Source organism: Homalodisca vitripennis, chromosome 1 (assembly GCF_021130785.1).
Source record: "Homalodisca vitripennis isolate AUS2020 chromosome 1, UT_GWSS_2.1, whole genome shotgun sequence".
Lineage (NCBI taxonomy): Eukaryota > Metazoa > Arthropoda > Insecta > Hemiptera > Cicadellidae > Homalodisca > Homalodisca vitripennis.
The window spans coordinates 1,208,434-1,280,522 of record NC_060207.1 but is presented as its reverse complement, the minus strand read 5'-3'; the positions used below and the strand labels follow the sequence as shown (position 1 = coordinate 1,280,522).

Below are 72,089 nucleotides of genomic sequence, written 5' to 3'. Positions count from 1 at the left end.
AACCTTACCCAAATTGCAACATTGCATGTACAGTCCTTGCCGATTACAGGCTTCTTCAGAAAAATATTTGGCGTCACATATACGACAACGTACCTGAAAACGTCCCAATGAACTCATCGGAACATTTTCCACCGATTCGGCTCCATACAACAGGGCAGACCTATACGTAACCCGGTGGGGTACGTCAGCATGTCGCCTCATCGGAGGAAGGACGCGACGTGGCGGGTTTACTCGTGGATTCACAATGTCATTGATGTTTACATTATTTCCACGGGGCAGAACAATATTAATTTCGGCCTCATTATTTGGCCGCTCGTTAACGGCAATTCGTACGTCACGAACGGCCAAATAGTTGCCAATTTCTTCTGTCGACAATCTACGTAGCAGGACCCTACAATCGGGCAACTGTACGCGTCGATTTTGAGGCATCATGTTAATTTAAATTAATTACAATTATAAATAGAAAAAGTAATTGGAATTTAAAACCGTGAAAAATGACAATCAATCACTAAATCCACGAGTAAATGACAACACTCTACCAACAGAATTTAGTTTTTTGGGAGTCTAATGCGCCTTACTTGTTCGTGAAAAGTGTACAAAATTTTTTTTCAGATTTCTCACCAATGAAATTCAAAATGACGGCAGCAAGTTCATGCTTGCCGTGCATGTTCATGTGCAAGCCATGACATGTAAAAAAGTCTCTTTTGAAATGTGAAATGTCAATAAAATTGGCACACTTGATGTTTTTTAAAGTTGCATTCAGGCTTGCACGTGCACGATGCACGGCAGGCGAAACACAGTCTCTCCTCCTAGGCAAGTTGATGATACTAACATTGTTCAGTTTAGATAATTTGATCAACTTGCCTAGTGCATCAAAAAAGTCATTATTGATACAACCTTTATCATCGACGTCATTAGTCCCAGCCATGACTATCACTTCATCGTAATGTTGTTGGTACAGAAGGGCGTTCTCAGCAATATAGTTCATAGTGCCGTTGGGGGACACAATTGCCGTCACTGCATAATCACTGGACCTCTCCAGGAGATGGTGGAGCTCCCTCCCATGGCTGTCCGTCACCAACAGCTTTCCGATTTTTTAAATATCAAACACTCAATAGCAATTCATTTTAATTTTTTATATCATGTATACTAATTGAATACTTTTCATCTGTACAGTACAAAAATATAAGCCGCTTGAAATTTGCTAGAATGAACACATAAGAATCATGATATAATGCTGTACATGTCAAATACTAAAATAAAATTATTTACTATAATGAAAAATTACTAACTTCACCGTAGAAATCACTTTTCTGGCCGGAACGGCACCAAACTGAAATAGAAAACAATATATGAAATGCTTTTACATCATTTGGTCTATTGTTCGGATTGTGGCTTCCCTTACGCGACCTCTAATAAGGGCGTTTCTTTCGTGGCAAGCCTCCTCAGTGTCTATGAAATAGTGCTGATTCAGCTTGTGTAAAGGAGCCATCCGAACCGGAACCGGTTCCGTGTAATGATACACTTGGCCCGAGATGCAGAAACACCAATGACCTTGGCCTACATTCCTGTCAACGGGCGATTGTGCTTTGAATGACGCCATTGCAAAATTTGAATTCACCGTTCTGATGTTTCTGCGAAACTCAACGTCCGCCGCGTCTTCTCCGGTCAGAAAACCACGTAGTTCTTCTGGACACGGGCCAAGTGCAGGAATTTCAACCTTACCCAAATTGCAACATTGCATGTACAGTCCTTGCCGATTACAGGCTTCTTCAGAAAAATATTTGGCGTCACATATACGACAACGTACCTGAAAACGTCCCAATGAACTCATCGGAACATTTTCCACCGATTCGGCTCCATACAACAGGGCAGACCTATACGTAACCCGGTGGGGTACGTCAGCATGTCGCCTCATCGGAGGAAGGACGCGACGTGGCGGGTTTACTCGTGGATTCACAATGTCATTGATGTTTACATTATTTCCACGGGGCAGAACAATATTAATTTCGGCCTCATTATTTGGCCGCTCGTTAACGGCAATTCGTACGTCACGAACGGCCAAATAGTTGCCAATTTCTTCTGTCGACAATCTACGTAGCAGGACCCTACAATCGGGCAACTGTACGCGTCGATTTTGAGGCATCATGTTAATTTAAATTAATTACAATTATAAATAGAAAAAGTAATTGGAATTTAAAACCGTGAAAAATGACAATCAATCACTAAATCCACGAGTAAATGACAACACTCTACCAACAGAATTTAGTTTTTTGGGAGTCTAATGCGCCTTACTTGTTCGTGAAAAGTGTACAACATTTTTTTTTCAGATTTCTCACCAATGCAAATTCAAAATGACGGCAGCAAGTTCATGCTTGCCGTGCATGTTCATGTGCAAGCCATGACATGTAAAAAAGTCTCTTTTAAAATGTGAAATGTCAATAAAATTGGCACACTTGATGTTTTTTAAAGTTGCATTCAGGCTTGCACGTGCACGATGCACGGCAGGCGAAACACAGTCTCTCCTCCTAGGCAAGTTGATGATACTAACATTGTTCAGTTTAGATAATTCAATCAACTTGCCTAGTGCATCAAAAAAGTCATTATTGATACAACCTTGGTCGTTAATGTCATTAGTCCCAGCCATGACTATCACTTCATCGTAATGTTGTTGGTACAGAAGGGCGTTGTCAGCAATATAGTTCATAGTGCCGTTGGGGGACACAATTGCCGTCACTGCATAATCACTGGACCTCTCCAGGAGATGGTGGAGCTCCCTCCCATGGCTGTCCGTCACCAACAGCTTTCCGATTTTTTAAATATCAAACACTCAATAGCAATTCATTTTAATTTTTTATATCATGTATACTAATTGAATACTTTTCATCTGTACAGTACAAAAATATAAGCCGCTTGAAATTTGCTAGAATGAACACATAAGAATCATGATATAATGCTGTACATGTCAAATACTAAAATAAAATTATTTACTATAATGAAAAATTACTAACTTCACCGTAGAAATCACTTTTCTGGCCGGAACGGCACCAAACTGAAATAGAAAACAATATATGAAATGCTTTTACATCATTTGGTCTATTGTTCGGATTGTGGCTTCCCTTACGCGACCTCTAATAAGGGCGTTTCTTTCGTGGCAAGCCTCCTCAGTGTCTATGAAATAGTGCTGATTCAGCTTGTGTAAAGGAGCCATCCGAACCGGAACCGGTTCCGTGTAATGATACACTTGGCCCGAGATGCAGAAACACCAATGACCTTGGCCTACATTCCTGTCAACGGGCGATTGTGCTTTGAATGACGCCATTGCAAAATTTGAATTCACCGTTCTGATGTTTCTGCGAAACTCAACGTCCGCCGCGTCTTCTCCGGTCAGAAAACCACGTAGTTCTTCTGGACACGGGCCAAGTGCAGGAATTTCAACCTTACCCAAATTGCAACATTGCATGTACAGTCCTTGCCGATTACAGGCTTCTTCAGAAAAATATTTGGCGTCACATATACGACAACGTACCTGAAAACGTCCCAATGAACTCATCGGAACATTTTCCACCGATTCGGCTCCATACAACAGGGCAGACCTATACGTAACCCGGTGGGGTACGTCAGCATGTCGCCTCATCGGAGGAAGGACGCGACGTGGCGGGTTTACTCGTGGATTCACAATGTCATTGATGTTTACATTATTTCCACGGGGCAGAACAATATTAATTTCGGCCTCATTATTTGGCCGCTCGTTAACGGCAATTCGTACGTCACGAACGGCCAAATAGTTGCCAATTTCTTCTGTCGACAATCTACGTAGCAGGACCCTACAATCGGGCAACTGTACGCGTCGATTTTGAGGCATCATGTTAATTTAAATTAATTACAATTATAAATAGAAAAAGTAATTGGAATTTAAAACCGTGAAAAATGACAATCAATCACTAAATCCACGAGTAAATGACAACACTCTACCAACAGAATTTAGTTTTTTGGGAGTCTAATGCGCCTTACTTGTTCGTGAAAAGTGTACAACATTTTTTTTCAGATTTCTCACCAATGAAATTCAAAATGACGGCAGCAAGTTCATGCTTGCCGTGCATGTTCATGTGCAAGCCATGACATGTAAAAAAGTCTCTTTTGAAATGTGAAATGTCAATAAAATTGGCACACTTGATGTTTTTTAAAGTTGCATTCAGGCTTGCACGTGCACGATGCACGGCAGGCGAAACACAGTCTCTCCTCCTAGGCAAGTTGATGATACTAACATTGTTCAGTTTAGATAATTCAATCAACTTGCCTAGTGCATCAAAAAAGTCATTATTGATACAACCTTTATCATCGATGTCATTAGTCCCAGCCATGACTATCACTTCATCGTCATAATGTTGTTGGTACAGAAGGGCGTTCTCAGCAATATAGTTCATAGTGCCGTTGGGGGACACAATTGCCGTCACTGCATAATCACTGGACCTCTCCAGGAGATGGTGGAGCTCCCTCCCATGGCTGTCCGTCACCAACAGCTTTCCGATTTTTTAAATATCAAACACTCAATAGCAATTCATTTTAATTTTTTATATCATGTATACTAATTGAATACTTTTCATCTGTACAGTACAAAAATATAAGCCGCTTGAAATTTGCTAGAATGAACACATAAGAATCATGATATAATGCTGTACATGTCAAATACTAAAATAAAATTATTTACTATAATGAAAAATTACTAACTTCACCGTAGAAATCACTTTTCTGGCCGGAACGGCACCAAACTGAAATAGAAAACAATATATGAAATGCTTTTACATCATTTGGTCTATTGTTCGGATTGTGGCTTCCCTTACGCGACCTCTAATAAGGGCGTTTCTTTCGTGGCAAGCCTCCTCAGTGTCTATGAAATAGTGCTGATTCAGCTTGTGTAAAGGAGCCATCCGAACCGGAACCGGTTCCGTGTAATGATACACTTGGCCCGAGATGCAGAAACACCAATGACCTTGGCCTACATTCCTGTCAACGGGCGATTGTGCTTTGAATGACGCCATTGCAAAATTTGAATTCACCGTTCTGATGTTTCTGCGAAACTCAACGTCCGCCGCGTCTTCTCCGGTCAGAAAACCACGTAGTTCTTCTGGACACGGGCCAAGTGCAGGAATTTCAACCTTACCCAAATTGCAACATTGCATGTACAGTCCTTGCCGATTACAGGCTTCTTCAGAAAAATATTTGGCGTCACATATACGACAACGTACCTGAAAACGTCCCAATGAACTCATCGGAACATTTTCCACCGATTCGGCTCCATACAACAGGGCAGACCTATACGTAACCCGGTGGGGTACGTCAGCATGTCGCCTCATCGGAGGAAGGACGCGACGTGGCGGGTTTACTCGTGGATTCACAATGTCATTGATGTTTACATTATTTCCACGGGGCAGAACAATATTAATTTCGGCCTCATTATTTGGCCGCTCGTTAACGGCAATTCGTACGTCACGAACGGCCAAATAGTTGCCAATTTCTTCTGTCGACAATCTACGTAGCAGGACCCTACAATCGGGCAACTGTACGCGTCGATTTTGAGGCATCATGTTAATTTAAATTAATTACAATTATAAATAGAAAAAGTAATTGGAATTTAAAACCGTGAAAAATGACAATCAATCACTAAATCCACGAGTAAATGACAACACTCTACCAACAGAATTTAGTTTTTTGGGAGTCTAATGCGCCTTACTTGTTCGTGAAAAGTGTACAACATTTTTTTTCAGATTTCTCACCAATGAAATTCAAAATGACGGCAGCAAGTTCATGCTTGCCGTGCATGTTCATGTGCAAGCCATGACATGTAAAAAAGTCTCTTTTAAAATGTGAAATGTCAATGAAAATTGGCACACTTGATGGTTTTTTAAAGTTGTATTCAGGCTTGCACGTGCACGATGCACGGCAGGCGAAACACAATCTCTCCTCCTAGGCAAGTTGATAATACTAACATTGTTCAATTTACACAGTTCAATCAACTTGCCTAGTGCATTAAAAAAAGTCATTGTTGATACAACCTTGGTCGTTAATGTCATTGGTCCCAGCCATCACTATCACTTCGTCATAATGTTGTTGGTAAAGAAGTGCGTTGTCAGCAATATAGTTCATAGTGCCGTTGGGGGACACTATTGCCGTCACTGCATAATCACTGGACCTCTCCAGGAGATGGTGGAGCTCCCTCCCATGGCTGTCCGTCACCAACAGCTTTCCGATTTTTTAAATATCAAACACTCAATAGCAATTCATTTTAATTTTTTATATCATGTATACTAATTGAATACTTTTCATCTGTACAGTACAAAAATATAAGCCGCTTGAAATTTGCTAGAATGAACACATAAGAATCATGATATAATGCTGTACATGTCAAATACTAAAATAAAATTATTTACTATAATGAAAAATTACTAACTTCACCGTAGAAATCACTTTTCTGGCCGGAACGGCACCAAACTGAAATAGAAAACAATATATGAAATGCTTTTACATCATTTGGTCTATTGTTCGGATTGTGGCTTCCCTTACGCGACCTCTAATAAGGGCGTTTCTTTCGTGGCAAGCCTCCTCAGTGTCTATGAAATAGTGCTGATTCAGCTTGTGTAAAGGAGCCATCCGAACCGGAACCGGTTCCGTGTAATGATACACTTGGCCCGAGATGCAGAAACACCAATGACCTTGGCCTACATTCCTGTCAACGGGCGATTGTGCTTTGAATGACGCCATTGCAAAATTTGAATTCACCGTTCTGATGTTTCTGCGAAACTCAACGTCCGCCGCGTCTTCTCCGGTCAGAAAACCACGTAGTTCTTCTGGACACGGGCCAAGTGCAGGAATTTCAACCTTACCCAAATTGCAACATTGCATGTACAGTCCTTGCCGATTACAGGCTTCTTCAGAAAAATATTTGGCGTCACATATACGACAACGTACCTGAAAACGTCCCAATGAACTCATCGGAACATTTTCCACCGATTCGGCTCCATACAACAGGGCAGACCTATACGTAACCCGGTGGGGTACGTCAGCATGTCGCCTCATCGGAGGAAGGACGCGACGTGGCGGGTTTACTCGTGGATTCACAATGTCATTGATGTTTACATTATTTCCACGGGGCAGAACAATATTAATTTCGGCCTCATTATTTGGCCGCTCGTTAACGGCAATTCGTACGTCACGAACGGCCAAATAGTTGCCAATTTCTTCTGTCGACAATCTACGTAGCAGGACCCTACAATCGGGCAACTGTACGCGTCGATTTTGAGGCATCATGTTAATTTAAATTAATTACAATTATAAATAGAAAAAGTAATTGGAATTTAAAACCGTGAAAAATGACAATCAATCACTAAATCCACGAGTAAATGACAACACTCTACCAACAGAATTTAGTTTTTTGGGAGTCTAATGCGCCTTACTTGTTCGTGAAAAGTGTACAACATTTTTTTTTCAGATTTCTCACCAATGAAATTCAAAATGACGGCAGCAAGTTCATGCTTGCCGTGCATGTTCATGTGCAAGCCATGACATGTAAAAAAGTCTCTTTTGAAATGTGAAATGTCAATAAAATTGGCACACTTGATGTTTTTTAAAGTTGCATTCAGGCTTGCACGTGCACGATGCACGGCAGGCGAAACACAGTCTCTCCTCCTAGGCAAGTTGATGATACTAACATTGTTCAGTTTAGATAATTTGATCAACTTGCCTAGTGCATCAAAAAAGTCATTATTGATACAACCTTTATCATCGACGTCATTAGTCCCAGCCATGACTATCACTTCATCGTAATGTTGTTGGTACAGAAGGGCGTTCTCAGCAATATAGTTCATAGTGCCGTTGGGGGACACAATTGCCGTCACTGCATAATCACTGGACCTCTCCAGGAGATGGTGGAGCTCCCTCCCATGGCTGTCCGTCACCAACAGCTTTCCGATTTTTTAAATATCAAACACTCAATAGCAATTCATTTTAATTTTTTATATCATGTATACTAATTGAATACTTTTCATCTGTACAGTACAAAAATATAAGCCGCTTGAAATTTGCTAGAATGAACACATAAGAATCATGATATAATGCTGTACATGTCAAATACTAAAATAAAATTATTTACTATAATGAAAAATTACTAACTTCACCGTAGAAATCACTTTTCTGGCCGGAACGGCACCAAACTGAAATAGAAAACAATATATGAAATGCTTTTACATCATTTGGTCTATTGTTCGGATTGTGGCTTCCCTTACGCGACCTCTAATAAGGGCGTTTCTTTCGTGGCAAGCCTCCTCAGTGTCTATGAAATAGTGCTGATTCAGCTTGTGTAAAGGAGCCATCCGAACCGGAACCGGTTCCGTGTAATGATACACTTGGCCCGAGATGCAGAAACACCAATGACCTTGGCCTACATTCCTGTCAACGGGCGATTGTGCTTTGAATGACGCCATTGCAAAATTTGAATTCACCGTTCTGATGTTTCTGCGAAACTCAACGTCCGCCGCGTCTTCTCCGGTCAGAAAACCACGTAGTTCTTCTGGACACGGGCCAAGTGCAGGAATTTCAACCTTACCCAAATTGCAACATTGCATGTACAGTCCTTGCCGATTACAGGCTTCTTCAGAAAAATATTTGGCGTCACATATACGACAACGTACCTGAAAACGTCCCAATGAACTCATCGGAACATTTTCCACCGATTCGGCTCCATACAACAGGGCAGACCTATACGTAACCCGGTGGGGTACGTCAGCATGTCGCCTCATCGGAGGAAGGACGCGACGTGGCGGGTTTACTCGTGGATTCACAATGTCATTGATGTTTACATTATTTCCACGGGGCAGAACAATATTAATTTCGGCCTCATTATTTGGCCGCTCGTTAACGGCAATTCGTACGTCACGAACGGCCAAATAGTTGCCAATTTCTTCTGTCGACAATCTACGTAGCAGGACCCTACAATCGGGCAACTGTACGCGTCGATTTTGAGGCATCATGTTAATTTAAATTAATTACAATTATAAATAGAAAAAGTAATTGGAATTTAAAACCGTGAAAAATGACAATCAATCACTAAATCCACGAGTAAATGACAACACTCTACCAACAGAATTTAGTTTTTTGGGAGTCTAATGCGCCTTACTTGTTCGTGAAAAGTGTACAACATTTTTTTTTCAGATTTCTCACCAATGAAATTCAAAATGACGGCAGCAAGTTCATGCTTGCCGTGCATGTTCATGTGCAAGCCATGACATGTAAAAAAGTCTCTTTTGAAATGTGAAATGTCAATAAAATTGGCACACTTGATGTTTTTTAAAGTTGCATTCAGGCTTGCACGTGCACGATGCACGGCAGGCGAAACACAGTCTCTCCTCCTAGGCAAGTTGATGAATACTAACATTGTTCAGTTTAGATAATTTGATCAACTTGCCTAGTGCATCAAAAAAGTCATTATTGATACAACCTTTATCATCGATGTCATTAGTCCCAGCCATGACTATCACTTCATCGTAATGTTGTTGGTACAGAAGGGCGTTCTCAGCAATATAGTTCATAGTGCCGTTGGGGGACACAATTGCCGTCACTGCATAATCACTGGACCTCTCCAGGAGATGGTGGAGCTCCCTCCCATGGCTGTCCGTCACCAACAGGACCCGCTTTGCCACAACCTTGTAGGAAGGTTTCCACTTCCCCATCTAAAAAAGAGAATTCTTTTGAGTATACGTACATTCATCCTTTGATAATACAAAAAAATATTAGTTGTATGAAATCATTTCGTAAATACAGGTAACACACTTGAATTCATTTATTACAAAGAAATACTTTTATTTCAACTTACGTTGGGAAGTGGAACACGTAACGAAAAGGGAGAGAACACTCACTGGAAAGGCCAGTGGTGACAATGACGTTGCTGTAAATGAAATCGTCAAAGTTTTACAAAAAGTGCAGCATTATCACATGAAACAATGTATTTGATACAATTAGCACAATGTTTGAAATTCAACACGTTACAGGATAGTATATAAAAATTCAAATGTTTATAATGTTCTACATTTAACATGAAAATTAAATATGTTTAATTTCAGTGATAATGTAAAATACACTATAAAATGCTGATCCATAACAACGTTAGTCTGAAAACAAAAAGAAATTTTGGTTTTTTTCAGTTGTTAAAAAAATGTTTTTTCCATTGTTGTCAACACAATATTATTGCTACTAAAGTATTTTTAAATTCATTAAATAGAACAAATAAATTCAAATAGTATGTTACATTATATAAATGGACCGTTACATTTACTTTAAACCATATTATAAACGAATTCCTCATGTAAATTATTATTATTCATTTAACGTTTGTATAAATACTTTATTAATTGAAACTTGTAGTATCAAAACGCTGTTTACAATGTACACGAAATTTCGTTCCATATTTAAATAAGTTATAATTTCTAATGAAAAATTACTTAATTGACGGTACAAAATAGTTGGTGTAACCAACGGCACCAAACTAAAATAGAAAACAATGTATGAAATGCTTTTACCGCATTTGTAACGTAATACATTTCAAGTCAACAATTCTTATAGCAACTGTTTCTCCACAAAAATGAAAGGTTTGCAATAAAGAGATTACTTTCTTTTCCGATTTTTTAAATATCAAACACTCAATAGCAATTCATTTTAATTTTTTATATCATGTATACTAATTGAATACTTTTCATCTGTACAGTACAAAAATATAAGCCGCTTGAAATTTGCTAGAATGAACACATAAGAATCATGATATAATGCTGTACATGTCAAATACTAAAATAAAATTATTTACTATAATGAAAAATTACTAACTTCACCGTAGAAATCACTTTTCTGGCCGGAACGGCACCAAACTGAAATAGAAAACAATATATGAAATGCTTTTACATCATTTGGTCTATTGTTCGGATTGTGGCTTCCCTTACGCGACCTCTAATAAGGGCGTTTCTTTCGTGGCAAGCCTCCTCAGTGTCTATGAAATAGTGCTGATTCAGCTTGTGTAAAGGAGCCATCCGAACCGGAACCGGTTCCGTGTAATGATACACTTGGCCCGAGATGCAGAAACACCAATGACCTTGGCCTACATTCCTGTCAACGGGCGATTGTGCTTTGAATGACGCCATTGCAAAATTTGAATTCACCGTTCTGATGTTTCTGCGAAACTCAACGTCCGCCGCGTCTTCTCCGGTCAGAAAACCACGTAGTTCTTCTGGACACGGGCCAAGTGCAGGAATTTCAACCTTACCCAAATTGCAACATTGCATGTACAGTCCTTGCCGATTACAGGCTTCTTCAGAAAAATATTTGGCGTCACATATACGACAACGTACCTGAAAACGTCCCAATGAACTCATCGGAACATTTTCCACCGATTCGGCTCCATACAACAGGGCAGACCTATACGTAACCCGGTGGGGTACGTCAGCATGTCGCCTCATCGGAGGAAGGACGCGACGTGGCGGGTTTACTCGTGGATTCACAATGTCATTGATGTTTACATTATTTCCACGGGGCAGAACAATATTAATTTCGGCCTCATTATTTGGCCGCTCGTTAACGGCAATTCGTACGTCACGAACGGCCAAATAGTTGCCAATTTCTTCTGTCGACAATCTACGTAGCAGGACCCTACAATCGGGCAACTGTACGCGTCGATTTTGAGGCATCATGTTAATTTAAATTAATTACAATTATAAATAGAAAAAGTAATTGGAATTTAAAACCGTGAAAAATGACAATCAATCACTAAATCCACGAGTAAATGACAACACTCTACCAACAGAATTTAGTTTTTTGGGAGTCTAATGCGCCTTACTTGTTCGTGAAAAGTGTACAAAATTTTTTTTTCAGATTTCTCACCAATTGAATTCAAAATGACGGCAGCAAGTTCATGCTTGCCGTGCATGTTCATGTGCAAGCCATGACATGTAAAAAAGTCTCTTTTGAAATTGGAAATGTCAATAAAATTGGCACACTTGATGTTTTTTAAAGTTGCATTCAGGCTTGCACGTGCACGATGCACGGCAGGCGAAACACAGTCTCTCCTCCTAGGCAAGTTGATGATACTAACATTGTTCAGTTTAGACAGTTTGATCAACTTGCCTAGTGCATCAAAAAAGTCATTATTGATACAACCTTGGTCATCGATGTCATTAGTCCCAGCCATCACTATCACTTCATCGTAATGTTGTTGGTACAGAAGGGCGTTCTCAGCAATATAGTTCATAGTGCCGTTGGGGGACACAATTGCCGTCACTGCATAATCACTGGACCTCTCCAGGAGATGGTGGAGCTCCCTCCCATGGCTGTCCGTCACCAACAGGACCCGCTTTGCCACAACCTTGTAGGAAGGTTTCCACTTCCCCATCTAAAAAAGAGAATTCTTTTGAGTATACGTACATTCATCCTTTGATAATACAAAAAAATATTAGTTGTATGAAATCATTTCGTAAATACAGGTAACACACTTGAATTCTTTATTACAAAGAAATACTTTTATTTCAACTTACGTTGGGAAGTGGAACACGTAACGAAAAGGGAGAGAACACTCACTGGAAAGGCCAGTGGTGACAATGACGTTGCTGTAAATGAAATCGTCAAAGTTTTACAAAAAGTGCAGCATTATCACATGAAACAATGTATTTGATACAATTAGCACAATGTTTGAAATTCAACACGTTACAGGATAGTATATAAAAATTCAAATGTTTATAATGTTCTACATTTAACATGAAAATTAAATATGTTTAATTTCAGTGATAATGTAAAATACACTATAAAATGCTGATCCATAACAACGTTAGTCTGAAAACAAAAAGAAATTTTGGTTTTTTCAGTTGTTAAAAAAAAAAATGTTTTTTCCATTGTTGTCAACACAATATTATTGCTACTAAAGTATTTTTAAATTCATTAAATAGAACAAATAAATTCAAATAGTATGTTACATTATATAAATGGACCGTTACATTTACTTTAAACCATATTATAAACGAATTCCTCATGTAAATTATTATTATTCATTTAACGTTGTATAAATACTTTATTAATTGAAACTTGTAGTATCAAAACGCTGTTTACAATGTACACGAAATTTCGTTCCATATTTAAATAAGTTATAATTTCTAATGAAAAATTACTTAATTGACGGTACAAAATAGTTGGTGTAACCAACGGCACCAAACTAAAATAGAAAACAATGTATGAAATGCTTTTACCGCATTTGTAACGTAATACATTTCAAGTCAACAATTCTTATAGCAACTGTTTCTCCACAAAAATGAAAGGTTTGCAATAAAGAGATTACTTTCTTTTCCGATTTTTTTAAATATCAAACACTCAATAGCAATTCATTTTAATTTTTTATATCATGTATACTAATTGAATACTTTTCATCTGTACAGTACAAAAATATAAGCCGCTTGAAATTTGCTAGAATGAAGACATAAGAATCATGATATAATGCTGTACATGTCAAATACTAAAATAAAATTATTTACTATAATGAAAAATTACTAACTTCACCGTAGAAATCACTTTTCTGGCCGGAACGGCACCAAACTGAAATAGAAAACAATATATGAAATGCTTTTACATCATTTGGTCTATTGTTCGGATTGTGGCTTCCCTTACGCGACCTCTAATAAGGGCGTTTCTTTCGTGGCAAGCCTCCTCAGTGTCTATGAAATAGTGCTGATTCAGCTTGTGTAAAGGAGCCATCCGAACCGGAACCGGTTCCGTGTAATGATACACTTGGCCCGAGATGCAGAAACACCAATGACCTTGGCCTACATTCCTGTCAACGGGCGATTGTGCTTTGAATGACGCCATTGCAAAATTTGAATTCACCGTTCTGATGTTTCTGCGAAACTCAACGTCCGCCGCGTCTTCTCCGGTCAGAAAACCACGTAGTTCTTCTGGACACGGGCCAAGTGCAGGAATTTCAACCTTACCCAAATTGCAACATTGCATGTACAGTCCTTGCCGATTACAGGCTTCTTCAGAAAAATATTTGGCGTCACATATACGACAACGTACCTGAAAACGTCCCAATGAACTCATCGGAACATTTTCCACCGATTCGGCTCCATACAACAGGGCAGACCTATACGTAACCCGGTGGGGTACGTCAGCATGTCGCCTCATCGGAGGAAGGACGCGACGTGGCGGGTTTACTCGTGGATTCACAATGTCATTGATGTTTACATTATTTCCACGGGGCAGAACAATATTAATTTCGGCCTCATTATTTGGCCGCTCGTTAACGGCAATTCGTACGTCACGAACGGCCAAATAGTTGCCAATTTCTTCTGTCGACAATCTACGTAGCAGGACCCTACAATCGGGCAACTGTACGCGTCGATTTTGAGGCATCATGTTAATTTAAATTAATTACAATTATAAATAGAAAAAGTAATTGGAATTTAAAACCGTGAAAAATGACAATCAATCACTAAATCCACGAGTAAATGACAACACTCTACCAACAGAATTTAGTTTTTTGGGCGTCTAATGCGCCTTACTTGTTCGTGAAAAGTGTACAAAATTTTTTTTTCAGATTTCTCACCAATTGAATTCAAAATGACGGCAGCAAGTTCATGCTTGCCGTGCATGTTCATGTGCAAGCCATGACATGTAAAAAAGTCTCTTTTGAAATTGGAAATGTCAATAAAATTGGCACACTTGATGTTTTTTAAAGTTGCATTCAGGCTTGCACGTGCACGATGCACGGCAGGCGAAACACAGTCTCTCCTCCTAGGCAAGTTGATGATACTAACATTGTTCAGTTTAGATAATTTGATCAACTTGCCTAGTGCATCAAAAAAGTCATTATTGATACAACCTTTGTCATCGATGTCATTAGTCCCAGCCATGACTATCACTTCATCGTAATGTTGTTGGTACAGAAGGGCGTTCTCAGCAATATAGTTCATAGTGCCGTTGGGGGACACAATTGCCGTCACTGCATAATCACTGGACCTCTCCAGGAGATGGTGGAGCTCCCTCCCATGGCTGTCCGTCACCAACAGGACCCGCTTTGCCACAACCTTGTAGGAAGGTTTCCACTTCCCCATCTAAAAAAGAGAATTCTTTTGAGTATACGTACATTCATCCTTTGATAATACAAAAAAATATTAGTTGTCTGAAATCATTTCGTAAATACAGGTAACACACTTGAATTCATTTATTACAAAGAAATACTTTTATTTCAACTTACGTTGGGAAGTGGAACACGTAACGAAAAGGGAGAGAACACTCACTGGAAAGGCCAGTGGTGACAATGACGTTGCTGTAAATGAAATCGTCAAAGTTTAACAAAAAGTGCAGCATTATCACATGAAACAATGTATTTGATACAATTAGCACAATGTTTGAAATTCAACACGTTACAGGATAGTATATAAAAATTCAAATGTTTATAATGTTCTACATTTAACATGAAAATTAAATATGTTTAATTTCGGTGATAATGTAAAACACACTATAAAATGGTGATCCAAAACAACGTTAGTCTGAAAAAAAAAGAAATTTTGGTTTTTTCAGTTGTTAAAAAAAAATGTTTTTTTCCATTGTTGTCAACACAATATTATTGCTACTAAAGTATTTTTAAATTCATTAAATAGAACAAATAAATTCAATTAGTATGTTACATTATATAAATGAACCGTTACATATACTTTTAAACCATATTATAAACGAATTCCTCATGTAAATTATTATTATTCATTTAACGTTGTATAAATACATTATTAATTGAAACTTGTAGTATCAAAACGCTGTTTACAATGTACACGAAATTTCGTCCCATATTTAAATAAGTTTTAATTTCTAATGAAAAATTACTTAATTGACGGTACAAAATAGTTGGTGTAACCAACGGCACCAAACTAAAATAGAAAACAATGTATGAAATGCTTTTACCGCATTTGTAACGTAATACATTTCAAGTTAACAATTCTTATAGCAACTGTTTCTCCACAAAAATGAAAGGTTTGCAATAAAGAGATTACTTTCTTTTCCGATTTTTTAAATATCAAACACTCAATAGCAATTCATTTTAATTTTTTATATCATGTATACTAATTGAATACTTTTCATCTGTACAGTACAAAAATATAAGCCGCTTGAAATTTGCTAGAATGAAGACATAAGAATCATGATATAATGCTGTACATGTCAAATACTAAAATAAAATTATTTACTATAATGAAAAATTACTAACTTCACTGTAGAAATCACTTTTCTGGCCGGAACGGCACCAAACTGAAATAGAAAACAATATATGAAATGCTTTTACATCATTTGGTCTATTGTTCGGATCGTGGCTTCCCTTACGCGACCTCTAATAAGGGCGTTTCTTTCGTGGCAAGCCTCCTCAGTGTCTATGAAATAGTGCTGATTCAGCTTGTGTAAAGGAGCCATCCGAACCGGAACCGGTTCCGTGTAATGATACACTTGGCCCGAGATGCAGAAACACCAATGACCTTGGCCTACATTCCTGTCAACGGGCGATTGTGCTTTGAATGACGCCATTGCAAAATTTGAATTCACCGTTCTGATGTTTCTGCGAAACTCAACGTCCGCCGCGTCTTCTCCGGTCAGAAAACCACGTAGTTCTTCTGGACACGGGCCAAGTGCAGGAATTTCAACCTTACCCAAATTGCAACATTGCATGTACAGTCCTTGCCGATTACAGGCTTCTTCAGAAAAATATTTGGCGTCACATATACGACAACGTACCTGAAAACGTCCCAATGAACTCATCGGAACATTTTCCACCGATTCGGCTCCATACAACAGGGCAGACCTATACGTAACCCGGTGGGGTACGTCAGCATGTCGCCTCATCGGAGGAAGGACGCGACGTGGCGGGTTTACTCGTGGATTCACAATGTCATTGATGTTTACATTATTTCCACGGGGCAGAACAATATTAATTTCGGCCTCATTATTTGGCCGCTCGTTAACGGCAATTCGTACGTCACGAACGGCCAAATAGTTGCCAATTTCTTCTGTCGACAATCTACGTAGCAGGACCCTACAATCGGGCAACTGTACGCGTCGATTTTGAGGCATCATGTTAAATTAAATTAATTACAATTATAAATAGAAAAAGTAATTGGAATTTAAAACCGTAGAAAATGACAATCAATCACTAAATCCACGAGTAAATGACAACACTCTACCAACAGAATTTAGTTTTTTGGGCGTCTAATGCGCCTTACTTGTTCGTGAAAAGTGTACAAAATTTTTTTTTCAGATTTCTCACCAATTGAATTTAAAATGACGGCAGCAAGTTCATGCTTGCCGTGCATGTTCATGTGCAAGCCATGAGATGTAAAAAAGTCTCTTTTGAAATGTGAAATGTCAATAAAATTGGCACACTTGAATTTTTTAAAGTTGCATTCAGGCTTGCACGTGCACGATGCACGGCAGGCGAAACACAGTCTCTCCTCCTAGGCAAGTTGATAATACTAACATTGTTCAATTTACACAGTTCAATCAACTTGCCTAGTGCATCAAAAAAATCATTGTTCACGTACAACCTTGGTCGTTAATGTCGTTGGTCCCAGCCATGACTATCACTTCATCGTAATGTCTTGGTGAATGAGTGCATTGTCAGCAATATAGTTCATAGTGCCGTTGGGGGACACAATTGCCGTCACTGCATAATCACTGGACCTCTCCAGGAGATGGTGGAGCTCCCTCCCATGGCTGTCCGTGACCAAACAGCACACGCTTGGTGATAACCTTGTACGAAGTTTTCCACTTCCCCATCTAAATAACAGAATTCTTTTAAGTATACGTACATTCATCCTTTGATAATACAAAAAAATATTAGTTGTCTGAAATCATTTCGTAAATATAGGTAACACACTTGAATTCATTATTATTACAAAGAAATACTTTTATTTCAACTTACGTTGGAAGTGGAACACGTAACAAAATGTGAGGAAACACTCACTGGAAAGGCCAGTGGTGACAATGACGTTGCTGTAAATGAAATTGTCAAAGTTTAAACAAAAAGTGCAGCATTATCACATGAAACAATGTATTTGATACAATTAGCACAATGTTTGAAATTCAACACGTTACAGGATAGTATATATACAAATTCAAATGTTTATAATGTTCTACATTTAACATGAAAATTAAATATGTTTAATTTCAGTGATAATGTAAAACGCACACTATAAAATGGTGATCCAAAACAACGTTAGTCTGAAAACAAAAAGAAATTTTGGTTTTTCAGTTCTTAAAAAAAAAAATGTTTTTTCCATTGTTGTCAACACTATATTATTGCTACTAAAGTATTTTTAAATTCATTAAATAGAACAAATAAATTCAATTAGTATGTTAAATTATATAAATGGACCGTTACATTTACTTTTAAACCATATTATAAAGGAATTCCTCATGTAAATTATTATTATTCATTTAACGTTGTATAAATACATTATTAATTGAAACTTGTAGTATCAAAACGCTGTTTACAATGTACACGAAATTTCGTTCCATATTTAAATATGTTATAATTTCTAATGAAAAAAATTACTTAATTGACGGTACAAAATAGTTGGTGTAACCAACGGCTCCAAACTAAAATAGAAATACAAAACAATATATGAAATGCTTTTACCGCATTTGTAACGTAATACATTTCAAGTCAACAATCCTTATAGCAACTGTTTCTCCACAAAAATGAAAGGTTTGCAATAAAGAAATTACTTTCTTTTCCGATTTTTTAAATATCAAACACTCAATAGCAATTCATTTTAATTTTTTATATCATGTATACTAATTGAATACTTTTCATCTGTACAGTACGAAAAAATATAAGCCGCTTGAAATTTGCTAGAATGAAGACATAAGAATCATGATATAATGCTGTACATGTCAAATACTAAAATAAAATTATTTACTATAATGAAAAATTACTAACTTCACTGTAGAAATCACTTTTCTGGCCGGAACGGCACCAAACTGAAATAGAAAACAATATATGAAATGCTTTTACATCATTTGGTCTATTGTTCGGATTGTGGCTTCCCTTACGCGACCTCTAATAAGGGCGTTTCTTTCGTGGCAAGCCTCCTCAGTGTCTATGAAATAGTGCTGATTCAGCTTGTGTAAAGGAGCCATCCGAACCGGAACCGGTTCCGTGTAATGATACACTTGGCCCGAGATGCAGAAACACCAATGACCTTGGCCTACATTCCTGTCAACGGGCGATTGTGCTTTGAATGACGCCATTGCAAAATTTGAATTCACCGTTCTGATGTTTCTGCGAAACTCAACGTCCGCCGCGTCTTCTCCGGTCAGAAAACCACGTAGTTCTTCTGGACACGGGCCAAGTGCAGGAATTTCAACCTTACCCAAATTGCAACATTGCATGTACAGTCCTTGCCGATTACAGGCTTCTTCAGAAAAATATTTGGCGTCACATATACGACAACGTACCTGAAAACGTCCCAATGAACTGATCGGAACATTTTCCACCGATTCGGCTCCATACAACAGGGCAGACCTATACGTAACCCGGTGGGGTACGTCAGCATGTCGCCTCATCGGAGGAAGGACGCGACGTGGCGGGTTTACTCGTGGATTCACAATGTCATTGATGTTTACATTATTTCCACGGGGCAGAACAATATTAATTTCGGCCTCATTATTTGGCCGCTCGTTAACGGCAATTCGTACGTCACGAACGGCCAAATAGTTGCCAATTTCTTCTGTCGACAATCTACGTAGCAGGACCCTACAATCGGGCAACTGTACGCGTCGATTTTGAGGCATCATGTTAAATTAAATTAATTACAATTATAAATAGAAAAAGTAATTGGAATTTAAAACCGTAGAAAATGAAAATCAATCACTAAATCCACGAGTAAATGACAACACTCTACCAACAGAATTTAGTTTTTTGGGCGTCTAATGCGCCTTACTTGTTCGTGAAAAGTAAAGATAATTTTTTTCTCAGATTTGTCACCAATTGAATTCAAAATGACAGCAGCAAGTTCATGCTTGCCGTGCATATTCATGTGCAAGCCATGAGATGTAAAAAAGTCTCTTTTGAAATGTGAAATGTCAATAAAATTGGCACACTTTAAATTTTTTAAAGTCAAATTCAGGCTTGCACGTGCACGATGCACGGCAGGCGAAACACAGTCTCTCCTCCTAGGCAAGTTAATAATACTAACATTGTTCAATTTACACAGTTCAATCAACTTGCCTAGTGCATTAAAAAAATCATTGTTCACGTACCCTTGGTCGTTAATGTCATTGGTCCCAGCCATGACTATCACTTCATCGTATTTCTCTTGGTGAATGAGTGCATTGTTCTCAAGCAATATAGTTCATAGTGCCGTTGGGGGACACAATTGCCGTCACTGCATAATCACTGGACCTCTCCAGGAGATGGTGGAGCTCCCTCCCATGGCTGTCCGTCACCAACAGCACACGCTTGGTGATAACCTTGTACGAAGGCTTCCACTTCCCCATCTAAATAACAGAATTCTTTTAAGTATACGTACATTCATCCTTCCATAATAAAAAATATTAGTTGTCTGAAATCATTTCGTAAATATAGGTAACACACTTGAATTCATTATTATTACAAAGAAATACTTTTATTTCAACTTACGTTGGAAAGTGGAACACGTAACAAAATGTGAGGAAACACTCACTGGAAAGGCCAGTGGTGACAATGACGTTGCTGTAAATGAAATTGTCAAAGTTTAACAAAAAGTGCAGCATTATCACATGAAACAATGTATTTGATACAATTAGCACAATGTTTGAAATTCAACACGTTACAGGATAGTATATAAAAATTCAAATGTTTATAATGTTCTACATTTAACATGAAAATTAAATATGTTTAATTTCAGTGATAATGTAAAACACACTATAAAATGGTGATCTAAAACAACGTTAGTCTGAAAAGAAAAAGAAGTTTTGGTTTTTCAGTTCTTAAAAAAAAAAATGTTTTCCCATTGTTGTCAACACAATATTATTGCTACTAAAGTATTTTTAAATTCATTAAATAGAACAAATAAATTCAATAGTATGTTAAATTATATAAATGGACAGTTACATTTACTTTTAACCATATTATAAAGGAATTCCTCATGTAAATTATTATTATTCATTTAACGTTGTATAAATACATTATTAATTGAAACTTGTAGTATCAAAACGCTGTTTACAATGTACACGAAATTTCGTTCCATATTTAAATAAGTTATAATTTCTAATGAAAAATTACTTAATTGACGGTACAAAATAGTTGGTGTAACAAACGGCTCCAAACTAAAATAGAAAACAATATATGAAATGCTCTTACCACATCTGTAACGTAATACATTTGAAGTCAACAATCCTTATAGCAACTGTTTCTCCACAATAATGAAAGGTTTGCAATAAAGAAATTACTTTCTTTTCCGATTTTTTAAATATCAAACAACACTCAATAGCAATTCATTTTAATTTTTTATATCATGTATACTAATTGAATACTTTTCATCTGTACAGTACAAAGCAAAATATAAGCCGCTTGAAATTTGCTAGAATGAAGACATAAGAATCATGATATAATGCTGTACATGTCAAATACTAAAATAAAATTATTTACTATAATGAAAAATTACTAACTTCACTGTAGAAATCACTTTTCTGGCCGGAACGGCACCAAACTGAAATAGAAAACAATATATGAAATGCTTTTACATCATTTGGTCAATTGTTCGGATCGTGGCTTCCCTTACGCGACCTCTAATAAGGGCGTTTCTTTCGTGGCAAGCCTCCTCAGTGTCTATGAAATAGTGCTGATTCAGCTTGTGTAAAGGAGCCATCCGAACCGGAACCGGTTCCGTGTAATGATACACTTGGCCCGAGATGCAGAAACACCAATGACCTTGGCCTACATTCCTGTCAACGGGCGATTGTGCTTTGAATGACGCCATTGCAAAATTTGAATTCACCGTTCTGATGTTTCTGCGAAACTCAACGTCCGCCGCGTCTTCTCCGGTCAGAAAACCACGTAGTTCTTCTGGACACGGGCCAAGTGCAGGAATTTCAACCTTACCCAAATTGCAACATTGCATGTACAGTCCTTGCCGATTACAGGCTTCTTCAGAAAAATATTTGGCGTCACATATACGACAACGTACCTGAAAACGTCCCAATGAACTGATCGGAACATTTTCCACCGATTCGGCTCCATACAACAGGGCAGACCTATACGTAACCCGGTGGGGTACGTCAGCATGTCGCCTCATCGGAGGAAGGACGCGACGTGGCGGGTTTACTCGTGGATTCACAATGTCATTGATATTTACATTATTTCCACGGGGCAGAACAATATTAATTTCGGCCTCATTATTTGGCCGCTCGTTAACGGCAATTCGTACGTCACGAACGGCCAAATAGTTGCCAATTTCTTCTGTCGACAATCTACGTAGCAGGACCCTACAATCGGGCAACTCTACGCGTCGATTTTGAGGCATCATGTTAAATTAAATTAATTACAATGATAAATGGAAAAAGTAATTGGAATTTAAAACCGTGAAAAATGAAAATCAATCACTAAATCCACGAGTAAATGACAACACTCTACCAACAGAATTTAGTTTTTTGGGCGTCTAATGCGCCGTACTTGTTCGTGAAAAGTAAAGATAATTTTTTTCTCAGATTTGTCACCAATTAAATTTAAAATGACAGCAGCAAGTTCATGCTTGCCGTGCATATTCATGTGCAAGCCATGAGATGTAAAAAATTGTCTTTTGAAATCAGAAATGTCAATAAAATTGGCACAATTTAAATTTTTTAATGTCAAATTCAGGCTTGCACGTGCACGATGCACGGCAGGCGAAACAGCAGTCTCTCCTCCTAGGCAAGTTAATAATAGTAACATTGTTCAATTTACACAGTTCAATTAACTTGCCTAGTGCATTAAAAAAATCATTGTTCACGTACCCTTGGTCGTTAATGTCATTGGTCCCAGCCATGACTATCACTTCATCGTATTTCTCTTGGTGAATGAGTGCATTGTCAGCAAGATGTAATTCATAGTGCCGTTGGGGGACACAATTGCCGTCACTGCATAGTCACTGGACCTCTCCAGGAGATGGTGGAGCTCCCTCCCATGGCTGTCCGTCACCAACAGCACACGCTTGGTGATAACCTTGTACGAAGGCTTTCCACTTCCCCATCTAAATAACAGAATTCTTTTAAGTATACGTACATTCATCCTTTGATAATAAAAAAAATATTAGTTGTCTGAAATCATTTCGTAAATACAGGTAACACACTTGAATTCATTATTATTACAAAGAAATACTTTTATTTCAACTTACGTTGGAAAGTGGAACACGTAACAAAATGTGAGGAAACACTCACTGGAAAGGCCAGTGGTGACAATGACGTTGCTGTAAATGAAATTGTCAAAGTTTAACAAAAAGTGCAGCATTATCACATGAAACAATGTATTTGATACAATTAGCACAATGTTTGAAATTCAACACGTTACAGGATAGTATATAAAAATTCAAATGTTTATAATGTTCTACATTTAACATGAAAATTAAATATGTTTAATTTCAGTGATAATGTAAAAACAAACTATAAAATGGTGATCTAAAACAACGTTAGTCTGAAAAGAAAAAGAAGTTTTGGTTTTTCAGTTCTTAAAAAAAAAAGTTTTTTCCATTGTTGTCAACACTATATTATTGCTACTAAAGTATTTTTAAATTCATTAAATAGAACAAATAAATTCAATTAGTATGTTAAATTATATAAATGGACAGTTACATTTACTTTTAACCATATTATAAAGGAATTCCTCATGTAAATTATTATTATTCATTTAACGTTGTATAAATACATTATTAATTGAAACTTGTAGTATCAAAACGCTGTTTACAATGTACACGAAATTTCGTTCCATATTTAAATAAGTTATAATTTCTAATGAAAAATTACTTAATTGACGGTACAAAATAGTTGGTGTAACAAACGGCTCCAAACTAAAATAGAAAACAATATATGAAATGCTCTTACCACATCTGTAACGTAATACATTTGAAGTCAACAATCCTTATAGCAACTGTTTCTCCACTATAATGAAAGGTTTGCAATAAAGAAATTACTTTCTTTTCCGATTTTTTAAATATCAAACAACACTCAATAGCAATTCATTTTAATTTTTTATATCATGTATACTAATTGAATACTTTTCATCTGTACAGTATGAAAGCAAAATATAAGCCGCTTGAAATTTGCTAGAATGAAGACATAAGAATCATGATATAATGCTGTACATGTCAAATACTAAAATAAAATTATTTACTATAATGAAAAATTACTAACTTCACTGTAGAAATCACTTTTCTGGCCGGAACGGCACCAAACTGAAATAGAAAACAATATATGAAATGCTTTTACATCATTTGGTCAATTGTTCGGATCGTGGCTTCCCTTACGCGACCTCTAATAAGGGCGTTTCTTTCGTGGCAAGCCTCCTCAGTGTCTATGAAATAGTGCTGATTCAGCTTGTGTAAAGGAGCCATCCGAACCGGAACCGGTTCCGTGTAATGATACACTTGGCCCGAGATGCAGAAACACCAATGACCTTGGCCTACATTCCTGTCAACGGGCGATTGTGCTTTGAATGACGCCATTGCAAAATTTGAATTCACCGTTCTGATGTTTCTGCGAAACTCAACGTCCGCCGCGTCTTCTCCGGTCAGAAAACCACGTAGTTCTTCTGGACACGGGCCAAGTGCAGAAATTTCAACCTTACCCAAATTGCAACATTGCATGTACAGTCCTTGCCGATTACAGGCTTCTTCAGCAAAATATTTGGCGTCACACATACGACAACGTACCTGAAAACGTCCCAATGAACTGATCGGAACATTTTCCACCGATTCGGCTCCATACAACAGGGCAGACCTATACGTAACCCGGTGGGGTACGTCAGCATGTCGCCTCATCGGAGGAAGGACGCGACGTGGCGGGTTTACTCGTGGATTCACAATGTCATTGATATTTACATTATTTCCACGAGCCAGAACAATATTAATTTCGGCCTCATTATTTGGCCGCTCGTTAACGGCAATTCGTACGTCACGAACGGCCAAATAGTTGCCAATTTCTTCTGTCGACAATCTACGTAGCAGGACCCTACAATCGGGCAACTCTACGCGTCGATTTTGAGGCATCATGTTAAATTAAATTAATTACAATGATAAATAGAAAAAGTAATTGGAATTTAAAACCGTAGAAAATGAAAATCAATCACTAAATCCACGAGTAAATGACAACACTCTACCAACAGAATTTAGTTTTTTGGGCGTCTAATTCGCCGTACTTGTTCGTGCAAAGTAAAGATAATTTTCTTCTCAGATTTGTCACCAATTGAATTTAAAATGACAGCAGCAAGTTCATGCTTGCCGTGCATATTCATGTGCAAGCCATGAGATGTAAAAAATTGTCTTTTGAAATCAGAAATGTCAATAAAATTGGCACAATTTAAATTTTTTAATGTCAAATTCAGGCTTGCACGTGCACGATGCACGGCAGGCGAAACAGCAGTCTCTCCTCCTAGGCAAGTTAATAATAGTAACATTGTTCAATTTACACAGTTCAATTAACTTGCCTAGTGCATTAAAAAAATCATTGTTCACGTACCCTTGGTCGTTAATGTCGTTGGTCCCAGCCATGACTACCACTTCATCGTACTTCTCTTGGTGAATGAGTGCATTGTCCAAGATGTAGTTCATGGTGCCGTTGGGGGACACAATTGCCGTCACTGAATAGTCACTGGACCTCTCCAGGAGATGATGGAGCTCCCTCCCATGGCTGTCCGTCACCAACAGCACACGCTTGGTGATAACCTTGTACGAAGGTTTCCACTTCCCCATCTAAATAACAGAATTCTTTTAAGTATACGTACATTCATCCTTCCATAACAAAAAATATTAGTTGTCTGAAATCATTTCGTAAATATAGGTAACACACTTGAATTCATTATTATTACAAAGAAATACTTTTATTTCAACTTACGTTGGGAAGTGGAACACGTAACAAAATGGGAGGAAACACTCACTGGAAAGGCCAGTGGTGACAATGACGTTGCTGTAAATGAAATTGTCAAAGTTTAACAAAAAGTGCAGCATTATCACATGAAACAATGTATTTGATACAATTAGCACAATGTTTGAAATTCAACACGTTACAGGATAGTATATAAAAATTCAAATGTTTATAATGTTCTACATTTAACATGAAAATTAAATATGTTTAATTTCAGTGATAATGTAAAACACACTATAAAATGGTGATCCAAAACAACGTTAGTCTGAAAAAAAAGAAGTTTTGGTTTTTCAGTTCTTAAAAAAAAATGTTTTTTCCATTGTTGTCAACACAATATTATTGCTACTAATGTATTTTTAAATTCATTAAATAAAACAAATAAATTCAATTAGTATGTTAAATTATATAAATGGACCGTTACATTTACTTTTAACCATATTGTAAAGGAATTCCTCATGTAAATTATTATTATTCATTTAACGTTGTATAAATACATTATTAATTGAAACTTGTAGTATAAAAACGCTGTTTACAATGTACACGAAATTTTGTTCCATATTTAAATAAGCTATAATTTCTAGTGAAAAATTACTTAATTGACGGTACAAAATAGTTGGTGTAACAAACGGCACCAAACTAAAATAGAAAACAATATATGAAATGCTCTTACCACATCTGTAACGTAATACATTTGAAGTCAACAATCCTTATAGCAACTGTTTCTCCACAAAAATGAAAGGTTTGCAATAAAGAAATTACTTTCTTTTCCGATTTTTTAAATATCAAACAACACTCAATAGCAATTCATTTTAATTTTTTATATAATGTATACTAATTGAATACTTTTCATCTGTACAGTACAAAAATATAAGCCGCTTGAAATTTGCTAAAATGAAGACATAAGAATCATGATATAATGCTGTACATGTCAAATACTAAAATAAAATTATTTACTATAATGAAAAATTACTAACTTCACTGTAGAAATCACTTTTCTGGCCGGAACGGCACCAAACTGAAATAGAAAACAATATATGAAATGCTTTTACATCATTTGGTCAATTGTTCGGATCGTGGCTTCCCTTACGCGATCTCTAATAAGGGCGTTTCTTTCTTTGCAAGCCTCCTCAGTGTCTATGAAATAGAGCTGATTCAGCTTGTGTAAAGGAGCCATCCGAACCGGAACCGGTTCCGTGTAATGATACACTTGGCCCGAGATGCAGAAACACCAATGACCTTGGCCTACATTCCTGTCAACGGGCGATTGTGCTTTGAATGACGCCATTGCAAAATTTGAATTTACCGTTCTGATGTTTCTGCGAAACTCAACGTCCGCCGCGTCTTCTCCGGTCAGAAAACCACGTAGTTCTTCTGGACACGGGCCAAGTGCAGGAATTTCAACCTTACCCAAATTGCAACATTGCATGAACAGTCCTTGCCGATTACAGGCTTCTTCAGAAAAATATTTGGCGTCACATATACGACAACGTACCTGAAAACGTCCCAATGAACTCATCGGAACATTTTCCACCGATTCGGCTCCATACAACAGGGCAGACCTATACGTAACCCGGTGGGGTACGTCAGCATGTCGCCTCATCGGAGGAAGGACGCGACGTGGCGGGTTTACTCGTGGATTCACAATGTCATTGATGTTTACATTATTTCCACGGGGCAGAACAATATTAATTTCGGCCTCATTATTTGGCCGCTCGTTAACGGCAATTCGTACGTCACGAACGGCCAAATAGTTGCCAATTTCTTCTGTCGACTATCTACGTAGCAGGACCCTACAATCGGGCAACTCTACGCGTCGATTTTGAGGCATCATGTTAATTTAAATTAATTACAATTATAATGCAAAAAGTAATTGGAATTTAGAACCGTAGAAAATGAAAATCAATCACTAAATCCACGAGTAAATGACAACACTCTACCAACAGAATTTAGTTTTTTGGGCGTCTAATGCGCTGTACTTGTTACTATGTGTACGTGCAAAGTAAAGTTAATTTTCTTCTCAGATCACACACCAATTATATTCAAAATGACAGCAGCAAGTTCATGCTTGCCGTGCATATTCATGTGCAAGCCATGAGATGTAAATAAGTCTCTCTTAAAATTAGAATTGTCAATGAAATTTGCACAGTTAATGTTTTTTAAAGTAGCATTGAGGCTTGCACGTGCACGATGCACTGCAAGCGAAACAGCATCTCTCCTCCTAGGCAAGTTGATAATACTATAATTGTTCAATTTAGACAGCTTAATCAACTTGCCTAGTGCATCAAAAAAGTCATTATATACATAACCTTCATCACTGATGTCGTTGGTTCCGGCCATTACTACAACTTCATCGAATTGTTCCTGGTACAGCAAAGCATTGTCCACAATGTAGTTTAAAGTGCCGTTGGGGGACACAATTGCCGACACAGCGTATTCACTCGAACTCTCCAGGAGATAGCGTCCATGCACCAACTTAAAACTAAACGAAACGAAACTAAAATATATATATACAAATGGCAACATGCCACTACAGAGAGCGTCCATGCACCAACTTAAAACTAAACGAAACGAAACTAAAATATATATACAAATAGCAACATGCCACTACAGAGAGCGTCCATGCACCAACTTAAAACTAAACGAAACGAAACTAAAATATATATACAAATAGCAACATGCCACTACAGAGAGCGTCCATGCACCAACCTTATAACTAAACGAAACGAAACTAAAATATATGTACAAATAGCAACATGCCACTACAGAGAGCGTCCATGCACCAACTTAAAACTAAACGAAACGAAACTAAAATATATATACAAATAGCAACATGCCACTACAGAGAGCGTCCATGCACTAACTTAAAACTAAACGAAACGAAACTAACATATATATACCAATAGCAACATGGCACTACAGAGAGCGTCCATGCACCAACTTAAAACTAAACGAAAAGAAACTAAAATATATGTACAAATAGCAACATGCCACTACAGAGAGCGTCCATGCACCAACCTTAAACTAAACGAAACGAAACTAAAATACATGTACAAATAGCAACATGCCACTACAGAGAGCGTCCATGCACCAACTTAAAACTAAACGAAACGAAACTAAAATATATATATACAAATGGCAACATGGCACTACAGAGAGCGTCCATGCACCAACTTAAAACTAAACGAAACGAAACTAAAATATATATACAAATAGCAACATGTTACTACAGAGAGCGTCCATGCACCAACTTAAAACTAAACGAAACGAAACTAAAATATATATACAAATAGCAACATGCCACTACAGAGAGCGTCCATGAACCAACTTATAACTAAACGAAACGAAACTAAAATATATATACAAATAGCAACATGCCACTACAGAGAGCGTCCATGCACCAACCTTAAACTAAACGAAACGAAACTAAAATATATGTACAAATAGCAACATGCCACTACAGAGAGCGTCCATGCACCAATTTAAAACTAAACGAAACGAAACTAAAATATATATACCAATAGCAACATGGCACTACAGAGAGCGTCCATGCACCAACTTAAAACTAAACGAAAAGAAACTAAAATATATGTACAAATAGCATCATGCCACTACAGAGAGCGTCCATGCACCAATTTAAAACTAAACGAAACGAAACTAATATATATGTACAAATGGCAAGATGGCACTACAGAGAGCGTCCAGGCACCAATTTAAAACTAAACGAAACGAAACTAAAATATATATATGTTACACTCAAACACCGAATTCGGACAATGTCAGAAATTTTTACTCACTCCGCGATGTGGACAACGTGAATTACCCACGTCGCGTATTGAGCATTTTTTTCGGACATTGGCCGAAGCGAAATACCCAGAACGCGTTGTGGGTAAGCGAAAGTACTCAAGAGACGCAATAAACACGTTCATCGGAGATTGAGCAAAACCATAATACCCATAACCCGACGTGGGTAATCTAATTTGCCCACGTCGGGTTGTGGGTATTTGTAATTTGCGCAAACGCCGAAAAGCCTCCAAACACAACCATACCATACCCTACACTAATTCCATTATAACAAGTAAAATAAAATCAAATTTTCCTTGAAATTCCATTTATTTCAATCAAAACAAAAACTAAACAGTAAAATACAAGTATCTTATTATTGAAAATAGAAAAAAAAGTTATTTTTCACACATGTACCACTTTCAATGTTTATTAAAGTTCTTTTCAGAAAGTATTCACTTTACTTGTTAGCACAAGAAGTGCTACCGTGACATTTAGAATTGCATTTTAAATTTGATTTTACACATTTGCAAGATCTGCTCGAACACTTCTTCTTGCATCCACATCTGATGAAACCTTGTTTGGACCCGGATGACTTCATTGCTTCTTTACGGACATTGAGCTGTTCATCAGGTACATCGATGTTATTAATAAATTTATTAGGAGCTACCTGGAACTGGTTTCTGGAAAACTGTTTGTCAAGAACTCCATGCTTTGTACCAAGGGTATAGGAATCATCGTTCTTATTTATTACAACAGCCATTACATTTCTTGGAGCTAGTCGGCCCCGGTCGACATCAGGAATGTTTACCAAAACGTTATCGCCGACTGAGACTGGAGTTAATTTTCTTTCAGTACGCTTTAACATTTTGGCTGCCTGACTTTTCAATGCAGTTACACAGTTTTCTCGTATTGTGTCTATGGCAGATTTTCTTGAGCAAAGAGTGCACAAAGGTAAGCCTAGGTCTTCGTTATTTAAATTTCATAATGTATGTGCTGACCACATTCAAAACAGCTGTTTGCTTTGTCACAATCTATTGCTTTGTCACAATCTATTGCTTTGTCACAATCTATTGCTTTGTCACAATCTATATTACAGAGTGTTAAGTTATCGCTGGACATAGTTTCTTTTTCTACGTGTTCATTGTTTTCTACAGTCCTTGTCAAAATCTCCGAAGCATCTTCATCCACAGCATTTATTTCTTCGTTGTCTTCTTCATTAAAACTTTTTTCAAGCTTAGAGAACTCTCCTTCTAGTTCTTCCTCAGTAGTTATTTTTTTTACGACGTCGGCTGTCAAAGGGGAATCTAATAATCCATTTTTCTGTGGTGAACCAAACATTGCCTCATAAGGGGTTCTCTTGATCCCACTGTGGTAACTGTTGTTCTTAGTATTCTGAATGATCCTGAGACCATTTGCCCATCCTGAGGTGTTGTTATCAGTCATCCAAGCCACAAGACTATCTCGAACGTCTTGATTGGCCCGTTCGACAGACCCTTGACTCTGCGAGTGTCTTGGTTTTCCATGTACTAGTTTTATGGCACTCCATTTACTGGCTAGGTTCTCGATAACCTGAAAACCGTACCATTACCATTACAAAAATACTAAATTCTAGGGTGGAATCTTTTCACTACAGTAATTTGTTTTTACCACTTACCCGGTTACAAAATTCCCGTCCATTATCACTGTGAAGTATGTATGGAGCCCCAAATAAGCAAAATATATCCAAAAGGATGTCGGATACTTCATCAGCAGTTTTAGTTTTCAAGGGACGTAGAACAACAAACTTGGTGAGATGATCTTGATAATTAAGGATAAACTTGTATTCGCCGTCAGGCTCTGATTGCATATCAATTAGATCCACCTAAAATACAATAAAAATACATAAATCGACTCAACATAAATGTTATGTCAACTATACCATATACCTCATTATAACAACTGCCAGTGCGTAATACGCTTAGGTATTTGTCAGCAAAGGAGAAACTGTCTTATTTAGAGAAATGCTATGATATCTTACCTGGCAGCGTGAATTTAATGCTGTCATAATGATGGGTTTAACAACCAGCCCTTTACTTTTTGACTTTTTCTTAAGTGCGCAAGGTTCGCAAAGATCCAAATATATTTTAATTACCTCCCTGGTAATGTTACAAAATTTCTTTTTTTAGCTCGGCTTCCATAGCTTTTTCTTTTTTATGACCAACTCGTAAGTGAGCTGAATGAATTGTGTCATACATTTGATCAATGCGACAGAAATATTTTATATCTGTCATTTCTTCAGTTGTTTTTTCAATCAACATTTCTTTATCGCCAATGTTTATGACATCAAACCGATTGATTCGGCGATAATCTTTAGACATCAAGGACTGACCATTTTTCCTCTTCTGTTTTGCCTCCTTTTACTTCGCTGATAATTTCTTCATAGCGTGGCTCCTCGATAATAAAATTTCGACTTGTGAGACCATTCTTCTTGGACATCAGATCTTCCAATTTACTGTGAAATGATTCCTTCATTTCAAACAAAATCACAAAACACAACAGCACTTTAAAATAAGTCAACACACGCCACTTACGCACAGAACAAAGAAAAACTGCTTGTGTATAACGACAGTGCACTAATGTCAATGAAAATAGACAGTAGGCCTATTTGTTGCTAACAGTGACGATAGTGGGGGGGGGGCGCATGTCTCGACCTGCACGTCTGGACTGTGGGAAACGGATTTCGGCGTTTGCGCAAATTACAAATACCCACAACCCGACGTGGGCAAATTAGATTACCCACGTCGGGTTATGGGTATTATGGTTTTGCTCAATCTCCGATGAACGTGTTTATTTCGTCTCTTGAGTACTTTCGCTTACCCACAACGCGTTCTGGGTATTTCGCTTCGGCCAATGTCCGAAAAAAATGCTCAATCCGCGACGTGGGTAATTCACGTTGTCCACATCGCGGAGTGAGTAAAAATTTCGGACATTGTCCGAATTCGGTGTTTGAGTGTAACATATAGAAATAGCAACATGCCACTACAGAGAGCGTCCATGCACCCACTTAAAACTAAAAAGACGAAATATATACAAACGGCAACATGCCACTACAAAGAGCGTCCATGCACCAACTTAAAACTAAACGAAAAAAAACACCACCACCACACACCAAACACCACCATACCACTGCAGCTAGTTTCCATTGCTGTGGATGACACTGGATCGATGGGATAGGACTGGTAGAGTCAGGGAAAAAGACACTCGATTGGGTTTAACGTAGTCATGGCCGGGACAATCACTATTTACACTTTGCTTAAAAACTAATATATATATATACATAAAAAAGAGAGATAATATTTAGTTGAGTTTGGATGAGATAAACGGAATAGAGGCCTAATTGTGAATACATCGAATATATTCCGCTTTTTATGCATTCAAAAAATTTTGACATGCATTGTGTTTACCACGTAAATAAAATCAAGTAAAAAGTTAAATTAAATCTCGTTGATGTCATCCGAACTCAACTAAACTTGCTACGTGTGTACTGTCCCAAACAATTTACGTAGATTGACCGAAATGTTCAATTTGGAATTTTGATTTGAAAACAGTGTGGTTGACGTCCAATAGTAAAGTGAAGTGGGAAGCGAAAAGAAAAAACCCAAATTTCATATTACTTAATTTGGATTGTTTGTGACAGGACAACACGTGTCAGTATTTACTATGTTTCGATGGTAATTTTGAATTTTGATGTATGTCGATAGAGTGTTCTTCAGGCATTTAGGAAATTGTACGGAGAGTTTGTGTGAAAGAATCAAGATTCTGTTAAATAACGCGTTGAGAATATACATGTATATATAAAATAAATATATATAATGTATATTGCTTTGTATAAATATAATTCGTTGTATAAAAAAAATATAACAACTGAAAATTGTATTATCAGTTGTATAATAATATCATTGTATAATAATAGATTGCAGTATAAAATATAACTTTGTATACACACAGAAATATATGCCATGCAATACATTTTGGCAAATAATTGTAAAACACTGTATACAATAAAAAATGATAATAATAAATATACGTGTATAAACTTGTGTACACGTCAAGTAATAAAAAATAAAAATGCAACATATAACATTGCATAGAAAAATATAAAAAATGGTAAAAGTAATATTATATGTGTATAAGTTGTATAGACATTCAGTAACAGAAAATACATTGTTACTAATAATTGTATAACACTGTATACAATAAAAAATATTAATAATAAATATATATATATATGTATAACTTGTATACATGTCAAATAATACAAAATAAAAATGCAATATATAACATTGCATAAAAAATATAAAAAATGGAAATACTAGTATATGTGCATAAGGTGTATACACATTCAGTCAATAAAAGTGCAATATATAACATTGCATAAAAAATATAAAAAATGATAATAATATGTGTATAAAATTTGTATATACATTCAATAATGAAAAAAATGCATTGTATAACATTGTATACGAATATAATAAAGAATCTTGACTCTTTCTGTGTATAATGTAAAATGTGTGTGTGTGTACATTGGGGGGGGGACATTAAAAAATGTAATGGTGCTACATGATTTAGAAAAATTACAATTTCCTATATGACTGGCAAACTAATTTTGAATAATTTTGCTGATTAATCAGTCACTGTCCGAGTCATCAGCGACAGGACGTAAAAATGTCCTGCTAATGCCGGAAGTGCCTGGTTGATCGTGACGAGAAACATTCTCACTGTCGTTGTGTACAACAGTGATGAACGTGTTCTCGTCTTCAATGATTTGGATGAACTCCTGAGCCAATTGTTCATTGTCATCACCCGCCATCTCAACGTCTTCAGGCACATTGTCGTGGGGTTCATAGACAGGACAGACTGGACCGGTAGTTGGTGGTGAGTTTTGTGCATGAAGTGGGATTAGATTTTGATGTTCTTCTTCCCCACTATGTTGCATGTCTTCACTATGGTTGTCGTTTCGATCTACAATGGACGCATACACGACGTTGCGTGTAAAAGTACGCCCATCTTTGAAACCAAACGTCCCCTGTTTTGGACCGTCACGCACATAGACTAATACATCGGCCCATTTCCTAACCCTCGAAAACGCCACGTACAATTGACCGTGTGCGAAGCATGGTGTGTCGAGACAAATACCAATTTTGTTGAAAGTTTGCCCTTGGCTTTTATTAATTGTCATGGCATAACCGAGTTTGACTGGGAATTGCAACCGAGTGAGGGACCGCGGTAGAATTTCCGTCTCGCAGATGAATCTTACACGCGGTAGGAGTGATTGCTCACCCCTGTGCTTTCCACTCAAAATCTCGACGTCTATTGTGTGGTCATGGAGTTGTACAACTTTCAGTCTAGTTCCATTGCACATGCCTGCTTGTAAATCAACATTCCTTAAAAGCATTACCACGGCTCCCTTTTTCAATGTCAGTCTGTGCGGTGGTAGACCAGGAGCTTCAATTGAATTCAAAAGTTCAATTGGTGGGTCGAAATTGTCATTGGGATCAAGTGTGTAGCTGTCACAGCTCAGATATTCTCTCTGTTCTACTGTAATTTTTCTCAATATATGAGCGTTTATCTCGTTAGCGGACACATTTGTTGGACAGAGTATTGCTGTCATGGACGTATCTTGGTCTAGCTGTTCACCAAACACAGCGTCAATTAGCTCGTGTTTTGTTTCCACCACACACTCTGACGGTACTTCAATTAGATCGTCGACGCCATTTATCATGGGGCGGGGCTCAAGAATTCGCAGTGTACCGTTTCCCAGAGTACTGAGCCATTGTCCAAATTGCACTTGATCCTGTTCGAGTCGCATGTTGATTCTTAATTCGAATTTTTTCATATAATTCCAGAGGTAGCTGTACTTGATACTGGATTGTACCACTTGGGTGCGGTGACCACGTCGAATGAAGGGTAGAACCTGTCGAAAGTCACCGCCCAACAGTACAATCTTTCCACCCATTGGTTTGTTTGGCTCCCGCATCAGGTCTCTCAAGAATTTGTCAATTGCGTATAAAGCCAGTTTCGGTGACATTGGTGCCTCGTCCCAAACAATCAGCGAAGAGTTCATTATTCGTCGAGACTTTGAGTGATGCACTGGCCACCCTGCCACCGTACTGTCTGTCAAATTCAAGGGCAATTTAAACGCCTTGTGTACGGTGGTGCAGTTTTCCAGCAGGGTGGAAGCCATTCCTGTCCAAGCAACTGCAATTGCATCCTTGTTCATGCCAATAATGTTGGTCAATAGAGCATTATATAGGTAAGTTTTTCCACTACCTCCTGGTCCATCAACGTAGAACATTGTCGTTTGCACGTGGTCGCCTCTCTCGACCTTCTCAACTGTCTCCATTACTTGGTCATACACCAATCTTTGTTGTACATTCAATGTGTTGACATCAATTACGTGTACATCTTGTTCCATCAATTCTCCCGGTTCTTCTGGCTCATCGGCAACATTCTCGTCTGGCAGTGGCAAACCAAATTCAGTCAAGGTCTTGTCGTTTCTACTCAGGTGTTCAGCAATAGATCTCAGGCATGCATTTATCGCCTGTACTCTGTTCAAACGCCTCCTCAAGTAATCATCAATCATGGCGTCTCTGAACGTTTCCCACAGTTCGGGTATTTCAGTGATTTGCTCCTCTGTGGCAATACAACATATCAGTGCAAACATTTTTCTTAGTCTGCCTGCAGTACACCATTCCGAAATTTCTCTCAGTGACCTTCTGTACTCATTTGCGTCTTCTGTCAGCCCCATTTCTTTGCAAGCCTCAAAGTATGTTGGAAACACTTGTTCCGTGGACATCTCTTATACTTTGAAAAGACAATGCATCTCTCACGTGGTGCAACAACATTCTGAGATGATACAATTCCACGTCAGTAGGAGTCACTTCCATCAATTGACCAATCATCTTTGAGATTTGCCTTCTTTTTTCCCACACTGCCTCTCTGTTGTTCCACGTGTAGTGTTCAGGAATCTCAACATATGTAAATTTCCGGGCTTCCACGTCTGTGTTGTTCAATATGAACCACGCCATCAATTTGGTTGGCTTATCAACTGCAGCTGCAACGTCATCATCAGGGAGGTCGTCATCAAACAGAATGGCTTGTTCATTTTTCCAAATGAACCGGCAAAGTCATTACCGAATGTGATCTGTCTGCGAGAGGAAATGTCATAAGTCGGTACGCGGCTTCCGTTGAACTGACGTAACGACAGTCCAAATAATTTTGAATTTCGTCCCAGTCAAGTGTTTGTTCGCCAGTGTCACTGGCTTGAATTGTGATACAGTCTGCGCCCTTGTGTACATACTTGTAGAGGTACTTCATGCTCGAGAGTGTGTGGCGCAGACTTCGAAATTGATGTGGCACATGTATTTTTTTGCAAAGTACCGGTTGTATGGCACAATTCTTCGGTTGTCGATTACCGTTTTCCTCGACGACTGCTGTTCGGCCGTCACGTCGCCTGCGATAAACAGGTCTCCTGACGTGATCAATTATGGTCTCATCATTGAACGACATCGGATAGCCTTTGGAGCACTTACCGTCTCGCATACAGGGGGCGACGGGATTGTTGGCTCCACAGGGTCTGTGAACATAGTGTTCAACTATGATGTCGTACAGTGTTGGGTCCATGTCACGGTTGGGGAACTCGGCACAGACAATGTCATCTACATTGTCGATCGTAATTTTGCCTTCAGGTCTCATTGTGATCAAAACGTGGGCATGTGGAAGCCCCCTTTTTTGAAATTCGATTACGTAGGTGTACGTTTGTGTAACACTTAGCACCTGTCCTTTGCTCAAGTCGTCGAGGAATTTTGTGAATTTTGATTTGAACACGCGACAGACCAAGTCCGGTCGGTGTTCAAAGCGTTGGTGATGTTCCAGATTCTCTTGAATTTCGGGCCAATTAGGATTTGTTGTGAAAGTAATGAAGAGATCTGGTTTCCCGTAACGTGCCACAATCGCCATGGCCTCGCGGTACCTGGCCTGCATATAACGCGGCGATCCTACAGTCATGGCTGGGAGCACTACCAATTTTCCAACCCGAGCTCCCAACGCACGCGCTCTTTCTTCCAGGTACCTACGAAGACCACGATAATTTTCCACTCTCAGTGATCGCTGGTTCTGCCGAATGAACCAAAGTTGATTTGCCTCGACTTTACACCATGCGTCAACAATGTACTGTTGAAACAACTTTCCTCCGTTGTGCAGGATGGAGAAGCCATTTCTGACGGCCAATCGCCACGAGTAAAATTGTCTCAAAGTCACTGTTCTGTTTGTCTGTCTGTGTGGTACACCCGTTCTGTATCCGTATTCCCCGTTGGGAAATAGGAGAGAGTACACCATTGGATAGGCAAGGCTGTTCAGATTCTTGATCTGATTTCTGCGGTCACTCCCCTGCGGGTAGACAACCAAATCTACATCTCTGGGCGGCTCTTCACCTGTGTAAACTGCAGCAATGTCACTTCTGCAGGCAGGCAAATTGTACCGTCTCAGATCGTTGCCAATGCGTTCCTTGAAGATGACGTGCACATCATGAACTCTGACCTAATCCGGTACGTCAGTCAAAACCTCCGAGATGAACCGATAGGCTCTGCAGAGTTGATTGACACGTCTCAACATGGTCTTAATTGTTCGGATCGTGGCTTCCCTTACGCGATCTCCAATAAGGGCGTTTCTTTCTTGGCAAGCCTCCTCGGTGTCTATGAAATAGAGCTGATTCAGCTTGTGTAAAGGAGCCATCCGAACCGGAACCGGTTCCGTGTAATGATACACTTGGCCCGAGATGCAGAAACACCAAAGACCCTGGTCGACATTCCTGTCAGGGTGCGATTGTGATTTAAACGACGCCATTGCGAAATTTGAATTTACCGTTCTGATGTTTCTGCGAAACTCAACGTCCGCCGCGTCTTCTCCGGTCAGAAAACCACGTAGTTCTTCTGGACACGGGCCAAGTGCAGGAATTTCAACCTTACCCAAATTGCAACATTGCGATTACAGGCTTATCAGCAAAATATTTCGCGTCACACATAAGACAACTTACCTGAAAACGTCCTAATGAACTAATCGGAACAGTTTCCACCGATTCGGCTCCATACAACAGGGCAGTCCTATACGTAACCCGGTGGGGTACGTCAGCATGTCGCCTCCTCGGAGGAAGGACGTGACGTGGCGGGTTTACTCGTGGATTCACAATGTCATTGATATTTAACCCTTTAAGCGTCATGAAAAATTAGACCTGATCTTTGATAAAGTTACAATTTTTTTTAAATTTCCAATGTGTAAAGTTAAATTTATTTTCGTTTCTGTATGTCAAAATAGAGTTATTTAACGGTAAATAAAATTTGTTTAGCCTTTTTTAGATTACCTAGGATAATTTTTAACTTTTGAGAATATCGTAGAATAGCAGTGTAGTTGTCACTAATATTTTTATAATTTATTCAGTAAGTATGGGAATGAAACACAGTTTTATAGATAACGTATACTATATTACAATCCAATAAAATTAGAAAAATACAAAAGTAGACAAAGAGTGTTTATTTGGTGGCGGGCTGTCACAACTGACATTCCGCGCGTCTCCCGCAAGCCACTGTTATATCGCGTGGACTTTGAACCTTCTTATCGCTCGGCAACCTGTAGGACAGCCTTGCAGGGCTTGAATTATGTTTCTTGCTTTGTGATAACATCCTTTTGACCGTAGTAAAATATTAAAAAGTTTGGGGTTGACCAAGTAATTGCTCAGAATTACCAAATCTTCAAATTCCGAATCGTCTGGATTCGCCATTCACACGAATAATGGTAAAAAACACTAAATAAATACTGGAAACTGCTGTATTTAATATGAATAATTTACTTTAAAAAGAACAAGACACAACAGAAAATTAGCGATAACCGAAATACATATGCGTGTACCGGACGCTTCTCACTAACAACTGGCTAGATGCCTTGACGGGAGCCCCCGTCAATGACTTTGTGAAAGGCGCGGGGCCACTCCCGCTAGACAGTGTTTGGCCAATTAGAAGCAACTGCCACTCCCATTGTAACAGAATTCGAGGCAGGGCAACCTGTTTGTATGTCGCATGACTACTAGAACCATCTAGCAGCAAAATATTCAACTAACATAGCAGTAAGAAAATAAAGAATGCAAAAACGCGGACCCACGGCAATAACGTTTTGAGCTTGTAGTGGCCCTCCGCGTATCCGCGTCAATAACGCTGGAAAGGTTAAATTATTTCCACGGGGCAGAACAATATTAATTTCGGCCTCATTATTTGGCCGCTCGTTAACGGCAATTCGTACGTCACGAACGGCCAAATAGTTGCCAATTTCTTCTGTCGACAATCTACGTAGCAGGACCCTACAATCGGGCAACTCTACGCGTCGATTTTGAGGCATCATATTAAATTAAATTAATTGCAATGATATTGTAAAAGTAATTGGAATTTAAAACCGTGGAAAACGAAAATCAATCACTAAATCCACGAGTAAATGACAACACTCTACCAACAGAATTTAGTTTTTTGGGCGTCTAATGCGCCGTACTTGTTCGTGGAACGTAAATATAATTTTCTTCTCAGATTTCAGACCAATTGCATTCAAAATGACAGCAGCAGAAATACCAATGACCCTGGCCGACATTCCTGTCAGGGTGCGATTGTGATTTGAACGACGCCATTGCGAAATTTGAATTTACCGTTCTGATGTTTCTGCGAAACTCAACGTCCGCCGCGTCTTCTCCGGTCAGAAAACCATGTAGTTCTTCTGGGCACGGGCCAAGTGCAGGAATTTCAACCTTACCCAAATTGCAACATTGCATGTACAGTCCTTACCAATTACAGGCTTATCAGCAAAATATTTGGCGTCACACATAAGACAACTTACCTGAGAACGTCCTAATGAACTGATCGGAACAGTTTCCACCGATTCGGCTCCATACAACAGGGCAGTCCTATACGTAACCCGGCGGGGTACGTCAGCATGTCGCCTCCTCGGAGGAAGGACGCGACGTGGTGGGTTTACTCGTGGATTCACAATGTCATTGATATTTACATTATTTCCACGGGGCAGCAATATTAATTTCGGCCTCATTATTTGGCCGCTCGTTAACGGCAATTCGTACGTCACGAACGGCTAAATAGTTGCCAATTTCTTCTGTCGACAATCTACGTAACAGGACCCTACAATCGGGCAACTCTATGCGTCGATTTTAAGGCATCATATTAAATTAAATTCATTACAATGATATTGAAAAAGTAATTGGAATTTAAACTCGTAGAAAATGAAAATCAATCACTAAATCCACAAGTAAATGACAACACTCTACCAACAGAATTTAGTTTTTTGGGCGTCTAATGCGCCGTACTTGTGCGTGGAACGTAAATATATTTTTCTTCTCAGATTTCAGACCAATTGCATTCAAAATGACAGCAGCAAGTTCATGCTTGCCGTGCATATTCATGTGCAAGCCATGAGATGTGAAAAAGTCTCTCTTGGAATTGGAAAAGTCAAAAAAATTAGCAGACTCAATATTTTTTAAAGTGGCATTCAGGCTTGCACGTGCACGATGCACGGCAGGCGAAAAAGCATCTCTCCTCCCTGGCAAGTTGATAATACTATCATTGTTCAATTTATACAGTTTAATCAACTTGCCTAGTGCATCAAAAAAGTCACTATTCACATACCCTTTGTCATTCATGTCGTTGGTCCCAGCCATGACTACAACTTCATCGTACTTCTCTTGGTAAAGCAGCGCGTTGTCCAAAATGTAACTCATAATGCCGTTGGGGGACACAATTGCAGTCACTGAATAGTCACTGGACCTCTCCAGGAGATGATGGAGCTGCCTCCCATGGCTGTCCGTGACCAACAGCACACGCTTTGTGACAACCTAGCACGAAGGTTTCCACTTCCCCATCTAAATAACAGAATTGTTTTAAGTATACGTACATTCATCCTTCCATAATAAAAAATATTAGTTGTCTGAAATCATTTCGTAAATATAGGTAACACACTTGAATTCATTATTATTACAAAGAAATACTTTTATTTCAACTTACGTTGGGAAGTGGAACTCGTAACCAAAAGAGAGAGAACACTCACTGGAAAGGCCAGTGGTGACAATGACGTTGCTGTAAATGAAATTGTCAAAGTTTAACAAAAAGTGCAGCATTATCACATGAAACAATGTATTTGATACAATTAGCACGATGTTTGAAATTCAACACGTTACAGTATCTTATAAATAAAAATGAATCACCAAATGTGTTGGTAAGCGCTAATCTCAAAAACGGCTGGACCAATTCGGTTAATTCTTTTTGTAAAATGTTCATTGAAATCCGAGGAAGGTTTTTATGAAGAAAAAGTTAAGAAAATATATCTGGAATATTTTGGAATTCAGGAAAAATTGTAGTTTGTACGTTTCATAATTAAAATTAAACTGGCACTAAACAGCTGTTGACAGCTATAGTTCAACAAACTTTCTGAAACATCTGCTTACATTTAAATGTTACCAATAATAAATAAACAGTGCGTGATCGTGTAATGCAGATAGTAAATAAAACATTAATATATCTGTGACCTAATCTATTGAGTTTGCTTTTGTCAACTGATACACGAAACAAATTCGTATATCGTGTTTTGTGCAGAGTGCTTACTTAGTTAGTGTTTGTTTAGTTCGTGATTAGTGAAAAAATAATTTATATTTGATATGCCTCTTATAAGACGAAGCAATTTAGGTAGAAGAACCAGAAATGCTACAAACCAAGCTAATTACCGATCTAATCGTACTGCCCAAGAACGTGACGACGGAAATGAACGTGAAAGAATTCGGATATTACAAACGCGTGAAGCGCGAGCGCGACATTCAACTAATAATTGCGCAAGTTTGAATCGAGCTGCTTTCAGTTACGATGTGTCAATTGACTACAGTAACTACCAATGTGTTGTTATTGGTTCTATGAACTCGGTTTGCTCACACTGTAAGGCATTAAAATACAAAAACGAAGCCAATGTATTGTGTTGCGCAAATGGTAAAAGTAAAATTGATACCATTGGATCCACCACCAGAACCATTGTACTCATTGGTTTCAGGAATAGAAACAGATTCTATACACTTTTTGACACATATCCAACAATATAACAATTGCTTTCAAATGACTTCATTTGGGACAACAAATGTAGTTCGGGAAAATGTTATGCCAACTTTCAAGATATGTATTATAGCAGTTACTCATAATTATTTTAGCGAACAAAATTTTCTGTCACCAAAGTTAAGATGTGTCACTAATCTTTAATTTCTTAATCACTTATATATCACTTAGTCATCATATTATATGATGATTCAGTTTCAGTGACACTTTTATTATATTTTATATTTGATAGATATTAGTTAAAACTAAATATATACTTTTTAAGATCAAATATTATTTAAGTTTGATCACTGACAATCCATTAATTTATACCACACCATAATATTTTTTTTTTATTTACAGATACAAGGGCAAATATATCACAGAGCAGGTTCACTGTTACCAGTGTCAGATAGCGACAACAAATTCCTGCAAATTTATTTTATGGGCAATTCACCACAAGAAATTGATCTGCGTTGTGCACATAACAATTTAGTAAAGAGGTCTATTGTAGAACAATTACAAACTTTATTTCATCAACACAATCAATTGATTATATTGTTTAAAACTGCCCTGGATCTGATGCCATCCGATAATCACAAAATTGTAATCAGAGCTGATAAAACACCTGCAGGTCAACATACAAGACGTTTTAATGCACCAACTATTGATGAAGTTGCTATCGTTGTAGTTGGAGAAAACTTGGAATCCCGTGATATTGTTTTACGTCGTCGGGCGGAATGATCAATTACAACGTATAAAGGAAACACACCGCTCATATGATGCACTGCAATATCCCATTATATTTTGGCAAGGTGAAGATGGCTACGATTTCTCAATAAAAATGATAAATCCCATTACAGGTAACTAAAATATTAGTTTAGCTATGGCGATAATATCTCAGTCATTATATTATGTATATTTTAATTTTATATTAGAATGTTATTAAAACAAAATATATTTACAGGTTCTGAAACCAACAAAAAAGTCAGTTCAATGAACTATTATTCATACCGTCTAATGATTCGGGAAAATGAAGAAAATCACATATTGAAATGTCGGCGATTATATCACAAATATGTTGTTGACATGTATGTTAAAATTGAAACGGAGAGATTAACATTCATCAGGTTGAATCAAACCAAACTCCGATCTGAAGAGTATATTCACCTTCGAGATGCGATTAATACTGATGGAAATGCACAGAATGTCGGTCGGATGACTATTCTTCCAGCAACATACATCGGAAGCCCTCGGCATATGCACGAATATGCTCAAGATGCCATGTCGTATGTTCGTCATTATGGTACAGCAGATTTGTTCATCACATTTACATGCAATCCGCAATGGATAGAAATCAAGCAGGAGTTATTCCCTGGGCAATCACCCATTGATCGTCATGATATTACAGCCAGAGTCTTTAGACAAAAATTGAAATCTTTAATGGATTTCATCGTAAAACATAATGTGTTTGGTGAGACACGCTGCTGGATGTATTCTGTGGAGTGGCAGAAACGAGGATTGCCACATGCACACATTTTGATTTGGTTGGTTGAAAAGATAAGGCCAAATGAAGTTGATGCAGTGATATCAGCTGAAATCCCTAATGTACAAGTAGATCCTGGATTGCATGAGGTAGTTATCAAAAACATGATACATGGTCCCTGTGGAACTCTTAATCAAAATTCACCGTGTATGATGGATGGTAAATGTTCAAAACGATATCCACGGACATTAATATCGGAAACAATTACTGGTAATGACGGTTATCCATTGTATCGTCGCAGATCGACAGCAGACAATGGAAAATCAACAATTGTCAAATTAAATCAACAAGATATTGAAATAGATAATCGTTGGATTGTTCCATATTCACCCATTTTATCAAAGACATTCAAAGCACACATCAACGTTGAATCTTGCCATTCAGTGAAATCTATTAAATACATTTGCAAATATGTAACCAAAGGGAGTGATATGGCTGTGATTGGAATTGGTGCAGAGAATTCCAATGATGAAGTTACCCAATACCAAATGGGCCGCTATGTCAGTAGTAATGAAGCAGTTTGGCGAATATTTTCTTTTCCTATTCATGAGAGACACCCTTCTGTTGTTCACTTAGCTGTGCATTTAGAAAATGGACAAAGAGTGTATTTTACAGCACAGAACGCAGTACAAAGAGCTGCTCAGCCACCATCTACTACATTAACCATGCCAAAAAATGCCAAAATATTATACCTGGAATCAATCCTCAAGGAGATTTATACGACGGAAACAAGGAAAACCAGTTCCAGGATATACAGATGTATATTCCACCGATGCGATTGGCCGGATTTATTCAGTACATCCAAGCAATGATGAATGTTTTTATTTACGACTGCTATTAGTCAATGTACGTGGCCCAACATCATTCCAACAGTTACGAACTGTTGATGGTGAATTGTGTGGATCCTACAGAGAAGCCTGTCAACGTTTGCAATTGCTTGAAAATGACGCTCATTGGGATCAAACTCTCAATGATGCTGTAATATCATCACACGCTCATCAAATACGAACATTGTTTTCTATAATCATATCTACATGCTTCCCATCAAACCCAATTGATTTGTGGATCAAGTACAAAGATTATATGTGTGATGATATTTTGAATCAAATACGGAATAGAATGGGAAATCCAAATATACAAATCAGTGAAGAAATTTACAATGAAGCATTGATTTCAATTGAGGACATGTGCTTGATAATGTCAAACAAACTATTAATTCAATTAGGCCTGACCGCGCCTAATCGTCCAATGCATGACGCTTTTAACCAAGAGTTGCATCGAGAAAAACTGTATGATTTCAACGCTTTGAAAGAATTAATTCAAACAAATCTTCCACTGTTAAATGAACAACAGAAGTATGTATTTGAAACTCTTATGAAAGTAACAAATGATGAAACTGGAGGGATTTACTTCTTAGATGCACCTGGTGGTACAGGAAAAACTTTTTTGATTTCATTAATATTAGCAACAATTCGCTCACAAAATAAAATTGCACTTGCACTCGCTTCGTCGGGAATCGCAGTAACTTTGCTTGAAGGTGGTCGAACAGCCCATTCAGCACTAAAATTGCCATTAAATATGCAAAGCAATGAAACTCCAACCTGCAACGTTTCGAAGAACTCTGCAATGGCAAAGGTTTTTGCAGCAATGTAAATTGATTGTTTGGGATGAATGCACGATGGAAGATCTACGGAGCAATAATAACCGATTTGGTGGTGCAATGATTTTATTAGCAGGAGATTTTCGTCAAACATTGCCAGTGATTCCACGATCAACGCCAGCTGATGAACTCAATGCATGTCTAAAGTCCTCCAATTTGTGGAAACATGTCAAAGTACTTCAATTAAGCAAGAATATGCGTGTCGAGTTGCAAAATGACCAATCTGGAAACATATTCTCTAAACAACTCATTGACATTGGTAATGGCAAATTTCCTATAGACATGTTGACTGGCTGCATTAACTTTCCTCAAAGTTTTTGTCAGTTAACTCGATCAAAAGATGAACTTATTCAGAAGGTGTTTCCAGATGTTTCTCAAAATTACAGAAACCATGATTGGTTGAGCGAACGAGCTATACTGGCTGCAAAAAACATAGATGGAAATGAATTAAATTTCAAAATTCAAGAACAAATTACAGGCGAATTGAGGATATATAAATCAGTTGATTCGGCTACTAATCAAGATGATGTAGTCAAACTATCCACCGGAATTTTTAAACTCGCTGGATTTGCCAGGATTGCCACCTCACAATCTTCAATTAAAGGTTGGATCGGTGGTTATAATGTTGCGAAATATCAACCAACCGCGTCTTTGTAACGGTACACGGTTAGCGATAAAAAAATTACTAAACAATGTGATAGAAGCAACTATACTCAAAGGAAAGTATAAAGGAGAGGATGTTCTCATACCGCGCATCCCAATGATTCCGACTGATGTGCCATTTGAGTTTAAACGACTACAGTTTCCAGTGCGGCTTGCTTTTGCTATGACTATAAACAAGTCCCAGGGGCAATCATTAAGTGTTTGTAGTATTAATCTAGAAAACCCATGTTTCTCACATGGTCAATTGTATGTTGCCTGTTCCCGTGTTGGAAAAACCATCAGATTTGTCTATCTATGCGCCAGGTAATCAAACAAAAAACATCGTATACCACAAAGCACTACAATGATAATAATAATAATTATGATTCACACAATAAAGCGATTACTTACTTTTAAATCCTTATATATGTTTTATTTAATTATTTTTTATTCACAACGCCCTATCACCAGGGTGACGGTTCTGTTCAGGAGAATTTTTTTAAATACGTAGGCAAAAAAACTGCCACATTACAAATCTTTTTGACAGGACGAAGTCTGTCGGGTCAGCTAGTAGTATATAAAAATTCAAATGTATATAGTGTTCTACATTTAACATGAAAATTAAATATGTTTAATTTCAGTGATAATGTAAAACACACTATAAAATGGTGATCCAAAACAACGTAAGGCTGAAAACAAAAAGAAATTTTGGTTTTTCAGTTCTAAAAAAAAAAATTTTCATTGTTGTCAACACAATATTATTGCTAGTAAAGTATTTTTAAATTCATTAAATAGAACAAATAAATTCAATTAGTATGTTAAATTATATAAATGGAACGTTACATTTATATTTAACCATATTATAAAGGAATTCCCCACGTAAATTATTATTATTATTCATTTAACGTTGTATAAATACATTATTAATTGAAACTTGTAGTATCAAAACGCTGTTTACAATGTATACGAAATTTGGTTCCAAGTTTAAATAAGTTATAATTTCTAATGAAAAATTACTTACTTGACGGTATAAAATAGTTGGTGTCCCCAACGGCACCAAACTGAAATAGAAAACAATATATGAATTGCTTTTACCGCATTTGCAACGTAATACATTTCAAGTCAACAATCCTTATAGCAACTGTTTCTCCAGAAAAATGAAAGGTTTACAACAAACAAATTACTTTTTTTCACAATTTTTTTAATATCAAACAATACTCAATAGCAATTCATTTTAATTATTTATCTTATCTACTAATTGAATACTTTTCATGTGTGTAGTACAAAAACGTAAAATACGTTTGAAATTTGCTACAATAAAGACATAAGAATCATGATATAATGCTGTACATGTCAAATATTAAATTAAATTTATTTACAATAATGAAAAAATACTTATTTCAAGGTGGAAATACCAATTGCTTTGGCCAGAAGCGCAAGAAACTGAAATAAAAAACAATATATGAAATGCTTTTACACCATTTGTAACGTAGGATATTTCAAGTCAACAATCCTGATAGGAAATGTTTCTCCCGAAAAATGAAATCTTTGCAACAAAGAAATTACTTTCTTTGCCGATTTTTTTTATATCAAACAACACTCAATAGCGATTCATTTTAATTATATATTACATGTATACTGATTGAATACTTTTCATCTGTGTAGTACAAAAAAGTAAAAGACGATTGAAATTTTCTAGAATAAAGACATAAGAATCATGATATAATGCTGTACATGCCAAATATTGAAATAAATTTATTTACAATAATGAAAGATTACTAACTTCACTGTAGTAAACACACACGTTCCTGGCCGGAAAGGCAACAATGTGAAATAGAAAACAATATATGAAATGCTTTTACATCATTTGTAACGTAATACATTTCAAGTCAACAATCCTGATAGTATCTGTTTCTCTAGACAAATGAAAACTTTGCAACAAACAAATTACTTCCTTTTCCGATTTTTTTAATATCAAACAATACTCAATACCAATTCATTTTAATTATATTTTACATGTATACTAATTGAATACTTTTCATCTGTACAGTACAAAAATATAAGACGCTTGAAATTTGCTTGAATTAAGACATAAGAATCATGATATAATGCTGTACATTTCAAATATTAAAATAAAATTATTTACAATAATGAAAAATTACTAACTTCACTGTAGAAATCACTTTTCTGGCCGGAACGGCACCAAACTGAAATAGAAAACAGCATATGAAATGCTTTTACATCATTTGGTCTCAATTGTTCGGATCGTGGCTTCCCTTACGCGATCTCCAATAAGGGCGTTTCTTTCTTGGCAAGCCTCCTCAGTGTCTATGAAATAGAGCTGATTCAGCTTGTGTAAAGGAGCCATCCGAACCGGAACCGGTTCCGTGTAATGACACACTTGGCCCGAGATGCAGAAACACCAATGACCCTGGCCGACATTTCTGTCAACAATCCTTATAGCAACTGTTTCTCTAGAAAAATTATAACTTTGCAACAAACAAATTACTTCCTTTTCCGACTTTTTAATATCAAACAATACTCTATACCAATTCATTATAATTATATATACTTCAGTAATTAATTTGGTTTGTGTCTATCGTCCACCCTATAAGAACAAAAACGATTTTTTGCTTAAAATGGAACAGCTGTTGACTGGCCTATTAAGGCGAAATCAACGAACTATAATATGTGGGGACTTTAACTTGAACTTTTTAGCAAGTAACAATTCTCATGTAACATTATTACGACAAGTATTTTTCTCCTTTAACATGAGGGAAATTTTAAATCAACTAACAAGATTAACTGCAACCGGTGCATCTCTTCTGGATAATGTTTTTACAGATGTTCAAAGTAACATCCGATGTGAGGTGACATTTAATGGATTGTCCGATCATCATTCTCAAATTATTTATCTCACTAAGTGTCTGAGGGTAGAAAGGGTCTCTATTTTAAAACGAGTGTTCTCCAAGAACCAGATTCAAAATTTTAAGTCCATACTGGCTACAACGGATTGGTCCATTTTATCAACATTAAAGGATATGAATTCAAAGTTTGAAGCATTCGTGAATTTAATTAATAAAGCTTTTTCAGTCTCCTTCCCGTTTAAAGAGTCGAGGCCTAAACAAAAATACAATGCAACTTTTGAGTTTGATTACAAAATTAAGGAGATGGCGTCCAAAAACAGAGATCTATCAATTTTAGTTAGGGATTTTGGTGATCCGGATTTGAAATGCCTGCTCAATCGGCGTCGTATTATTCTGAGGAATCTTGTAAACTGCCGTAAACGTTTACTAACATCTAGAGCAATTTCCGATAGCAATAACAAACAAAAGACAGTTTGAGAAATTATCAAACGTGAAACTAGAGACACGAAACCGCATGAAAATATTGCTTTGTTGAATGGAGGAGTTGTGGTTGATTCACCTGGGGAAGTTGCTAGCATTTTTAATTCAGTCTTCTGTGGTGTGCAACCAATTGATGGCTTGCGTTTGGATAGTGAAGCATGTTCACGTGGAAGAGTAACCCCTCAATCTTTCTTTATTACGCCAATCACACCGGATGAGATAGAAAAAAGAATCATATCAATGAAAACCAAAAAGTCTTCGGGTGTTGATGAAATGTTCGCTTGGTTGTTGAAGCAATGTTACGGTTGTTTTCTAAATCAAATGTGTATTCTGTTCAATGAATCAATTGCAGGTGGTGTTTTCCCTAATTGTTTCAAAATAGCTAAAGTTGTGCCAGTTTTTAAGAAAGGTGATCGGGAATGTGCGGACAACTACAGACCGGTGTCTCTCTTGCCTACTTTATCTAAGGTGCTGGAGAGACTCGTTTGTTCTCGTTTGACTGCCTTTTTACAGCGCCACAATATACTGGTCCCAAATCAGCTTGGATTTAGACAGAATCATTCAACAGCTGACGCAGTGATTTCTCTTGTTGACCAAATTATTGACCACCTAGAAAAACGCCAGGCAGCCTTAGGAATCTTTTGCGACCTTTCAAAGGCGTTCGATCGTGTAGACCATAGCATGTTGTGTTCTAAGCTGGAAGGTTATGGAGTTAGAGGCGTAGCTCTTTCATGGCTACAATCGTATTTGACTCACAGGCAGCAGTTCGTTCAAGTTGGGTTTTCGAAATCAAGTTTGATTGAGAACAAGTATGGGGTGCCGCAGGGTTCCATTCTAGGCCCATTACTTTTTATCCTCTACATTAACGATATTCATGTGTGTAGGGGGGACGCAAATTTGGTACTCTACGCGGATGATGCTACGGTTCTTCTCGGTGGCTCGGATTGTGATGTGGACCAACGAGCATCTTCTTCCCTCGTAAATATTGACAGTTAGCTCTCGAAAAATAACCTAATGTTAAATGCTAAGAAAACCACATTTATTCAGTTTCTAACCAAAAATAAGCAACACTCTGATTTATTGATTAATATAAATGAAACTTCATTAGAACCATCTAAATCTACGTGTTTCCTGGGTGTAACCATCGATAGTAGATTGCAGTGGTCTACTCATGTATCTGGGTTGTGTGGTAAACTGAGTCAAGTGTGTTTTGCATTACGAACTCTGAGTACTTTTATGGACAGAGATGGGTTAGTGACTGCTTACCACGGGTGTTTCGCTTCGTTGTTGGCGTATGGGATTGAGGTCTGGGGTGGAGCCTCTCCTGCAGAACATGCATTTTTGGTCCAAAAGAGAGCTGTACGGATCATATGCAGGGTCCCAAATCTTCATTCATGCCGTGGTTTATTTAGGAATCTCAACATTCTAACAATGACATCCCTTTACATTTTTAGAGTTGTCATGTATATGAGGAAGCATCTGTGTCAGATTCCGTCAGTGGGAAGCACTCATGCCTACCCGACGAGGCACGGCACTTTGCTTCGTACTCCCTCACATCGATTGTCCTTGCACGAGATTAGAGTGATGCACGCGGGTGTAATTTTTTATAATGGTCTCTCTCAAAATTTGAAGGAGGTTTGTGAACTGATAATTTTTAAAAGAAACCTGAGAAGATACTTAATAGTAAAGGAATTTTATAGTGTAAATGAATTCCTCTACGACAGTGGCTTTTAACTTTTAATTTAAATAATTGTTTTTGTGTGCTTATTTCTTTCTTTAGACTACTATTCAATGTAATTTTGTTGATAGCACTTTTATATTTAAGTTTAGATTTAGACTATATTGACGATTGCGATGTACTTCTTTGTACCTTATGCAATAAAAAGAATTGAATTGAATTGAATTACATGTATACTAATTGAATACTTTTCATCTGTTCAGTACAAAAATATAAGACGCTTGAAATTTGCTAGAATGAAGTCATAAGAACCATGATATAATGCTGTACATGTCAAATATTAAAATAAAATTATTTACAATAATACAAAATTACTAACTTCACTGTAGAAATCACTTTTCTGGCAGAAACGGCACCAAACTGAAATATAAAACAATATTTGAAATGCTTTTACATCATTTGGTCTCAATTGTTCGGATCGTGGCTTCCCTTACGCGATCTTCAATAAGGGCGTTTCTTTCTTGGCAAGCCTCCTCAGTGTCTATGAAATAGAGCTGAATCAGCTTGTGTAAAGGAGCCATCCGAACCGGAACCGGTTCCGTGTAATGATACACTTGGCCCGAGATGCAGAAACACCAATGACCCTGGCCGACATTTCTGTTAACAGGCGATTGTGCTTTGAATGACGCCATTAAAAAATTTGAATTCACCGTTCTAATGTTTCTGCGAAACTCAACGTCCGCCGCGTCTTCTCCGGTCAGAAAACCACGTAGTTCTTCTGGACACGGGCCAAGTGCAGGAATTTCAACCTTACCCAAATTGCAACATTGCATGTACAGTCCTTGCCGATTACAGGCTTCTTCAGCAAAATATTTGGCGTCACACATACGACAACGTACCTTAAAACGTCCCAATGAACTGATCGGAACATTTTCCACCGATTCGGCTCCATACAACAGGGCAGTCCTATACGTAACCCGGTGGGGTACGTCAGCATGTCGCCTCCTCGGAGGAAGGACGCGACGTGGCGGGTTTACTCGTGGATTCACAATGTCATTGATATTTACATTATTTCCACGGGGCAGAATAATATTAATTTCGGCCTCATTATTTGGCCGCTCGTTAACGGCAATTCGTACGTCACGAACGGCCAAGTAGTTGCCAATTTCTACTGTCGACAATCTACGTAGCAGGACCCTACAATCGGGCAACTCTACGCGTTGCATCATATTAAATTAAATTAATTACAATGATATTGAAAAAGTAATTGGAATTTAAAACCGTGGAAAATTAAAATCAATCACTAAATCCACGAGTAAATGTAAACACTCTACCAAGAAAATTTAGTTTTTTGGGCGTCTAATGCGCCGTAATTGTTCGTGGAAGGTAAATATAATTTTCTTCTCAGATTTTAGACCAATTGCATTCAAAATGACAGCAGCAAGTTCATGCTTGCCGTGCATATTCATGTGCAAGCCATGAGAAGTGAAAAAGTCTCTCTTGAAATTTGAAATGTCAATAAAAATTTGCAGACTTAATATTTTTTAAAGTGGCATTCAGGCTTGCACGTGCACGATGCACGGCAGGCGAAACAGCATCTCTCCTCCTAGGCAAGTTGATAATACTAACATTGTTCAATTTAGACAGTTTAATCAACTTGCCTAGTGCATCAAAAAAGTCATTATTTACATAACCTTGGTCATTGATGTCGTTAGTCCCAGCCATGACTATAACTTCATCGTAAGTTTCTTGGTACAATAAAGCGTTGTCCGCAATGTAGTTCAAAGTGCCGTTGGGGGACACAATAGCCGTCACAGAGTACTCACTGGACCTCTCCAGGAGATGATGAAGCTCTCCCATGGGTGTCCGTGACCAACAGCACAAGCTTTGTCACAGACTTGTATGAAAGTTTCCACTTCCCCGGGTTTTGTTTTGGGTTTTGTTCTGCCCCAAATGTCTGGCTAAACACGGCTGTGTCAACTGACGAGGTTCACGAGCTCCAGCTCCAATGTCCGCCTCTCCCATGATTCTTGGGCCAGGTCCTTACACCGGTGCCATGGCGGGCTACTAAGGTTTTCCTACCTGAGGACATTATTTCTCTGTGATACCCTGCTGTGATATTGTCTCAGTGTGCCTGTTATTTAAGTATTGTTATCCAGTTTGTTATCTAGTTTTAAGTAGTTAAGTTTAGGTTAATTCTATCCTTTCAGGAACCCGGGTGATTTTGGCTTTTCCTGTTTGAAATTTGGCGCTCTAAATTCTATCTAACTTAAATTTATAAAGATTTTTAATTTTATCCATAAGTCTGGGTTGACCACTTATAGTTTTGTTCTCCAGGTGCACCTGAGTAGGCAACCTTTCTGGGTAGTTTTGTCTGCGTTTGTCCCCTTGTTTTTTTTCTTCTCAAATATATATTTATATTTTCACTATGGCTGGCCATCCACGTTCTTTCTTTGCCTTTCCTTGCTCTCTCTCCGTGAGTCGGGCCCCGCTCCGCTCCAATGGGAGCACGTTCTTTGTTAAACTAGCTTGGTACGGGCGAGCGGAAGCGGGGTGTGGCTCAGATGGTAGCAGAGCGTGGTTATGGCTTGCCAAGCGGTTTTCCCGGGCTGGGAGCATGTAATGTTGAGTTTTGTGTGTTAGTTATTCCGTGTTTTATAGTATTGTATTTGTGCGGGGTTTTACTGGTTTTTTTTTGCCTCAGGGAAGTAGGAGCTGGGTACTCTTATTGAGCCTCGTCAGTTGGTTGCCTTTTGAGTTAAGACTACTTAAGTTTAGTAAGTTAGATTTTGTTTGTCTTGAAGTTGATATGGCCGTCTCTTTGGTGCCTGAGTATCTCCGGAAGCCGGAGCTGGTTTTTGAGGTCGTGTCTAGGGGGCAGCAGGCTCGGGAGGACGTAAAGGGGTTGAGAGCTCAGCTCAGGGCCTGTTTGAACTTAGAAAGGACATGGCAGGAATCATTTTGTTTGGAAGATGAATTAGCTAGCTGCAAGACTAGGATGGAAGAATTAGAGGATGACATTGATAGTGGGTCACTGCCTTTAACTGGGTCGGCCAAGGCTCGTTTGGGCTCCCTGATTATTCACTGGTGCGCCAGGGTGCAACTGCTTAATAAGGCTCCTGGACTCACCGCTGATATTGGTGCATGGGCCATTACTACTTCTGAAAAACTACAGTCAGCCCTGGAGAGTCTAGGTGAGGTTAGGTCCGTCAGAGAGAGAGGGGCCTCCTTTCAGGAGCCTCCTACTCTGTCAATTTCGGTTTCTCGTATTGCTGAGCTTGGAGGAGCTGCAGGTCCTCAGGGTGTTTCTCCAGGGTGCCGAGATTCGGAATTGGTATCCTCTGCCATTTCTGCTGCAATTGGAGGTTCAAAGTCTTCGGTACATCGTGTGTTCATAGATCATGTAGGTTGTGGGACGGTTGTTGATGGCCATGATGTCTCAGGTCTATTTAGTTCAGCCTTTGCCAAGTTGTCCCACCCACTCTCACCTATACTTCAGAGCATGCCCAAGGCCGATGGATTGGAGTTAAATCACCTCCTTGCTTTTCTTCAGGAAGCTTTCAAAATTCAGGAGTTTCCTGGAATGACCGATTTGGTACTTATGGAAATTTTAGACCCCTTTTGCTTGAGACCACTAAGTGACCGCCTACTTGACTGTCTCAAGCGAAGATCACCTTTTGATGAGTTTCATGCTCAAGTTATTGAATATTTTATACCTGGTCGTGTCATGGAGCGTTTGCGAGTTGAACGTATTTATCGCCCACAGGCACCCGGAGAGACGCTTAGTCAATTTGTCGGCGAGATACGAGGGGTGGCCCAAATACTACGTCTTGACTTAAGCGAAAGGCAACTGGTGGACATTATTCTGGAGGGAATCAACCTGGAGGACCGTTGTCGTTTAGTTTTCTGCACAAGACCCACGTCTTGGGCGGATCTAGACCGTCTCTGCATTGCATCCAGAGGAGTCCAGGATGCGGATTTCCTAAGGGAGAGATTGATGGGACATCTGCCCAGTGAACCTCCTGGAAAGGTTCGGGTTTCAGCAGGGTCAGGGCAGGGGGTGCAACTCCCGCGTGGGCAACCCCCAACTTGTTTTGGTTGTAACCAGAGGGGTCACTTGAGGCGGGATTGTCCTCGGGCACGTGGGAGTTTTGGTTCCTCCTGACTAGTTAATCTTCCGGGACCTGGAACTGGACTCCTTGTTAACTCCGTCACTTCGGCAAGAAAACCTAATATTGTTAGTAATAATATAGTTGCCGGACTAAATATGTCTGGTAGCGTGATGTCTGCTAGGGTGAAGAACAGGGGTAATAAAGCCAAATCTTGTAAGGTATCCACCAATAAGGAGACCATTGCTTCCTTGGCTGCATTGGGTGTGAGAGCGGGTTGCTCGGTTTGCCCACGTGTAGATGTCCTTGTCGGAGATGTGAACCGGAAGGCCCTTGTGGATTCTGGTTCAGCACGCAGCCTGATATCCTTGCGTTTTTTCCAGGAGTTGTCAGCCTCTGGTCTCATCCGACAGGTTGAACCTAGTTCGGCGTCTCGCTCTCCTTTGCCCATCACTCATGAAGTCCAGTTTAAAATCAAAATCCACCATTTTTCTTGGGTGTGGCGGTTTTTGGTGGCAGGGGAGTTGTGTTTTCCTTTTATCTTGGGGGCTAATTTTATTTGGAGGACTGGCATGATTTTGGACTTGGGCAATGGCCGGTGTTTCTTTCGCTTTTCTCGGCGGGTGTCAATACCTTTTTCGGATGAATATTCTCATGGGGCTGCTGCAGTCGAAGCGGAGGGAGATAGGGTTTCCATTCCTGATCCGTTGGGGCATCTGACCGTGGAGCAGGCTGAGGCTATAAGGGGCATTTGTTGCCGCTTCCCAGAAGTACTCACACCAAAACTGGGTGTTACGAAGCTTCTTGAGTACGAGATTCGCCTCACTGATACCCGCCCGGTTCGTTCTCACCCCTACAAACTTGCTCCACCTAAAATGGAAACGCTGAGGAGCATCATTAATGAACTTCTAGAGAATGGAGTTATCGAACCTTCTTGCTCAGGTTATGCCAGTCCCGCTTTCCTGGTCCCTAAGCCAAATGGTAAGTCCAGAATGGTCCTGGACTATAGAAAGCTTAATTCCCAGATTGAGATTGACTCGGTACCTCTCCCCGATCTACATTCGGCATTTGATTGGTTTGGTAAGGCCAAATTTTTCTCCATATTTGACCTTAACCAGGCTTACCACCAGATACCTTTGAAGCCTGAATCTCGTCCTCTCACTGCGTTCTGTGTTCCCTGGAATTTATATCAGTTTACCCGTGTTCCAATGGGCTTAGCTGTGGGAGCTCAAACTCTTACCCGACTATTAGACTCTATTTTCCATGACGTCAAGTTTAAATTTGTATTTAACTATTTGGATGATCTTCTTGTATACAGTGAGAGCTTTGAAGAACATTTGACCCATCTGGAGGAAGTTTTATTTAGGTTGCGTGGACGGTGCTGGCCTTACCGTCAACCCGGAAAAGGTGAGTTTCGCCCAAAGTGAGATTTCTTTTCTGGGTCACCTTATTTCCACCCGGGGCGTCTGCATAGATCCAGCTCGGACCCAGGCGATCAGGGATTTTCCTCCTCCCAAAGATGCAAAGGGAGTTGCACGTTTCGTGGGAATGATAAATTTTTACAGGCGTTTCATACCCAATATTGCAGATTTGGCCGCTCCTCTTAATCTGCTTCGCAAGAAGGGTGCTAAGTTCGAATGGGGTGAAACACAGCAGACGTCCTTTCAATTGTTGAAAGAAGCTGTTATGCAGCCTCCTGTGTTGGCTATGCCGGATGTTGGTCGAAAACTCGTCTTACAAACTGATGCGTCCTCCTTGGCTATTGCGGCGGTGTTGTCTCAGGAGGTGGATGGCGTCAGGCAGCCAATTGCTTATGCTTCACGCACATTGACACCCTGTGAAAAAAAGAGTTCATCTGTTTATGAGCTGGAGTGTTTGGCTGTTGTGTTCGGGATAAATAAATTTCGAAGGTTTTTAGAACATAAAGAGTTTCTCCTTGAAACCGACAACCAGGCACTATCTTGGCTCCTCGCTCATCCTCGTCAGCTTGGGAAAATTGGTCGTTGGGTCGTTCAAATATCTTCCCTTAAATTTATTGTGCAACATGTGCGTGGCACGCAAAATATCATTGCCGATACGCTTTCTAGGATGTACCATACTCCCGGCGACCAACTTCAGGATTTGGAGCCGGTATGTGGGGCTGTGCTGCTTGACTGTCCTCTGGCCTTTTCGGATATCCTCCCTCATCAACTAAATGATCCCGAGCTGGCCAATATTATCTGTGAGCTTCAAGGGGGAGGTGCCCACCCCCCGTACTTTCTGTCCCAAGGTACCCTTTGCTGTCGAGCTAGGCAGCGGGGAAAGCCCAAATTAGTGCTGCCAAGTCTTCTTGTACCGATGGTTTTTCATTATTTCCATATTTCTCCCGTGGGCGGTCATTTAGGTATACATAAAACCATCGCGAAGATTAGGGACCTCTTCATTTGGAAGGGCATGGATCGGGACATTGCGGCTCGAGTACGGTCATGTCAACTGTGCTCGTTAAGCAAGCCCGCCCAGAACGCTAAGCTGGGTCTGTTGTCATCTGAAGTGGCGGAGAGACCTCTGGAGAAGCTTTTCATCGACTACGTTGGGGCTTTCCCTCGTTGCAAGTCAGGTAATAAGTTCCTGCTTGTCTGTGTAGATGCTTTCTCCAAGTTCGTCTGGTTGTTTCCGTTACGAAGCGCCACAGCTCAGCTCACGACTAAGGTGCTCCGTACCAATATTTTCCAACATTTCGGAATTCCCACCACTATAGTATCCGATAATGGAACTCAGTTTTTGTCCAATGAATTCAAGAGAATGTGCTTTGGGCACGGTATCCGCCATGTGACGACTTCGCCTTACTACCCACAGCCCTCCCACGCAGAGCGTTTTAACCGTAATCTGCGATCAGCCCTCATCGCTTTCCATGCTAAAAATCACGAGACGTGGGACCAAGAACAACAAGAACGTTTCCACCCAACAACCCTTTGGCTAATATTTGGAGGATTGGGGACCTTCTGCCACCGCCTGGTACTCCTGATGTTGCTAGCACTTGGGCAGCTGCCCGGCGAAATCTTTTCAGGGCTAGGGAATTGCTGAGGAGGAAGTATAACAAGGGGCGTGTGGCTAACCCTTTCCGAGAGGGGGAACTTGTATATTGTAGAGCTCATCCGACCAGTTCGGCCGTGGACAAAAGGGCTGCAAAGTTGTCTTATCGGTGGACAGGCCCCCACCGTATCTTTAGGTTTCTCACTCCGGTGACGGCTCTGTTGGGAGATCCCCAAAACGGCAAGGTTTATCGAAAGGCACATATTTCTCATCTAAAGCCTTGCCGGGGAATTCCTTAACTGGGGAGAGCTTCTTGCGTTTCCTTGTTGGAGAGGGGAGTCTCCCTTTTGGGGGGGGTGTCTGAGCCGGGTCAAATTCTCTTGCCCCTTTCGGTTTTCCCGACTCTTTTTTGTTATAGTGTTTTATTTTGTTGTTGGTGTTTGCTCTCGTTGACTCTTCGAGGCTTTGGTGTCGTCTGCGACTGGATCGAGAGAGTAGCGACTTTCACTTCTGTTCAGACCGTTACTAGTGAAGTTTATTTTGTTTTTACCCTTTTATTTAGTTTTGGGTTTTGTTTTGGGTTTTGTTCTGCCCCAAATGTCTGGCTAAACACGGCTGTGTCAACTGACGAGGTTCACGAGCTCCAGCTTCAATGTCCGCCTCTCCCATGATTCTTGGGCCGGGTCCTTACACCGGTGCCATGGCGGGCTACTAAGGTTTTCCTACCTGAGGACATTATTTCTCTGTGATACCCTGCTGTGATATTGTCTCAGTGTGCCTGTTATTTAAGTATTGTTATCCAGTTTGTTAGCTAGTTTTAAGTAGTTAAGTTTAGGTTAATTCTATCCTTTCAGGAACCCGCCCTGTGCCACTGGACTCCGGGTGATTTTGGCTTTTCCTGTTTGAAATTTGGCGCTCTAAATTCTATTTAACTTAAATTTATAAAGATTTTTAATTTTATCCATAAGTCTGGGTTGACCACTTATAGTTTTGTTCTCCAGGTGCACCTGAGTAGGCAACCTTTCTGGGTAGTTTTGTCTGCGTTTGTCCCCTTGTTTTTTTTCTTCTCAAATATATATTTATATTTTCACTATGGCTGGCCATCCACGTTCTTTCTTTGCCTTTCCTTGCTCTCTCTCCGTGAGTCGGGCCCCGCTCCGCTCCAATGGGAGCACGTTCTTTGTTAAGCTAGCTTGGTACGGGCGAGCGGAAGCGGGGTGTGGCTCACTACAAACAAAATAACAGTAACTACAATCCACCAAACAGAACTTGTTTTGTTTACAAACACAAAATTGGTTTCTTGTAACTGAAGACAGTTATAGACAGCTGTATTTTTTTGTTAGTAGACAAGGCAGGTGTACCAACCCATAAATCTAAATCATAGTTTGGAAGAATACAACTGTGTTACGATAACAAATACTTCAGTTGCAATGAAAACACTAAATAGTTGGCATGTAGTATATTTTTCAAAATAAACATAAAAATAGTTCCCATTATCGGATTTTAATAGTTTTTTTCATTAAAATGTCAGGAATTAGTCATAGAATAATAAAATATTAAAACACGAAAATTTATAAAAATTTCATTTTTTGGATACCGAACCCTCTTAAGCAAAATATTTGGCGTCACACATACGACAACGTATAGTTGGTGTCCCCAACGGCACCAAACTGAAATAGAAAACAATATATGAAATACTTTTACCGCATTTGTAACGTAATACATTTCAAGTCAACAATCCTTATAGCAACTGTTTCTCTAGAAAAATGAAATCTTTGCAACAAACAAATTACTTTTTTCCGATTTTTTTAATATCAAACAATACTCAATACAAATTCATTTTAATTATTTATGTTATGTATACTAATTGAATACTTTTCATCTGTACAGTACAAAAACGTAACAAACGATAGAAATTTGCTAGAATGAAGACATAAGAATCATGATATAATGCTGTACATGCCAAATATTAAAATAAATTTATTTACAATAATGAAAAAATACTTACTTGACGGTAGAAATACCAATTGTATTGGCCGAAAAAGCACCAAACTGAAATAAAAAACAATATATGAAATGCTTTTACACCATTTGTAACATAGGACATTTCAAGTCAACAATCCTGATAGGAAATGTTTCTCCGAAAAATGAAATCTTTGCAACAAAGAAATTACTTTCTTTTCCGATTTTTTTTATATCAAACAACACTCAATAGCAATTCATTTATATTACTTATGTCATGTGTACTAATTGAATACTTTTCATCTGAGTAGTACAAAAAAGTAAAAGACGATTGAAATTTGCTAGAATAAAGACATAAGAGTCATGATATAATGCTGTACATGCCAAATATTGAAATAAATTTATTTACAATAATGAAAGATTACTAACTTCACTGTAGTAAACACACACGTTCCTGGCCGGAACGGCAACAATCTGAAATAGAAAACAATGTATGAAATGCTTTTACATCATTTGTAACGTAATACATTTCAAGTCAACAATCCTGATAGCAATTGTTTCTCTAGAAAAGTGAAAACTTTGCAACAAACAAATTACTTCCTTTTCCGATTTTTTAAATATCAAACAATACTCAATACCAATTCATTTTAATTATATATTACATGTATACTAATTGAATACTTTTCATCTGTACAGTACAAAAACATAAGCCGCTTGAAATTTGCTAGAATGAGGTCATAAGAATCACGATATAATGCTGTACATGTCAAATATTAAAATAAAATTATTTACAATAATAAAAAATTACTAACTTCACTGTAGAAATCACTTTTCTGGCCGAAACGGCATCAAACTGAAATATAAAACAATATATAAAATGCTTTTACATCATTTGGTCTCAATTGTTCGGATCGTGGCTTCCCTTACGCGATCTTCAATAAGGGCGTTTCTTTCTTGGCAAGCCTCCTCAGTGTCTATGAAATAGAGCTGATTCAGCTTGTGTAAAGGAGCCATCCGAACCGGAATCGGTTCCGTGTAATGATACACTTGGCCCAAGATGCAGAAACACCAATGACCCTGGCCGACATTTCTGTCAACAGGCGATTGTGCTTTGAATGACACCATTTCAAAATTTGAATTCACCGTTCTGATGTTTCTGCGAAACTCAACGTCCGCCGCGTCTTCTCCGGTCAGAAAACCACGTAGTTCTTCTGGACACGGACCAAGTGCAGGAATTTCAACCTTACCCAAATTGCAACATTGCATGTACAGTCCTTGCCGATTACAGGCTTCTTCAGAAAAATATTTGGCGTCACACATACGACAACGTACCTGAAAACGTCCCAATGAACTGATCGGAACATTTTCCACCGATTCGGCTCCATACAACAGGGCAGACCTATACGTAACCCGGTGGGGTACGTCAGCATGTCGCCTCATCGGAGGAAGGACGCGACGTGGCGGGTTTACTTGTGGATTCACAATGTCATTGATATTTACATTATTTCCACGGGGCAGAACAATATTAATTTCGGCCTCATTATTTGGCCGCTCGTTAACGGCAATTCGTACGTCACGAACGGCCAAATACGGCGTTTTTCAGTTCTTAAAAAAAAGAAGTTTTTTCAATTGTTGTCAACGCAATATTATTGCTACTAAAGTATTTTTAAATTCATTAAATAGAACAAATAAATTCAATTAATATGTTAAATTATATAAATGGACCGTTACATTTACTTTAAACCATATTATAAAGGAATTCATCATGTAAATTATTATTATTCATTTAACGTTGTATAAATACATTATTAATTGAAACTTGTAGTATCAAAACGCTGTTTACAACGTACACGAAATTTCGTTCCATATTTAAATAAGTTATAATTTCTAATGAAAAATTACTTAATTGACGGTACAAAATAGTTGGTGTAACCAACGCCACCAAACTAAAATAGAAAACAATATATGAAATGCTTTTAAAGCATTTGTAACGTAATACATTTCAAGTCAACAATCCTTATACGAGTAGCAACTGTTTCTCCACAAAAATGAAAGGTTTGCATAAAGTAATTACTTTCTTTTCCGATTTTTTAAATATCAAACAACACTCAACAGCAATTCATTTTAATTTTTTATATCATGTATACTAATTGAATACTTATTATCTGTACAGTACAAAAATATAAGCCGCTTGAAATTTGCTAGAATGAATACATAAGAATCATGATATAATGCTGTACATGTCAAATACTAAAATAAAATTATTTACTATTATGAAAAATTACTAACTTCACTGTAGAAATCACTTTTCTGGCCGGAACGGCACCAAACTGAAAAAGAAAACAATGTACGAAATGCTTTTACATCATTTGGTCTCAATTGTTCGGATCGTGGCTTCCCTTACGCGATCTTCAATAAGGGCGTTTCTTTCTTGGCAAGCCTCCTCAGTGTCTATGAAATAGAGCTGATTCAGCTTGTGTAAAGGAGCCATCCGAACCGGAATCGGTTCCGTGTAATGATACACTTGGCCCGAGATGCAGAAACACCAATGACCTTGGCCTACATTCCTGTCAACGGGCGATTGTGCTTTGAATGAGGCCATTGCAAAATTTGAATTCACCGTTCTGATGTTTCTGCGAAACTCAACGTCCGCCGCGTCTTCTCCGGTCAGAAAACCACGTAGTTCTTCTGGACACGGGCCAAGTGCAGGAATTTCAACCTTACCCAAATTGCAACATTGCATGTACAGTCCTTGCCGATTACAGGCTTCTTCAGAAAAATATTTGGCGTCACACATACGACAACGTACCTGAAAACGTCCCAATGAACTCATCGGAACATTTTCCACCGATTCGGCTCCATACAACAGGGCAGACCTATACGTAACCCGGTGGGGTACGTCAGCATGTCGCCTCATCGGAGGAAGGACGCGACGTGGCGGGTTTACTTGTGGATTCACAATGTCATTGATATTTACATTATTTCCACGGGGCAGAACAATATTAATTTCGGCCTCATTATTTGGCCGCTCGTTAACGGCAATTCGTACGTCACGAACGGCCAAATAGTTGCCAATTTATTCTGTCGACAATCTACGTAGCAGGACCCTACATTCGGGCTACTCTACGCGTCGATTTTGAGGCATTATGTTAAATTAAATTAATTACAATGATAAATGGAAAAAGTAATTGGAATTTAAAACAGTAGAAAATGAAAATCAATCACTAAATCCACGAGTAAATGACAACACTCTACCAACAGAATTTAGTTTTTTGGGCGTCTAATGCACCGTACTTGTTCGTGCAAAGTAAAGATAATTTTCTTCTCAGATTTGTCACCAATTGAATTTAAAATGACAGCAGCAAGTTCATGCTTGCCGTGCATATTCATGTGCAAGCCATGAGATGTAAAAAGTCTCTTTTTGAAGTTGGAAATGTCAATAAAATTTGCACAATTTAAATTCTTTAATGTCAAATTCAGGCTTGCACGTGCACGATGCATGGCAGGCGAAACAGCATCTCTCCTCCTAGGCAAGTCAATAATAGTAACTTTGTTCAATTTACACAGTTCAATTAACTTTCCTAGTGCATTAAAAAAATCATTGTTCACGTACCCTTGGTCGTTAATGTCGTTGGTCCCAGCCATGACTACCACTTCATCGTACTTCTCTTGGTGAATGAGTGCATTGTCCAAGATGTAATTCATAGTGCCGTTGGGGGACACAATTGCAGTCACTGAATAGTCACTGGACCTCTCCAGGAGATGATGGAGCTCTCTCCCATGGCTTTCCGTGACCAACAGCACACGCTTGGTGATAACCTTGTACGAAGGTTTCCACTTCCCCATCTAAATAACAGAATTCTTTTAAGTATACGTACATTCATCCTTCCATACTAAAAAATATCAGTTGTCTGAAATCATTTCGTAAATATAGGTAAAACACTTGAATTCATTATTATTACAAAGAAATACTTTTATTTCAACTTACGTTGGGAAGTGGAACACGTAACAAAATGGGAGGAAACACTCACTGGAAAGGCCAGTGGTGACAATGACGTTGCTGTAAATGAAATTGTCAAAGTTTAACAAAAAGTGCAGCATTATCACATGAAACAATGTATTTGATACAATTAGCACAATGTTTGAAATTCAACACGTTACAGGATAGTATATAAAAATTCAAACGTTTATAATGTTCTACATTAAACATGAAAATTAAATATTATGTTTAATTTCAGTGATAATGTAAAACACACTATAAAATGGTCATCCAAAACAACGTTAGTCTGAAAAAAAAAAAAGAAATTTTTGGTTTTTCAGTTCTTAAAAGAGAAAAAAATGTTTTTTCCATTGTTGTCAACACAATATTATTGCTACTAAAGTATTTTTAAATTCATTAAATAGAACAAATAAATTCAATTAGTATGTTAAATTATATAAATGGACCGTTACATTTACTTTTAAACCATATTATAAAGGAATTCCTTATGTAAATTATTATTATTCATATAAAGTTGTATAAATACATTATTAATTGAAACTTGTAGTATCAAAACGCTGTTTACAATGTACACGAAATTTAGTTCCATATTTAAAAAAGTTATAATTTCTAATGAAAAATTACTTAATTGACGGTACAAAATAGTTGGTGTAACCAACGCCACCAAACTAAAATAGAAAACAATATATGAAATGCTCTTACCGCATTTGTAACGTAATACATTTCAAGTCAACAATCCTTATATAGCAACTGTTTCTCCACAAAAATGAAAGGTTTGCAATAAAGAAATTACTTTCTTTTCCGATTTTTTAAATATCAAACAACACTCAATAGCAATCATTTTAATTTTTTATATCATGTATACTAATTGAATACTTTTCATCTGTACAGTACAAAAATATAAGCCCGCTTGAAATTTGCTAGAATGAAGACATAAGAATCATGATATAATGCTGTACATGTCAAATACTAAAATAAAATTATTTACTATAATGAAAAATTACTAACTTCACTGTAGAAAATCACTTTTCTGGCCGGAACGGCACCAAACTGAAATAGAAAACAATATATGAAATGCTTTTACATCATTTGGTCTCAATTGTTCGGAACGTGGCTTCCCTTACGCGATCTCTAATAAGGGCGTTTCTTTCTTGGCAAGCCTCCTCAGTGTCTATGAAATAGAGCTGATTCAGCTTGTGTAAAGGAGCCATCCGAACCGGAATCGGTTCCGTGTAATGATACACTTGGCCCGAGATGCAGAAACACCAATGACCTTGGCCTACATTCCTGTCAACGGGCGATTGTGCTTTGAATGAGGCCATTGCAAAATTTGAATTTACCGTTCTGATGTTTCTGCGAAACTCAACGTCCGCCGCGTCTTCTCCGGTCAGAAAACCACGTAGTTCTTCTGGACACGGGCCAAGTGCAGGAATTTCAACCTTACCCAAATTGCAACATTGCATGTACAGTCCTTGCCGATTACAGGCTTCTTCAGCAAAAATATTTGGCGTCACACATACGACAACGTACCTGAAAACGTCCCAATGAACTGATCGGAACATTTTCTACCGATTCGGCTCCATACAACAGGGCAGACCTATACGTAACCCGGTGGGGTACGTCAGCATGTCGCCTCCTCAAAGGAAGGACGCGACGTGGCGGGTTTACTCGTGGATTCACAATGTCATTGATATTTACATTATTTCCACGGGGCAGAACAATATTAATTTCGGCCTCATTATTTGGCCGCTCGTTAACGGCAATTCGTACGTCACGAACGGCCAAATAGTTGACAATTTATTCTGTCGACAATCTACGTAGCAGGACCCTACAATCGGGCAACTCTACGCGTCGATTTTGAGGCATCATGTTAAATTAAATTAATTACAATGATAAATGGAAAAAGTAATTGGAATTTAGAACCGTAGAAAATGAAAATCAATCACTAAATCCACGAGTAAATGACAACACTCTACCAACAGAATTTAGTTTTTTGGGCGTCTAATGCGCCGTACTTGTTCGTGCAAAGTAAAGATAATTTTCTTCTCAGATTTGTCACCAATTGAATTTAAAATGACAGCAGCAAGTTCATGCTTGCCGTGCATATTCATATGCAAGCCATGAGATGTAAAAAATTGTCTTTTGAAATCAGAAATGTTAATAAAATTGGCACTATTTAAATTCTTTAATGTCAAATTCAGGCTTGCACGTGCACGATGCACGGCAGGCGAAACAGCATCTCTCCTCCTAGGCAAGTTAATAATAGTAACATTGTTCAATTTACACAGTTCAATTAACTTGCCTAGTGCATTAAAAAAATCATTGTTCACGTACCCTTGGTCGTTAATGTCGTTGGTCCCAGCCATGACTACTACTTCATCGTACTTCTCTGGGTGAATAAGTGCATTGTCCAAGATGTAATTCATGGTGCCGTTGGGGGACACAATTGCAGTCACTGAATAGTCACTGGACCTCTCCAGGAGATGATGGAGCTCCCTCCCATGGCTGTCCGTGACCAACAGCACACGCTTGGTGATAACCTTGTACGAAGGTTTCCACTTCCCCATCTAAATAACAGAATTCTTTTAAGTATACGTACATTCATCCTTCCATAATAAAAAATATTAGTTGTGGAAATCATTTCGTAAATATAGGTAACACACTTGAATTCATTATTATTACAAAGAAATACTTTTATTTCAACTTACGTTGGGAAGTGGAACACGTAACAAAATGGGTGGAAACACTCACTGGAAAGGCCAGTGGTGACAATGACGTTGCTGTAAATGAAATTGTCAAAGTTTAACAAAAAGTGCAGCATTATCACATGAAACAATGTATTTGATACAATTAGCACAATGTTTGAAATTCAACACGTTACAGGAAAGTATATAAAAATTCAAATGTTTATAATGTTCTACATTTAACATGAAAATTAAATACGTTTAATTTCAGGGATAATGTAAAACACACTATAAAATGGTGATCTAAAACAACGTTAGTCTGAAAACAAAAAGAAATTTTGGTTTTTCAGTTCTTAAAAAAAAGTTTTTTCCATTGTTGTCAACACAATATTATTGCTACTAAAGTATTTTTAAATTCATTAAATAGAACAAATAAATTCAATTAGTATGGTAAATTATATAAATGGACCGTTACATTTACTTTTAAACCATATTATAAAGGAATTCCTCATGTAAATTATTATTATTCATTTAACGTTGTATAAATACATTATTAATTGAAACTTGTAGTATCAAAACGCTGTTTACAATGTACACGAAATTTCGTTCCATATTTAAATAAGTTATAATTTCTAATGAAAAATTACTTAATTGACGGTACAAAATAGTTGGTGTAACCAACGGCACCAAACTAAAATAGAAAACAATATATGAAATGCTTTTACCGCATTTGTAACGTAATACATTTCAAGTCAACAATCCTTATAGCAACTGTTTCTCCACAAAAATGAAAGGTTTGCAATAAAGAAATTACTTTCTTTTCCGATTTTTTAAATATCAAACAACACTCAATAGCAATTCATTTTAATTTTTTATATCATGTATACTAATTGAATACTTATTATCTGTACAGTACAAAAATATAACCCGCTTGAAATTTGCTAGAATGAAGACATAAGAATCATGATATAATGCTGTACATGTCAAATACTAAAATAAAATTATTTACTATAATGAAAAATTACTAACTTCACTGTAGAAATCACTTTTCTGGCCGGAACGGCACCAAACTGAAATAGAAAACAATATATGAAATGCTTTTACATCATTTGGTCAATTGTTCGGATCGTGGCTTCCCTTACGCGATCTCTAATAAGGGCGTTTCTTTCTTGGCAAGCCTCCTCAGTGTCTATGAAATAGAGCTGATTCAGCTTGTGTAAAGGAGCCATCCGAACCGGAACCGGTTCCGTGTAATGATACACTTGGCCCGAGATGCAGAAACACCAATGACCTTGGCCTACATTCCTGTCAACGGGCGATTGTGCTTTGAATGACGCCATTGCAAAATTTGAATTTACCGTTCTGATGTTTCTGCGAAACTCAACGTCCGCCGCGTCTTCTCCGGTCAGAAAACCACGTAGTTCTTCTGGACACGGGCCAAGTGCAGGAATTTCAACCTTACCCAAATTGCAACATTGCATGTACAGTCCTTGCCGATTACAGGCTTCTTCAGCAAAATATTTGGCGTCACACATACGACAACGTACCTGAAAACGTCCCAATGAACTGATCGGAACATTTTCTACCGATTCGGCTCCATACAACAGGGCAGTCCTATACGTAACCCGGTGGGGTACGTCAGCATGTCGCCTCCTCAAAGGAAGGACGCGACGTGGCGGGTTTACTCGTGGATTCACAATGTCATTGATATTTACATTATTTCCACGGGGCAGAACAATATTAATTTCGGCCTCATTATTTGGCCGCTCGTTAACGGCAATTCGTACGTCACGAACGGCCAAATAGTTGCCAATTTCTTCTGTCGACAATCTACGTAGCAGGACCCTACAATCGGGCAACTCTACGCGTCGATTTTGAGGCATCATGTTAAATTAAACTAATTACAATGATAAATGGAAAAAGTAATTGGAATTTAGAACCGTAGAAAATGAAAATCAATCACTAAATCCACGAGTAAATGACAACACTCTACCAACAGAATTTAGTTTTTTGGGCGTCTAATGCGCCGTACTTGTTCGTGCAAAGTAAAGATAATTTTCTTCTCAGATTTGTCACCAATTGAATTTAAAATGACAGCAGCAAGTTCATGCTTGCCGTGCATATTCATGTGCAAGCCATGAGATGTAAAAAATTGTCTTTTGAAATCAGAAATGTTAATAAAATTGGCACTATTTAAATTCTTTAATGTCAAATTCAGGCTTGCACGTGCACGATGCACGGCAGGCGAAACAGCATCTCTCCTCCTAGGCAAGTTAATAATAGTAACATTGTTCAATTTACACAGTTCAATTAACTTGCCTAGTGCATTAAAAAAATCATTGTTCACGTACCCTTGGTCGTTAATGTCGTTGGTCCCAGCCATGACTACTACTTCATCGTACTTCTCTTGGTGAATGAGTGCATTGTCCAAGATGTAATTCATGGTGCCGTTGGGGGACACAATTGCAGTCACTGAATAGTCACTGGACCTCTCCAGGAGATGATGGAGCTCCCTCCCATGGCTGTCCGTGACCAACAGCACACGCTTGGTGATAACCTTGTACGAAGGTTTCCACTTCCCCATCTAAATAACAGAATTCTTTTAAGTATACGTACATTCATCCTTCCATAATAAAAAATATTAGTTGTCTGAAATCATTTCGTAAATATAGGTAACACACTTGAATTCATTATTATTACAAAGAAATACTTTTATTTCAACTTACGTTGGGAAGTGGAACACGTAACAAAATGGGTGGAAACACTCACTGGAAAGGCCAGTGGTGACAATGACGTTGCTGTAAATGAAATTGTCAAAGTTTAACAAAAAGTGCAGCATTATCACATGAAACAATGTATTTGATACAATTAGCACAATGTTTGAAATTCAACACGTTACAGGAAAGTATATAAAAAATTCAAATGTTTATAATGTTCTACATTTAACATGAAAATTAAATACGTTTAATTTCAGGGATAATGTAAAACACACTATAAAATGGTGATCTAAAACAACGTTAGTCTGAAAACAAAAAGAAATTTTGGTTTTTCAGTTCTTAAAAAAAAGTTTTTTCCATTGTTGTCAACACAATATTATTGCTACTAAAGTATTTTTAAATTCATTAAATAGAACAAATAAATTCAATTAGTATGGTAAATTATATAAATGGACCGTTACATTTACTTTTAACCATATTATAAAGGAATTCCTCATGTAAATTATTATTATTCATTTAACGTTGTATAGATACATTATTAATTGAAACTTGTAGTATCAAAACGCTGTTTACAATGTACACGAAATTTCGTTCCATATTTAAATAAGTTATAATTTCTAATGAAAAATTACTTAATTGACGGTACAAAATAGTTGGTGTAACCAACGGCACCAAACTAAAATAGAAAACAATATATGAAATGCTCTTACCGCATTTGTAACGTAATACATTTCAAGTCAACAATCCTTATAGCAACTGTTTCTCCACAAAAATGAAAGGTTTGCAATAAAGAAATTACTTTCTTTTCCGATTTTTTAAATATCAAACAACACTCAATAGCAATCATTTTAATTTTTTATATCATGTATACTAATTGAATACTTATTATCTGTACAGTACAAAAATATAACCCGCTTGAAATTTGCTAGAATGAAGACATAAGAATCATGATATAATGCTGTACATGTCAAATACTAAAATAAAATTATTTACTATAATGAAAAATTACTAACTTCACTGTAGAAATCACTTTTCTGGCCGGAACGGCACCAAACTGAAATAGAAAACAATATATGAAATGCTTTTACATCATTTGGTCAATTGTTCGGATCGTGGCTTCCCTTACGCGATCTCTAATAAGGGCGTTTCTTTCTTGGCAAGCCTCCTCAGTGTCTATGAAATAGAGCTGATTCAGTTTGTTTAAAGGAGCCATCCGAACCGGAACCGGTTCCGTGTAATGATACACTTGGCCCGAGATGCAGAAACACCAATGACCTTGGCCTACATTCCTGTCAACAGGCGATTGTGCTTTGAATGACGCCATTGCAAAATTTGAATTTACCGTTCTGATGTTTCTGCGAAACTCAACGTCCGCCGCGTCTTCTCCGGTCAGAAAACCACGTAGTTCTTCTGGACACGGGCCAAGTGCAGGAATTTCAACCTTACCCAAATTGCAACATTGCATGTACAGTCCTTGCCGATTACAGGCTTCTTCAGCAAAATATTTGGCGTCACACATACGACAACGTACCTGAAAACGTCCCAATGAACTGATCGGAACATTTTCTACCGATTCGGCTCCATACAACAGGGCAGTCCTATACGTAACCCGGTGGGGTACGTCAGCATGTCGCCTCC

At 38.2% G+C, this 72,089-nt stretch overlaps 3 protein-coding genes across 3 annotated transcripts; 1 reads left to right on the top strand and 2 right to left on the bottom strand.

The window, feature by feature from the left end:
- Window positions 1–34,603: 34,603 nt before the first annotated feature.
- On the bottom strand, window positions 34,604–36,772 carry LOC124353256 (ATP-dependent DNA helicase PIF1-like). Its single transcript, XM_046803188.1, has one exon. It carries the CDS (start codon window positions 36,770–36,772, stop codon window positions 34,604–34,606), a length of 2,169 nt encoding a protein of 722 aa, XP_046659144.1.
- A 305-nt stretch (window positions 36,773–37,077) lies between these two features.
- Window positions 37,078–53,827, bottom strand: LOC124353255. Its single transcript, XM_046803187.1, has 3 exons — window positions 53,657–53,827; window positions 41,649–41,854; window positions 37,078–38,509 (listed from the first exon to the last, which is right to left on the bottom strand). Exons 1-3 carry the CDS (start codon window positions 53,825–53,827, stop codon window positions 37,078–37,080), a joined length of 1,809 nt encoding a protein of 602 aa, XP_046659143.1.
- Window positions 53,828–58,509: 4,682 nt separating this feature from the next.
- LOC124353254 (uncharacterized protein K02A2.6-like) lies at window positions 58,510–59,139 on the top strand. The gene has a single exon (XM_046803186.1). It carries the CDS (start codon window positions 58,510–58,512, stop codon window positions 59,137–59,139), a length of 630 nt encoding a protein of 209 aa, XP_046659142.1.
- The last annotated feature ends 12,950 nt before the right edge of the window (window positions 59,140–72,089 follow it).

Bases quoted from the DNA above. Each gene is read 5' to 3' on its own strand.
- LOC124353255 (XM_046803187.1), bottom strand. From the start codon at position 53,827: ATGGGAGAGCTTCATCATCTCCTGGAGAGGTCCAGTGAGTACTCTGTG. The intron at 41,855-53,656 runs GTAAATAATGAC...CCTTCGTGCTAG, and splicing joins ACATCAATGACCAAGGTTAT to GTTGTCACAAAGCGTGTGCT. The intron at 38,510-41,648 runs GTATGTGAATAG...GGATTAGGTCAG, and splicing joins AACGACATGAATGACAAAGG to AGTTCATGATGTGCACGTCA.
- LOC124353256 (XM_046803188.1), bottom strand. From the start codon at position 36,772: ATGTCCACGGAACAAGTGTTTCCAACATACTTTGAGGCTTGCAAAGAA.
- LOC124353254 (XM_046803186.1), top strand. From the start codon at position 58,510: ATGGATCGGGACATTGCGGCTCGAGTACGGTCATGTCAACTGTGCTCG.